Raw genomic sequence first — 72089 nt, forward strand, 5'->3', positions numbered from 1 at the left:
TTTCACAAGGCTTCAGTCAAGATGTTATCTAGGCCTGGGGTCTCTTCTCAACACTTCATTGCCGTCAAACCCCCTTCTAGGCTTTCATTACCAGCTATGGGATTGAGGGCTTCAGTTCCTTGCTGGCTGTTAGCCAGAAGCTGCCTCTCAGTTCTTTGTCATATAGAACTCTCCAAAGGGACCACCTACTACACCAAAGCATGAAAGGCAGAGAGGCAATATAATCTGCTAGCAAGATAGAACTTACAATTATATGTAGCCTAATAGTGGAAATGACATCCCATCTCATTTGTCATTTTCTATTTGTTAGAAGTAAGTCAAAGATCCCATCGACATGCAAGGGGTGTGAGTTACATAAGGGTTTGAGTACCAGGATGCAGGGATTCGCCGGGGGTGGAGGGGCGTCTTATAATCTGCCTACCAGAAACACTGTATGCCATTTTTCCCATTAAATAACATAATTTAAAAGTCGTTCCATATAAACGTATGTAGCAATATCTCTTTCTTAAAATGTCTTCTTAATATCTTTATCTATGGCTAAGTCTTTGCATATATTATATACTTGATCAATGCCACTTTATTAAAGAAGTAAAAAGTGACAAGAAACGTATGTGAAGCCTACTGAGGTATAAATTTCATAAATTTATAATATGTATCTGAATAAATTACGCTGAATTTATTCTACTTTATAGAGTTCTGATGGTCTGCTGAATATTAAAATCTACTTAGAAATAAAGTAAACAGGTCATTATTACTTTTCATTCATTGATTATATCTTTACATCCAAAATTTAATTCAGCTACAACATATAAAATTATAGTCTTAGGTTATTCTCTACTTCTTATGTACCTTACTAAAGGCTTAATTCACATGACCACAGTGAAGTCAAACTCAAAAGTGATATAAGAATATTAAATGAAATGAACTCTTAGATAGTAATATTCTAAACATAGAGCTGGTTTCACTTACTAGTAAAAAGAATTTGTAAAATTTCCTCTAGAGCAAATATTTTCATCAACTGTGACAGGCCAATAAAGGAAGCATTGCTCTTTGAATCCTCTCCTGACTCATTGCATTAGAAATCTGTTTCTATATCCCTTTTCCCCCTCAAGTAAATAACACTATGTTGTTGTTATCTGAGTTTTTGGTCCTAAAACTTCGTTTGACCATGTGTTTTATATGCATTCTTGTTAAGAGAAATAGAGAAAGATGGCACTCAATTGATCTCAAGACTCTCTTCATGAATATGAAAACAATATATATCTCACTTAAGGAACAGGGAATTTACTGAATACCCAATATAATATTTCCCCACCCTGCTGTAGTAATAAAAACATATTTAGTAAAATATTACCTTTTTTGATGAAAAATCAATCCCGTTAATTATTAAGGGATTGTTTAACACTCTCATAAATTTCCAAAAAATCTTTCAGGTTAATAGGACTTTATGATGTTACTTACTATTTTTGATAATAAAACTACATTAGAGGCCTTTTATATTTCTATATTGTAAATGATTCTTTTGTATTTCTACTCATAAACAGACAGGGTTGATTTGGAATGTGACCACGTCTGGTAAAGTCATACTTGATAAAGTATTGATTTAAATTAACTCTCTGAGTAATATTAATAGTATTTTTTTGCTGTTAGCCTAGCCCAAACTGTCAGTATTTGTTAAGTGGAGTTGAAATTTATACTATTTTCTTCACAATGGCAATGAAATACGTACTTAATGAATTTGTCTTGGATAAACCACATAATCAGGGCAAAGTGAAATTGTTTAATAATACCTTATTTCCTCCTCTTATTTTGAACAATATCTCTTTATTTCCTCAAAACTTCTGAACACAGACTCTTTTCCTAATTAAATGTGTATGTTGCTACTTCTTTCAATCTGTAAAACACAAAGCATATATTGACTTCGTGCTGGCTAAATTTTGAAATCATTTCCCCTTTCCTGCAACAGGCTTTACCTGTTGTGAAAAAACGTTATAATAATTTTCTTCAGAAAGTACATTTTTATAGAGACATAGATTTTGGTATTTTCACACATTATATTTCAAAAGGAAATCTTGACTGTGCCATTTAGAATTTGTTACCTTGAACTGTGGTCACCATAGCAAGTCTCTCAAAATTTAATTGCATGGACAATTCTATACTATACTGGTAGAGCGTGTGTATTTATGACTCAGAACTAGATTCAGTCATGCCTTGAGTAAATTCCTTACCTTCTCTGGCGCTCTCAGTTATATCCACACATTGACATGACTTTCAAAAGAATGAAAATGACCAAGACTATCATACCCAACACTTAATAAACACTCATGCCTGTAATCCCAGCACTTTGGGAGGCTGAGGCAGGTGGATCACTTGAGGTCAGGAGTTCGAGACCAGTCTGGCCAACATGGGGAAACCCTGTCTACACTAAAAATATAAAAATTAGCCTGGAGCGGTGGTACACACCTGTAGTTCCTCCCTACTTGGGAGGTTGAGGCAGGAGAATCGCTTGAACCCGGGAGGCAGAGGTTGCAGTGAGCTGAGATCAGACCACTACACTCCAGCCTGGGCAACAGAGCAAGACTCCATCTCAAAAACAAACAAACAAACAACAAACACTCATTAAGTGTTAGGTATCATTAATAACAGTAATAAAACATGTCAAATATATAACATGTCTAACTTATTTATCAGTCTCTTTTAAATTTCTAATTTTCTGCTTTGAGGTTGTGAAGCACCTACTCCAAAATTAGAATTTCTAAACTCAACTCATGACATATAGTAACTAACTAAATATTCTGTTGCATTCAGTTGATATATAATATAATCTTAATAAATAATCTTTAAAATATTTGTAAAAATTATTTGTGTTTTAAAGAGAGTTTTATGTGATTTTTGCTTGCTAATAAAATAGGCAAAATAGCTAATAACAAAAAGTTACTCTGCATTTTTTTTCATTGTATTTTAATGTGTACATTTTGTGTCTGCCCAGTTGATTTACCTAAAACTTGTGGGTTTTCTCCTCTAAGAATTACCATAAAGTAAGAATGGAAGACATAGAAATATAATCCCAGTCTGAGGACAGACTAATTACCACTCTAATATTTTTGCAGGAGACAGACATGTAGCTGTATTTAAATTTCTCCTCTTTATCCATTGTGTGGGTGTTTCACAACGCTATTGTGTTCACGTCTGTTCATAATCCAAGGGTGGAAGACTCTAAAAAAAGCTATCTTGTATGTGGTTGCTTCTAAACAGTTTTATTAATCATTTCCCAGTTTTTCAATAGAATAATTGCCATTGCGCTTCAAGCAATCCTCTTTTTTTTCTTCTCTTTCTCTCTGTCTTTTTAAAAATATATTCTGGGCCATTTTTGGCCCATGATGGAATATAAATTAACTTTGCCATTATTTAGCTATTATCCTGCTCACTATTTTTTTTTAATTTTTCAGAAATGAACTTTAATGCTAAGAAGTCTGGGGGTAGCTACTGGTTTTGTTAGTAATTATCAGCAACTACAAAATAGAAGATGCATATATTAGCATTTATTATATGCTAGCACTGTTCTAAGCACTTTGGATATATTAGTATACCTAATCTTTGCAAGAACTCTATGACGTAAGTACTAAGATTATAATGCTGAATTTATAAGTGAGGACATTGAGTCACAGTATTTGGTTTATTATGTTCTAATTATATCTTACATGCAAACAGTAATGTATTTTACAAGTGTTATAAGCTGGAATGTGTTCATATGCTCATTTCAGGTAATTGCTCTAATTTCACTCTGCCTACCTAAGAGATGGGCCGGCAAACTTTTGGAGCAAAATAGCAAATATTTTAAGCTTTGCTGGCCATACAACCTCTGTTACAATGAATAAACTCTGTCATTGAAAATATATAAATGAATGGATGTGGCTGTGTTCCAATAAAACTTTGTTCACAAGAACAGGAAGTGGGACAGATTGACCAATTTCAGATCCAGAGTATTTTTTAAATCCATAACATATTTACTTACTCTTTAGTTGAAAAAAAAATACTGAGCTCCTACTTTTTACGATATACAGATTCATTTTCCTTGGAGAACATTTTAGGAACCCTTAAAAGGGAGTGAACATTTTAAGAACCCTTACAAAGGAGCGCCTTGCATAAAAAATAAAAGATGCCTGTCAACTTTTAATGTTTTTGCTAAATGTATCCCTAACTCCAAGTAAATGTAATTAAAAAATGAATTCAGTGTTTCATCAATTCTAAGATGCACACATTTTATAAATCAATACCTATGAAATCAGAATGTGTCTTACAATGTACAGCATCTCAGCTTTGAGGAAATACAGAATTAGCTCTTTTTGTTATGTTTTATTTTCAATAACTTTTAGTAAAAAACCCACCAGAGACACCACCTGTAATTGAGTTGTGTTTATTAGTCATTTCAGGGAGGGAGAAGGCACACGTGGTTAAAACAATGTTGAAAATGACTTGTAGGATTTAAGCTTGTTTCAGCAGATGTGCGGTAGGGTTTAAAACAGTGGAGATTTGTTCTGCATTGGATGCTGTCCGGATGTACGGGTAATTTTATGACTGGGTATGTTATAAATGCTATGTAGAACATGGGAAGTACAGACCAAGGCTAAGGTGTAGTGGTAAAAGGGTAGCAGTCACTCACGCTATCCAGGATAGGGTGATATTTGGTCATTTTTGTGGCTTGGACAATGTTTTCATCTTGTCTGTGTTCAGACATGATTACAGAGTGATTGTGGTTTTTGTCTCAATTCGTCAAGGTCTCAAAGTGGCCTTGTCTGATGTTGATGTTCAACAGCTGTCACTAAGACCTGTCTGTCAGTGCCAGGCCAGCCTCTGGATGTCAGGAGCTGGTGTTCTCTGTCTAAATATGGTGTTAGGTTAATCAACTTATAATGTGCCTATAAACTAGGTGGTATCAAAAAGCTGTACTTGTAGCTTTTATTCTTTAAATGTAAGGTTACCCGAAGTAATTAAGTTTGAATTATAATGCCTAGTACAGTGTCCTGGTTACAGCAGGTGATCAGTAAACTACTATTACACGACTTAATTCCATTCATAAGGCAGAGTTTTTCAAGTGAGTATTGATGACAATTCTAAATAAAATGTATAGGAAATGAATGGCACATAAATATTCATAAAGTAGTTGGATGTGTCTAATAGAACTTTTAAACATTAGACTGATGAGCTTCTCTTACTTCAGTAAAACACAGGGCATTCTTCAATCCATTTTCTTACTCTCTGCTAAGATAATGCTACCTTTAAAGCAAACCAAATGATTTACAACTAGGCCAAAGGAGCTCCCAAACATAAGATCGCCTTTGAGACACATGTAAACTGTTCACCCTGAAGGACAAAATTAAAATCTAAAAAAGAGTCCAATAACCATACATTTTAATACTTCTCACTGGAGAATTATTGAGAAATTTATTGTGGTACTTTATTCTCTCTCTGTCTCAGAAATTATAGCTTCACATTTTAAAGGCCTAAAACAGCTATTCTCATGACTTCGAATAGCAGGTGAAGGAACAAAGTTAGAAGAAACAGAGTAAACAGAGTACATGAAATCATAGATAATGTGAATGGTCTGCACTAATAACAGGGTTGTTGAAGCCATTCAAATTCCTTGACTCACAATTTATAGTTAAATGCATCGTTCTTTTCCAACAATTCTGAAAATGTCATCTTTTTCACAGCAACATTATTCTCATAAATAAAATGAAAAGAATCTTATTCTGAAAGTGTCATTTTTTAACACTTACCAAGAGCAGAGAGTTGCAAAAGTGTATTTCCTTACATAAGTGGGGAATCATGAAATCATCTAAGCAATAAGTTTTCTGAGAAAGTTTCTAGAAAGGGCTGTGTGGATCTTGTTAGAATGAAGTATCATTCTGATTTATAGGATCACTAAAGCACTCCTTATTAAACTGTCACTCAGAGGCTACACAGTAGAAAAGGCTATTATTGATTTAATTAGGTCTTTGGGGTTTTGTGGTTTAACAGGAACAGTTGCCTGCATGTGGACAAGAATGCACATTATTAATATTTTAATGTGATTAAATTTAAAGGTGATGGCATAGTGAAAGTAGAACATTTCTCTTTTTCTTGGCTGTAGTCATGGTTTATAGCTGATACCTCTAATTGTGGAACATGGCTCTTTAAATTTAGTTTCATTAGGTGTTTCAGTGTGGCACAGACTGAACAAGACAGGACTGGAAAATAGTTATAAATAATACAACAGGAAGACATGTACTTATTTGAGCACAAGGAAATGAAGTTAATAGAGTACGAAGCTCTGTTTCAAAAAATATGTTCTCTCTTCGATCATAAATTCCTTCTGGGTGGATATTTTTTGAATGTAAGAGTTAGTATGATCCCTCAGGAAGTTTATTTTAAGGCAATAAGAATTCATTTTTTAAGGATAATACGCATTGGCCAGTTCAATAACCAAAATATATCCTATAGGCTCCAAGATAAGACTATTTCATATGAAATTCCAAGTTGTTATAACATGAAACATTTAGGGATACAATTAATCAAGAGTGCCTGCCCTGACTGCTTTCATTTTGGGCAAGATCCTTTGCAGCTCTAATTCTGTCATTATTTCTGAGAACACTTTTTGGGAAGAGATGAGCTAACAGAATGTAGAGGTTTAGGAATTTAGGCATAATTTCCTCCTCCCGGCAAAGAGGTGCCAGGATGGTGTATCTCTCTGTAGGACATGGGGGCTGAGGTGGGGACGAGTTCTTATTCTGAGCACAAAATTATCTAGAAAGCTACACTAAAGATCTTATTCCATGACACCACATTCAATATTGTCTTTGAATGTAAGGAAGAACCACCTCTATCAGACAGGTCAGTGATTAAAGATTTTTTTGGTAAAAGTATCCTTGTATGATCTATGGAAACTTGTTGAATTTCTTCTTAAGATTGGCATAGCACTTCTGTGCTGTAAACATTTAAACTGCATTGATTAATCTACAAAATCAGGGATCTATACTGATCAGCAAACTCTCTCTAATGTGATTCTTCATACAAGCAGCTTGAATAAACCTTCCTAGCTTTGTGATCCAATTTTTCACCAAATAAGTTTTGGAAAACCTATAAAACAGTCATTTCCTTCATGTTAAATTCTTTTGTGATTTTTGTGAGAGTGTAAATTAATATAACCACCATGGAAACTATATGGAAATATCTACAAAGGCAAAATGAACGTATATCATATGACCCACATTCCTAGGCATATATTCAATAGAAAAGCGTACATATGTTCAATAAAAATTATGAGCAACAATGTTTATAGCAGCTGTATTTTCATAGTCTCTGTATTAGCTTGCTAGGGCTGTGGTAACAAAGTACCACAGACTGGATGACTTAAACAACAGAAACATATTGTCTCACAGTTTCGGAGGCTGGAGTCTGACAGCAAGGTGTCAGCAGGGCTGGTTCTTTCTGAGGGCTGTGAGGAAGAATCTGTTCCGTGCCTCCCCACTAGCTTCTGGTTTGTTTTGTCTTTACATAGCGTTCTACTTGTATAGATGCCTGTTGTATAGCCCATGTTAATGACCTCAGTTCAGCTTGATTAGCCCTATAAAGAGCTCATTTCCAAATAAAGTCACATTGTGAAGTACTGGGGGTTAAGACTTCACCATATAAAACTTGGAGGTATACAGCTCAATCCATAACAGTCCCTAAGTAAAAATGGCCTAAATGTCCATAAACATTGAATAGATTCATAAAATGCAGTACATTCCAAAATAGGAAGAAATGCTATATAGAAATGAGAATACTGACATATCGACACATGAATCAACGTGGATGAATCTCAGAATCACGAAGTAGAGCAAAAGCAGCCAGAAATTTATATACTGGATAACACATAGAAGAATAAGTAATGAATTAATGCCCATCAAGTTTCAAAATAGTGGCTGCCTTTCAGGAATGGGAGCAGCAGAAACTGGAGCGGACTAAAGAGTCGTCACTAGTATGTTCTAATTCTTCATTTAAAAATGGGCATGTTGATGGATGCACCTTGTTTTAATTAACTGAGCTGTACACCCATGATTTGTATACTATTTTTAATTTTAAAATACATAATATAAAAATTTCTCAGGCACAACAGAAAGGGATAAGTATATGACACCAGTAAGGAAGACACCAAACATGACTCCAATCAATCTCAATGAACATTTCCCAATTGACAAAATTACTTAGAATTTAATGGAAAATAAATGCTTTAATAAATATGTAAAAGTAATCATGTTGAAGCCCAGAGGTTGTAGCAACAAACTCTTTTGTTAGAAGAATATAAGCAAACTTCAAAGAAAATCTGATTTAAGAGCAGATTTTTTTATGGATGAGCAAAAGTGCTACAGGCGAAAAGTAGAAGTATTTTAGAATTTTGGATTGGCAGAAATTCATAACAAGACTTGGACAAAGTGTGATCAGGAGTTACTAGGAGAGTCAATGTGACTGAATGATGAGGGGAAAAGTTTCAGTGTAGCTGGGTTATTTGACCAGCGGAGAACTTATGGAGCCCAGAGGTTGGAATGCTTTTCTACATTCTGTTTTGATTGTTGACTCCTTTAACATAGTTTCTGTAAGTTAGACTTTTTTTGATGCCTCCCTAAATATCCCCATCTTATGACTGACAACGTACTGATTACACAACAAGTATTTCATCTATTCAAGAAATATAGTGTGCAGTGTGGCTAACAGAGTTAGCTTGAAGTTTAGCTTCTGGGTATATAGGAAACATTCAAGGAAACATCTAATATTTAAAATATTAGAAAAAATATTTATTTAAAAATGTCTTAAAATCCATGGTTGAGCTAAATTTAAAATAACAGAAGGAATCAGAGGTAAAGAATACAGTACAAGACAACACTACAGAGGTTAGGATCTGCCCAGCGAATGTCCTGAGTGTATTTGGAAATCCAGAGTGTTCTGGTGCCTGAGTGTTAAGGGTTGCTTATGTGTGAGAGAGGAGATAAACAGCCTGACTTAAACAAGGTGTAGAAGCTCAAATTAGAGATCCAGCAAAGGATTGTACCTCTTTCCTATTTGAGTTTATTAAAAATTAAAAAATAAATAAAAATAAAGGCAAGCAAGGGAACTAAAAAGCATGCTACAGAAAATAATTTTCCTTTTCCAGCCATGGCTTTAGAGGAGGAAAAATGTGACTTAGAAAAAGCCTTAGGAAATTAGAGGACCAGGGCCATTATTTACACTACCTATTGGGACCCTGAACTGAATTTGATATTTTCATGAGATATGTTCAGAATTCTAGTGCTGCTAGGCATCTGACTAAAACAAACACAAGTTATCTCTGGTGCATTGCAATTCTAGCATAGGGAGGCCTCAAAGATTTTTCAAAAGTCCAAGAAAAAATAAGTCAAAGAATTAAGTCAAAGAAAAGTTTGGTCCAAAATAAAAAATCACTAAAAACATTAGGAAACAAAATACAATGCAAGTGAGTCAACAGAAAAAAAAAATCAGCAAAATCATTCTTGAAAGGCTTGCACATGTTAGAATTATTGAAGAAAATATAAGTTATTTTTAACATATCTAAATACATAAAGAACAGAGTTGAAAACATGAGAAAAATGAAAGCTTATCAAAACTGATGAAGCAAATTTGTGAAACTACTAGTAATGAACTTTCAGAACTAAAATAATAATTGAAATTTAAAAATTAACTGAAGTAGGCTGGGTGTGGTGGCTCATGCCTGTAATCCCAGCACTTTGGGAGGCCGAGGCGTGACGATCATGAGGTCGGGAGTTTGAGACCAGCCTGACCAACATGGTGAAACCCTGTCTCTACTGAAAATACAAAAATTAGCCAGGCGTGGTGGTACATGCCTGTAATCCCAGCTACTCAGGAGGCTGAGGCAGGAGAATCATTTGAACCCTGGAGGCAGAGGCTGCAGTGAGCTGAGATCATGCCACTGCACTCCAGCCTGGGCGACAGAGCGAGACTCCGTCTCAAAAAAAAAAAGAAAACAGAATTAATTGAAGTAGTGAACATCAGAATAGATGTAGCTCAAGAAAAAATGGATAAGTTGGGAAATGTATCTGAAGAAATAAGAATTCAGCACAGAGAGAAAAATAAGATATATAATGATATTAATATAAAAATACATAAATAATATAAAGGAGAGTTGTATAGATATATAGTATAAAGTAATAATGATGGAAAGTTATTTAATCAGAAATCTAGAAATAGGTATTGGGAAACAGAAGTAATAGTCAAAAATATATTTCTAGAATTGATTAAAAAAATCAATCCTCCAAATAATTGGAGTATATGGTACTTTAAAAGAAATGTATGGTACTTTAAAAGAAATAAAACTGAAATATGCTGAACATAAATAGAAGACTTTAAAATCACTTAAAAATAGACAGTTTTTTTCAACAAATAAATGATTACTTGACAGAGCAATAATGGAAGCAAGGGACATTAAAATAAGTGATTCAAAATTTGAGAAAAAGCATACTGATTCAGCTAGAATGACATCTAGCAACACTACCTCTCAAAAACAAGGATAAAATGATGGCAATATTAAACAAGTAAAATTTGAATGATTTTATTATTTGCGCTATCTTCAAAAAATTCTAAAGAGTGATATTGACACAGGGAAAGTCTAATAGAAATAATTGAATATAATAGAGAGAACATAGAAGTAGACCCATACATATATGGAAATGTGACAGAAGTTAAAATTATCAGGCAGATCAATTGAGGAAGTAAAAATGTTTTTTTCAATCTCCCTAGGATGAGGAGAAATAATTAAAATTGGATTCCTACCTCATGTTATACATAGTAACGCAGTTGTAAACGAATTGAGGAAATTTTATTAAAGAAGTAACTCTTAAATGTCAATGAAAACTTAGAAAAATATTCTTATGACTTCAGGGTAGAGAAAGTGTTTCTTTTTTTATTATTATTATACTTTAGGTTTTAGGGTACATGTGCACAATGTGCAGGTTTGTTACATATGTATCCATGTGCCATGTTGTTTTGCTGCCTATGTAGAGATAATTGTTGCATCTGTAGCTAATAATAGTTTTGCTCTTTTCCAATCTTTTATTTTCTAATCTTCAATGATAGCCACCAATACAGTCTTTAATAGAAATGATGATATGTCTATCTCCAATTTCAAAGATAATGATGATATTGTTTCATCTTCGAGTATGATGTTTGTAGGTTTTTTAGTTATCTTTATCAGGTTGAGGGGGTCATTTTTATTCTAGGCATACAAGAATATTTTGTTTTTTAAATCATGCTGAGAATTAACTGATGCTTTTTCTGTGTCTATTGTAGTGATGATATGTGTTTCCCCCTCTTAGTATATTACTGTAGCAAATTACACAAACAGATTTACTAAAGTTAGACTAACACTAATTTCTTAAACTATATTTTGCATATTTACACAGTTTTGGATCATTTTCTAATATTTTGTTTAGGTATTTGCATCTATTTTTTCTCATAAGCTTTTCTGCTTTTAATATCAAGGTTATAGTCTTGTCATAAATTGAAGGGGGAAGTGCTTTTTCTTTTTCCTTTCTCATAAAGTGTATAAGATTGGGATTACAAACTCCTTGAGTGTTTGACTGATTGCACTTGTGAAGTCACCTGGGACTGATGTGTACTTTGTTGCAAAAGTTTAATTACTGATTCTATTTCTTTATTTGTTGTAAAACTATACAGAATTGTTTTTCCTGAAGTCAAGTTTTTTAATTAATATTTTGCCATATCACCTAAATTTTACATTTATTGGTATAAGATTATATACACTCTCATCATTTATCTTGGTTACTGTGAAATAAACACAAATGCATAAAACAAACAAAAAAAATTCTAAAGAGTGAACTTCAGAAAGAAGAAAAATGATTCTAAAAGGAAAATGTAAGGTGAAAAAAATGAGAAAATGTATTTGCATGTAAATCTACTCAAATATTCTCTATAGGGCAATACAAAACACTGACTGATAGTCGTGGGGTTGAAAGATAAAGGTAGAATAAAATTCTTAGAGAATATGACACATGCCTCACATAAGCGAAGGTGGCTCTAGCTCTTTCAAAGTTCTCCATTTGATTTCTTCAACTGTCCCAGTATCCATTAAAGATTATAGTGTACAATTTTCAAAATAGTAAAGACAAAACTGAAAAGAAAGAAAAAAGTGATTACACAGGCAAAAAAAAAAAAAAAAGAAAAAAACACGGGAAAAGTTTGACAGTTTAAATACACAAAAATGTTATGTGTTGTTTACAAAAGCTATACTTAAAACATAAAGACATAGAAAGTCTAAAAGTAAAAATATTAGTTCATTTTATTCCATGTGCATTCTACTTAACATGACTGTATCAGTATCTGTAAAAATAGACTGAAGGCAAAAGCATTGTCAGTATAAACCATAATCATGTACTAATAGAAGGCTTAGTTCATCAGAAAGCTCTAACCATTCTTCAGTATACAGTTAGTAACATGACTTTCAGGCTTAGGAAGCTATATTGACAGAATAAGAAGAAAAATGAATGAACCCACAACCAAGATGAAGATTTTGATTTAGTAATCCCAGTTATTGTTGGTTCAAGCAGGGAGAAACTCATTGTGTATCAGGAGACTTTTTTAACATTATAGCAAGCTTGATATAAGCATATATGCAATACTTCATTGAATAACTGGAGAACACACATTTACATACAATCACTTTCAGACATCTGAAAAACAAGGAGTGCTGCCTAACTCATTTTATAAAACATTATTCTTTTACCAAAACCAAAAAAGGACTTGAGAAGAAAGAAAAAATGTTAATAAATATTGATAAGTCATGAATGTAGAGGCAAAATAATAAATAAAAATGATAAAATTGCTCGAAAAACAGTGTGGAAGTCACTCAAAAGAATTAAGCATAGGACGGCCACGTGATCCAGCGATTTCACTCATGGGTGTATACAAAAAAGAATTGAAAGCAGAGACTCAAATGGATATTCTTTGTATACAGCAGTCCCCCATTATCCACAGGAGATACCTTCCCAGACCCTTAGTAGATACCTGAAATCACAGAAGTACCGAACCCTATGAACTATGCTTTTTCCTATACATATACATCTATGGGAAAGTTTAACTTATAAATTAGACATAGTAAGAGATTAACAACAACAATAATAAAATAGAACAATTACAACTACGCTTGCTTTTCTTTTCTTTCTTTTTTGAGACCGAGTCTCGCTCTGTCTCCCAGGCTGGAGTGCAGTGGCGCCATCTCAGCTCACTGCAAGCTCCGCCTCCCGGGTTCACGCCGTTCTCCTGCCTCAGCCTCCCTAGTAGCTGGGACTACAAGCGCCCGCCACCACGCCCGGCTAGTTTTTTGTATTTTTAGTAGAGACAGGGTTTCACCGTGTTAGGTAGGATGGTCTCGATCTCCTGACCTCGTGATCCGCCTGCCTCGGCCTCCCGAAGTGCTGGGATTACAGGCGTGAGCCACCACGCTCGGCCCACTACCCTTGTGTTTTAAAGTCAGTATATAGTAAAATAATGGTGACTTGAACACAAGCACTGCCATACCACGACAGTAGATCCGAGAACCGAGATGGCTACTAAGTGACTGATGAGTGTGAAGGGTCTACAACGTGAACACGCTGGACAATGGAGAATTCGCATCTCAGGTGGAACACAGTGGTGGGACAGCAAGAGATCTCATCACACTACTTAGAATACTGTGCAATTTAAAACTTATAAGTTGTTGTTTCTGGGATTTTCCATTCAATATTTTCAAACTACGCTTGACTGAGGGTGACTGAAACCTTGGAAAGTGAAAGCATGGATGAGGGGCAACTACTATACCCATGTTCATAGCCACATTATGCATAATAGCAAAAAGGTGGACGCCACCCAGTGTTCACTGGTGGAAGAACGGATTAAAAATAATGTGGCACATACACACAATGGAACATTATCCAGCCATAAAATGGAAAGAAATTCTGTCACATGCTACAACATGGATGAACCTTGAAGACATTATGCTAAGTGAAATCAGCCAGTCACAAAAGACAAATACTATATAATTCTACTTACATAAGGTACCTAGAGTAGTCACATTCATAGAGACAGAAAGAAGAATGGTGGCTTCCAGGAGCTTGGAGGAGGTAGAAATGGGAAGTTACTGTTTGATATGTATAGAGTTTCAGTCTGGAAAGACAAAAACATTCTAAAGATGAATGGCATTGATGGTTGTATGACAACTGTACTTTATGCCACTAAACTGTACACTTAAAATGATTAAAATTGTAAATTTTCTGTTGTATATATTTTAACATGATAAAAATTGTAAACAAATATTTGCTAAATGAATTCAGTGTATAAAAAGTAATATGTCATAATAAAGCTGGGTTTATCTCTAGAACGCAAGATGATTTAATTTAATGCTCTCGAGAAATCTACACCTTTTAACAGATTAAGAGAGAAAAGTATCAAGAGATGCAAAAACTACTTTCAAAATTGAATTCTTCAGCATTGGAAAAAATTGTATGAATAAAAATAAGGAGAAAGAACTTCATTAGCTTAATAAAACATATCTTTAGAAGACTGTAGAGGAAACCACCATATCATCCTAAATGAAAACTTGTTAGAAGTAATTTTTACAAAAATCAATGGCAAAGATGGTAAGTATCATTACTTCTGCCCATCAATATATTGGAGGTCCTGGACAGCATATGCAGGCAAAAAGTAATAAATAAACAAACAGATAAATAGATACATAAAAGTAAATATACAGAAGATAGGAATCAGAACAAAGAACATGATATAATCACTACATTAGAAAACCCAAAATAATTGGCAGGCAAATTCACTGAAATAATAAGGAGATATTAATGATTTTGATGGACACAAGGCTAATGATCAGAAGTCAATGACACATCTATGTACCACCAGCAAATGACTGAAGTATGAAAAGACACAACTAACGACTTTATATATACAAGCAAATGTTAAGTATCTAGCAATTAATTTGGTAAAAGCAGTGTAAGACTTCTACACAGAAAATTTCACATCTTTATGTAAAGATACAGAGATTTGCAATGTCTGGATAAAAAGAATCAATGTTCTATAGATTTCAAATTCCCCATTTTAATCTATAGATTCAATACAATTATAATCACAATTTAAACATAATTTTTTATAAAACATGATAATACAGTTCTAGGAAACTAAATTGGTAAAGTGAAAGAGGAATAGTAGCAGGAAAGTGAAAGGATAATCCTACCAGATATTCATTCTGAGACTGTGGTGAGTACGAAAAGATGGTATTATCACAAATATATACAAATTGATAAATGGGTTAGAATAGAGAACGCAGAAACAGGCTTACACATGTAGAAAACTTTGGTGAATGCTATGGATTTCATATTAATTAGTGAGGGAAGTAGAGACTGTTCAATAAACAGGGCTGAAAAAATGGTTTTCAATATGGGAAATGTTGAATTGGGTCTGTATTAACCACCATATTACAAAATTATCACTAAATATAGTAAGGACTTAATTGTCCAAGTAAAATGTTAAAATTCTTATAGAAAACAAATATGATAATCCTACAAATTGAATTACAGATAGAATTGTTAAGATGCAAAGCAAATAAAAAATTAATGTAGCTTATTAAAATTACAAGTTTTTTCCTCAAAACACACCTTAAAGATGAGAAAATATGTTAGAAACTGAGACAACATATTTTCAGTGCACATGGCTGGTAAATGATTGGTATCAAGAACATGTTTAAAATATATATAAGTAAATCAATCAGAAAAGTACAAACATCTTAGTAGGAAAATGAGTAACAAACATTTTCAGAGAACTGGAAACACATTTTACCCATACATCTGGAGAGAGTTGTTCAATATCATTATTAATTCAAGAAATGCAAAACATGATAATAAAGAGTTACAGTTTTAAATTTGAATAACAAATTAATTTGAAAGGTGTAGCATTATCAAGAATTGGAGAAAGTGATGACCCATAGAACTGCTGTCATGTTGAATGTGGAAATAAAGTTTAGCATTATTTTGTAAAGTTGAACATGTATTTACCTTATAATGCAATTATGTACTCTAAGGCTACCCTATGACATGAAAGAAAGTTAACCCCAGCAAACATGACAGTTACAAATACCTGACAACAATACAAATGTTCACCAATGAGTGAATGGATTAAAAAACTGTTACAGTCACACAGTGAATATTACATAACCATCAAAACGGACAAATAAGTATAACATATAATATTATGAATGAATCTTTGCAGTATAATATTAGATGCAAAACAAATTCCAAAACATTATACAGGCATACCTTGCTTTATTATACTTTATTTTATTGTACTTCCAAGATGTTTGGCTCTTTACAAATTGAAAGTGTGTGGCAACTCTGAATCAAACAAGTCAATTTCAAACTTTTCATATTACTGTATCTGTTATGGTGATCTGTGATCCATGCTTATTGATGTTACCATTGTAACTTTTGGAGGTGCCACAAACCACACCCACATGAGGCGGTGAACTTAATTGATAAATGTGTGTGTTCTGACTGCTCCACTGACCTGTTCTTCCAACTCTCTGCCTCTCCTTGGGCCTCTATATTTCCTAAGACACAACAATATTGAAATGAGGCCAATTATTAACCCTACAATCACCTCTTAGAGTTCAAGTGAAAAGAAGAATCGCACATCTCTCAGTTTAAATCTACAGCTAGAAATGATTAACTTTAATGAGAACAGCATATTGAAAGTTGACATAGGTCAAAAGCTAGGGCTCTGGCACCAGTTAGTCAAGTTGTGACGGTGAAGGAAAAGTTCTTAAAGGAAATTAAAAATGCTTCTCCACTGAATACATGAATGATAAGAAAGCAAAACAGCCTTATTGCTGATGAGGAGAAAGTTTTAGTGGTCTGGATAGAAGATCAAATCTGCCACAACATTCCCTCAAGCCTAATCCAGAGCAAAGCCCTGAACCTCTTCAATTCTGTGAAGACTGAGATAGGTGCAGAAGAAAAGCTTGAAACTAGCAGAAGTTGTTTCATGAGGTTTATGGAATGAAGCCATCTCCATAAAAGTGCAAGATGAAGCAGCAAATGCTAATGCAGAAGCTGCAGCAAATTTTCCAGAAGATCTAGCTAAGAGAATTGATGAAGGTAACTACACTAAAGAATTGATGAAAGTGCCATGCAGGACTTTCACATTTAGAGAGGAGAAGTCAATGCCTGGCTTCAAAGCTTCAAAGGACAGGCTGACTCTCTTGTTAGAGGGTAATGCAGCTGGTGACTTTCAGTTGAAGCCAACACTCACTGGTCATTCTGAAAATCCCAGGGCCCTGAAGAAGTATGCTAAGTCGACTCTGTCTGGGCTCTATAAATAGAAAAAGAAAGCCTGCATAATAGCACATCTGTTTACAGCTTAATTTACCGAATATTTTAAGCTCACTTTTGAGACTTACTGTTCAGAAAAAAAAAGATTCTTTTCAAAATGTTACTGCTCGTTGACCTTACTACCCAAGACCTCTGATGGAGATGTACAAGGAAATAAATGTTTTCATGCCTGCTAACACAGCTTCCATTCTATAGCACATAAATCAAGCAGTCATTTTCACTTTCAAGTCTTCCTATTTAAGAAATACATTTCCTAATGGTATTGTTGTCTTAGATAATGATTTGTCTGATGGATTTGAGCAAAACCAATTGAAACCTTCTTGAAAGAATTGACGATTCTAGATGCCATTAAGAACATTTGTAATTTATGGAAGGAGGTCAAAATATCAACATTAACAGAAGTTTGGAAGAAGTCAATTCCAGTCCTCATGGATGACTTTAAGAGATTCACCACTTCAGTGGAGGAAGTAACTGCAGATGTGGAAGAAATAACAAGATAACTTGAACTAAAATTGGAATCTGTATTGTTGTTATCTCATGATAAAACTAAGGAACATGAAGTGGCTTCTTATAGACAAGCAAAGAAAGTGCTTTCTTGAGATGGTGACTCTCGGTGAAGATGTTTTGAACATTATTAAAATAGCCACAAAGGATTTAGAATATTATGTCAACTAAGTTAATAAAGCAGCAGCAGGGTTTGAGAGGATTGACCCCAATTTTGAAAGTAATTCTCCTGCAGACAAAAAATGCTGTTAAGAAAAACCTTTCCTCAGAGTCAATCGATGAGGTAAATGTCAGTGATGTCTTATTTTAAGAATTTGCCAGCCAGGTGCAATGGCTCACGCCTGTAATCCCAGCACTTTGGGAGGCCAAGGTGAGTAGATTACCTGAGGTCAGGAGTTCGACACCAGCTGGCCAACATGGTGAAACCCTGTCTCTACTAAAAACTACAAGAAGTAGCCAGGCGTGGTGGCGATCGCCTGTAATCCCAGCACTTTGGGAGGCTGAGGTGGGCAGATCACCTGAGGTCAGGAGTTGGAGACCTTGGCCAACATGGTGAAACCCTGTCTCTACTAAAAAGAGTGAGACTCTGTCCCCCCGCCCCCAAAAAAAAAGAAAGAAAGAAATTGCCACAGCCATCCTCAGCTTTCAGCAACCACTATTCTAACCGGTCAGCAGCCAACAACATTCAGACAAACTCTCCACTGGCAAAAACATCATCAGGACTCTGTGAAGGCCTGTTTTTTAGCAATAAAGTACTTTTAGTTAAAAATATTGGATTAAATTAAGTTTGCAGATTTTGGGGGGCATAATGCTATTGTATATTCAATAGAATACTTCCAGTATAGTATAAACATAACTTTTATAGATACTGAGGAACCAAAAAATTTGTTTGATGAAGCTTATTGAAATATTCATTGAAATTTTTGAGTTGGTATGATACTGAACCCACAATATTTTCAAGGTGTGCCTGTATACATCAAATACCCCGTTTACATAGTTAAAAACTATATAAAACCTAAAATTAATGTGTGAATATATGTGTATTCACACACAAATTCTTTTGCAGGATATACATAAACACACACATATATATACACACACACACATATATATGTATACACACATTTGAAAGCGAAGAAGAGATGAACATAGAATTTAAGATAAAATTTAGCTCAAATGTCAGCGAGGCAAGTGAGGAGATAGGGCAAATAAATATTTGTACAGGATGTTATTAAGGTCCCAGCTTTTACTATGGATGATGATTTCATGGGTACATAATACATTATATATAAAACAACTAAACTAGATGAGAAACTAAAGTGGACCAATAATGAGAGTGTGTCATTTTGTTAATGTTGAACCTTTATTTATATATATAGGTTATCATAATATTGACCCTTCAAGGAAATATTTTGTTAATGTGTCTATCTTAAGATATTTTGTTCATTAAAGGTAACCTTAAAAAAGGTACAAAGATAAATTATAAAGATAATATATGTGCTCTCAGTTTTCCTTTTCTCATAAATACAGGAAAACATAAATTAAAACAAAGCAATGATTGCCCTAAATTCAGATTAGTGGTTAACTCTAAGCCTGAGAGAGGACAATGCAATGAGGGAAAACTAGCTGGAAGATCTAAAGCTACTGGTAATTAAGCTTACCAGTATTAAGCTTACAGATGAATATATGACTGCTCTTTTTTTATTAAATTGCTGTTACATACAATATTTTGAAAGTTTGATGTGTTAATATACATAGGCTTTGGGCCAAACTTCCTGGAATCATTAATTTCCACCACAATACCTTCTAGTTGTATGAGACATATGCTTCAAAATGACATGAGGGAAATAATTTAGTAAATTATTTATTTTAAATGTAATACATTTAGATAAATTAGAGCAGGTCTAGCACATAGGAAGTCCTTCATACATGTCAACAAATATCACTTTTAATCAGCAAAGCAATCTTTGGAAGTAAATATCTCTAACAATAAGTTACACATTAAAAGTTTGGTATTTCTCTTATTAAATTTCATTCTCTTTGTTATATAGTTAATATGAAATAGTCAGAAATAAAATTATTTTATTCTAAATCATATTCATTTTACTATAAAATGCCTAAAAATAACTCAATGTTAAGGAATGCAGTGTTCTATGGCCAAAAAAAAAAAAAATCCAAAAAACAAAAAACCAAAAATCCTCAACCTAGAATACAGGATGCCTGGGCTGCAGTCTCTACTCTGTCCGTATTAGCTTGTGACCATGATCAATTTACCTCTGTAGTCTTCAGGGAGGGGTTTGAATTGGATAAAGTTATATCTTAAACGTATTTCCAGCTCTAATCACATCTTCGATCTTTCTTTCTTCATTAGCCCTGATATTTTTGTAAGGCTTTGACAAGAGAGTGGGTGGAGTGGGGAGTACATCCATGTTAATTTTCTAAGATAAATTTGGCTTCATGTTAGCCTATTTTTTATCTTTTATTTCACTCTGGCTTTGCTTTCTTTTCTCCTTTTTCATATGTGTATCATCATAAATATACCTTTTTCTTTATCAGCACTTTTTATGAAGAAAAATAAAACCTGTGTCTTTGGTAGAGAAGAACTGAAGCTTTCTAAAACTAAGCCACAACCACAGTCAGTCTTTTTTAAACATTTTAACCTACTTTTGATCAGCTCTGTGTCCCAGTGGTTCCACGGTGATACCATGCTGTACATCTTTAAATTGTTGAAAATATTTTACCAACCATTTTACAATCCATAAAGCTTAAGATGGAGAAACATGGAAAGAACAGATAAAAGAAGCTCACATTTCCATTATTACTTGAAAAGTACCTAGCCTGCCTAGCACATAGGAAGCAATGAACAGAAACCTACTCTTATCAATGCCAATATTAACAAAGTGGAATTAGGACTAAGAGATGAAACACTTTTAGCTGTCAGTTATCTGGTAGATGAATGAATATTTCAGAAGAGTTTGAAGATTGTGTTTTATAGTATACAACAGATGGATACTGGGTTTCCTGAAATAAGGAGTGAAGGTACAAAACCAGATGCCAAGGGCACTGAATACCTGTTTTGTGGATTTTGCAACTACCTGGAGATGGACTTAGAAAAAGGCCCAGAGAATTAGGTAAAGATGTTAAAGCCACTTCCATGCTGATGAGTAAGTTTTAAAACACTGAGCCCTGAAGTTAGGTGACACATTTCGTAATAAACACTCATAGATAAATAACAAATAGTTACATAATTGTCATTTTAATATACTTTGCATACATTAGACAGTTCCAAAATTATACTGTAGATGGAATATCTAGAATAATCCAAATGCAAAAGGCACCAATATTACTGGGAGTGTTATATGTTATTTATTTTATTCTTTTTTGAGTCAGGGTCTCGGTTTGTCACCTGGGCTGGAGTGCAGTGGTGAGATCACAGTTCACTGCAATCTCTACCTCACTGGCTCAAGCCATTCTCCAACCTAAGCCTCCCAAGTAGCTGGGACTACAGCTGTGCACCATCGCCCAGCTAATTGTTTGTATTTTCTGTAGAGACGAAATCTCTATATTACCAAGGCTGGTCTCAGCACTTTGAGGATTACAGACGTGAGCCACTATGCCTGGCCAGATGTTATTCTTAAGGTAAATGAGCAATAATTACAAAAAAAAAAAATGTGTGAATGGTGAGAAAAATAAACATTGTAATTCACAGAAAATTCAACATTCATTCAAAAAACATCTTCTATAAGCAAGAATTTGGGTAGCTACTGGAATTTTAAGATCTTAAAAGAAAAAAAGGCAAATTAAACTTGATGGGAATGAAGGAAGGATTTTTAGAACCACAGAAAATGTCAAATAATTATTGCCTCTTCTGCCAATAGTATATTTGCATAGCAATTCTTTGGTGTTAGGGTACCAAAGAGTGCAAAATATAGCTACTTACCTCCAAAGGAAGCAATATGCATACTTTCTGAATCCTCCAGATTGCCCCCAAAAAGACATGTTAACAAATCATCAACATGTCTTCACTAGCATCAAAACCTTTTTTTCTAAGTATTTCAATGAAATAATCTTATTTTTCTCTAAAAAAATTATACTCTTAAATGGTGACACATTCTGATTTTTTTCTGAGACAAAATCCTATGTGTAGCAATCACGATGTAAAAATATAGTTCATTTGGAAGATAATAATGGCAGTTTTATTAATATGCTTTCCAAATATTCTCTTTCAATAGCATAATTTGATGAACTATATTAAGAAGCTCATGAGTTGCCAATCATCTGTAAAGGATGGTTGATTTTATCAGGCCAAATACGTAGAATATGTATATGCTTAAAATTCTGTAATAAATAATTTGGGGCAGTAGCATATGGACTGTATGAAATGTAAAATCATAAATAAATAACTTTTTACTGTTTTTCCCTCTGTTCCCTTACCTTTTCCTCCCTTTTTGAAAGCAAGCATATTAAATAAGGTACACCCAAATTTTAATGTCATTTGAAGATTGAATGACAGAAAGGCATTTTCTCAGGCAACATTTAGAAGACCAAAGAAATTAGGAAGTTGAAAACTTTAAGAACGCTGTATTTTAGGTCTATTATTTTTAACATTTTAGTTTTTAACTTATTTTACGTTTGAAACGGGAAAGAGGAAAAATTGAGAGAAAAATGAAAAGCTTACAGAAAAGAAAACAATAACTTAAATAGGTTCTTTTTAGGAAACTAGGAAATTAGTTTCACAATAAGCCAATGTAATATTCTAAAAACAGTCTGTATTTTAAACTTATGTATTGGTATTGGTTGTATACTAATTTGAAAAAGTAACATTAAGTCATCAGAGAATTCTGGAGATTACAGCCTAAGGACAATAATGCAATTTTCTTTTTCCCAGAATCTGACCTTGTGTATGTTTGGTGTGTGTGTGTGTGTGTGTGTGTGTGTGTGTTCCACACATGCATATGGAATTAGGATAAGAGGGGGAGAGAGGAATTCAACGTACTAATTAATCCATAAAGACATGATAGTTTAAGTGGTATGGGTGATCTAATATGCTTCCAGTGTGTCATTGTGCTGTGGGTATAAGAAAAAAGGGGTGTAGTGTTTTGGGAGGGAAGTTGATGATCCAAGTAAGCCTAGAGAAAAAAACTGCACTTTGATATTTTAGCCAACTGAGGGTACTTAAAGAATCTCGATATTATGTTTCCTTATCCATTGATGTATTCATTCATTTGTTCATTCATTTGACATGTATTTCTTATCAACTCTTTGTCAGGAACTAACTTGGTATTGGAAATACAAAGAGAACAAAGCAAGCATGGTCCTTCTCCCCATGGAATCATCAGTCTGGTTGGGATTGGGATTGGGCATGCATAACGAATAGGAAATAACTGAATACAAAAATACAGTGTTCAGCAAAACACACAGAAAGCATAGGGGGTACGAGGAGCAGTATCTTGCCAGGGGGTGCTCAGGAAAACTTCCCTAAGGCAGTGGCATTTGAACTAAGACTAGAAAGAGAAATAGGGTGTACTTAGCTCAAGAGACAAAGGATTTGGAAAGGAATCACAGGAAGAAGGAACAACATAATCAAAAGTTCTGAGGCAGAAGGGACTGTGGTTCATTTAGGAAATGAGAAAAAAAAAATGACTGGAAAAGGAAGAGAAATTGCTCACTCTGATGCCAGAGCAGTTGACAGTGACCAGATTTTGTCCTTACAGCTATAAAAAGTGATTGTGTATCTAAACAGAGGAATGACATAATTAGATCTGTGGTGCTCAGAAGGTCCTTGTCACTCCGTGTAAAAGAAAAGAACTAGAGAGTTTGAAAGTGGATGTGCTGAGAGTACTTAGCAGGCTACTGCTGTAGCCAAAGAGAAATTGATAGTAGGCAGAACTAGAGATAGTGAAAGGAGGACAGAATTGTGAAACATCTGGGGGGACATATCAGCTCCTGGAATCTTAAGAATTAACTGCGGCCGGGCACGGGGCCTCATGCCTGTAATCCCAGCACTTTGGGAGGCCGAGGCTGGCGGATCATCTGAGGTCGGAGTTCGAGACCAGCCTGACCAACATGGAGAAACCCCCTCTCTACTAAAAATACAAAATTAGCTGGGCGTGGTGGCACATGTCTGTAATCTCAGCTACTTGGAAGGCTGAGGCAGGAGAATCACTTGAACCCAGGAGGAGGAGGTTCTGGTGAGCCAGGATTGTGCCATTGCACTCCAGCCTGGGCAACAAGAGCAAAACTCCATCTAAAAAAAAAAAAAAAATTAATTGCGATGGAAAAGAGAGTGAAGTAAAAGAGGCCTAGCAAATTTGAAGTATTATTAGCTTATTCTAAGGGAGTATTTTATGTTTGAGATACAGAGTTTGAAGAGCATTTTCATAGTCCAAAGAAGACCAGAAGGAAACAGAAATGTAAGGGGGAGAAAAATAGAACAAGGGAGTGAATTTTTAAATTTAAATGATATGGAAAGCTACTGAGATAAAGATTGAAAATGATTGTAATTAGAAATGAGGAGGGTCACAGAAGTTATTGGAGTCTGAAAAAAGTAATTTTTATGATGTGGTAGGTACGGAAGTAGGATTGCCTTGGGTTCAGGAGTAAGTGGAATATGAAAAAATTGAGGGAGTGGAGTGAGAGGAGAGGGAAGATATGAAAAGTTCCTCTCCCACTGAATGCTCCATCAAGGACAGGAAATAGTTGAGTGTTTTGAATGTTGATAGGGAAGGAATCAGTTAAGATGGAAATGTCAAATATAGAAAATGTAAACATAGAAAATTCAGTACATAGAAAATACAGAAAAGTAGGAATTATTGAGATCGTCTTAATCCAAGGCATTTAACTCAGAAGTGGAATGCAATTTCTTTCTTTTTTTTTTTGAGATGGAGTCATGCTCTGTCCCCCAAGCTGGAGTGCGGTGGCAGGATCTCGGCTCACTGCAACCTCCACCTACCGGGTTCATGCAATTCTCCTGCCTCAGCCTCCCGAGTAGCTGGGACTACAGGTGCGTGCCACCATACCAGGCTGATTTTTGTATTTTTAGTAGAGACGGGGTTTCATCATGTTGGCCAGGCTGGTCTCTAACTCCTGACCTCAGGTGATCTGCTTACCTCAGCCTCCCAAGATGCCGGGATTACAGGCGTGAGCCACCACACATGGCATGGAATGCAATTTCGATGTGGCTTTGCCCACCTCTGCTTTGCCCCCATCTGTAAGGTGTAGATTTCCAGGGATAGCAGCTGTTTCCTAGGTCTCCTCCTTTTTAGCATCATCTCTTAAGATCCCTTCAGCCCCTTTGAGGCTACTCATAACTCTCCTCTGCTCTTTGGGCACTCAAGTTTTTAGCATCTTGCTCTTCCTCCCTGATTAACAATTCAGCAAATGCAACAAAGAAGGAACCCCCTGAGTTTTGAATTATTTCCCTGAACCTCCCTTCTCCAAATTTTGGCTGATTCAGTCATGGATGACTTGCCAGAAGCAAACCCCAATTTTTGTCTCAACTTCCCCTTGTGAGGTTGTCAAATCTCTCCCTGCATTGCTGCCTCTTTCCTGCATATCTCTGACTGGTTTATTAGAGTCTAGTTCTATGCTACTTATGAGCAAATGTCCCTAGCAGAAAAACAGCTCACATAGTACCAGCTCACATTTTTGGGGTTACCCTTTTCCTGAGATCTTGGCCTGTCACATGCTGCTTTCTTAAGAAGCTCTGCAAAATATTCAAACGAATTGGTTTTATATTTGGACTGACTCATCTAGTTGTTCTTAGTGGGGGCATGGCCTTGCTGGAAACTCCTTCGTTATATCCCAAATTGGCTTCATCTCGCTTTAAATTCTGTGATTAATGCAATGAAAATCTCAACAATTATATTCAATGTGTTCTCTTATTTTATGCTGTGATATCATTATAGTGGAGATGCATTCAGTGCTCTGATTTTGCATGGAATCCTTTAAAATTACATGCTGCTGGCATCCAATACTCGGCATAAAAGCAACATTTTTAAAATCAAAGCATCTTTTCTCTTAGGGATAGTGTACAGCTTTCTAAAGATAAACAAGGACCAGAGTTTTGGGTTCAATTCACAATTTTCAGTCCATGGATTTTAGAATGGCCTCTGACAAAGGGAAAGCATGTTTTCTCATTCCAATGATTACAGGCACAGGGAGGTGCCAGATGGAGCTTTAAGGGCTAACAATGCTCTCTTTAATCTTTATCGTTTTTAACAGAAGAGCTTTCATTTTACCACATTTATATAATTAAATTATGAAACAGATTTTGTACATGCTTCAGCTTATTCTCTAAGAATTTTCTAGGAGCACCTTAAGAGGCAATTAAATAGCCTCATTCCTCATGTGTAAAGCTCAATTAAAATTGTAATTCACTTGATATGAAGGAACTTCATATTTGGTAAGTTGCAGGCCTACGGCCTTCTTGAAACTGTCCTCCTTCCATTGTCCTTCTCTTTTTCTTATTACTGATTGGACATGGTCCCTCTCTAGTGCATTGCGGGTATGAACTGTGTACTAGCAGATTCAGAACCATGCCTTCTAAAACTCTGTAGTTCCTTTACGAGTTTCCATTGGAAGTCAAGATAAAAACTCTTGATACCACGAGATAACTAAACATTTATTTCCATACAATATTCTTGCAACATTCTCTTGGGCTACCATGGAGAAGATTGTTTTTCACCTGTTATGTAAGCAGAAGAGATCTTTCTTTAGTAAACCAGGATGGTTAAATCTTTCACAAGGTTTGAACAATCCAGCTCTTAATTTCCTGATCTCTACTGCCTTAATATTTACAGAATGAGCATTGAGCACAGGGGTGTTGATAGGTGTTTCTTTTGAATACTGACATACAGCTTTCAAAGAATCGAAACACCAACTTTGGATATCTGTGTTGATGTGTCCTTAAACCAGTGCCTTATGAATCAGGCATGGTGCCAACGTCAATGAATAGGACTTTAGAGTATGATGATTCTGATGTAAACTAGCCATCTCCTAGGGTAATTTACTTAATTACTCAGCTCTGTAAAAATGAAATACAACAATAACAATATTGTCCACAAAGATTTTCTAAAATGCTAGCCAAAGAATGTTTGTGAAAGCATTTTGTAATCACTGAATACCAGGTCAATGTTAGATTTTATAACAACTAATAATTAATAAGAAGAGCAATACCAATAAAAAGGAACTTACACATGTACTTAAAGAGCCTAATAAATTCCAAACCATAATCTAATACTTTTATTAAGTAGACAATGTACTTTAGGTAGAGAAAATTGAATTCAGAATATAGTATTTCCTTAACATCTTGGTATAAAAATTATTGTGAATCTTGCTTTTATTAGCATGACTTTTAAACTCAGAATTAGATCTACCATCGTAGGTAGATCTAATTGCAAATGACCCATCACGTAACTTATTTAGAATACATGGACACTGGGATTCCAAATGACTGTTAATTCCATAGAGATAGCAATGTGGATAACTTGAAGAAAGGCATCAGCATTGCATTTCATTTTGGTTAAGTTCTCATTCCAATCCGAGTTAACATTCATAAAACCATTATCCTACATTAAGCTGTGACCTAGTCTTGGTTCAAAGCTTCTTTGTTTATTCGTCACCATTTTGTAGAATAGTCATATAAACTACTTCATAGATAGTTTGGTGCACTGCTTTTTCCCCAGAGTACATCTATTGGTATGTTTATTATATCAAGTATTTCAATAAACCACAATTTCCTGCAAATGGTTGTCTGAATGCTTCTAGGATATGTTTGTATTTTGTGGAAAGCATGATTTTAAGGCTATGTAAAAAAACAAAAAGAAAGCCCAGCTGAGAATTTATACGCTGCTGGGAAAACCAAATGGTAAGATAAGGATGTCTAGCAAAAGTACAGAGCTGTATTATGTAAGTGTTTTCCTACCTGCAGAGTGAAAGTGTTTCTATTCATTTTAAGAGAAAGTCAAGGGGAATTTAGGAGCAAGAATGAAAGAGTTGAGCCTTTCCTGCCAATAAAACATCAGCATGAGGAGTTTGTTTACTTCCATAAAAAATTCAGAGCTTCCTTTGCCTGAGGTGGTCCCTGGGATCTGGGTGGTGTCACAGAGTCTTGTATGATGGAAGGAGGGCTAGGAGGGCTTACGCTCCTCAGCATGCAGAGACCCAGAGAAGTGTGCTTTGCCTCACTTTCTCATTTGTTTTATGAAAATCCTGTTTTCTTGGATTTTGCCAAACACCTTTTGCATCCTTCTCCCTTTTTTCCATGTATAGTTCTAGTGGTGCATGGGCAGTGAAAATATCTGAGAAAGGTCAGCCCAAAGCTGCAGAATTCATTTGTTAATATTTACGCACACACACACACACACACAATCAATCAATCAATACAGTACAGACAACTGGGAATGAACACAGACAGTAACCAGAGGGGTATTCCCTTAGCTGCCAACCAAACAAAACTACAACAATGACTTTCTGTTCATTTTGGATATTGGTCTGTGATTGCCCTTTCGTTTCTACAGGTTTTTCTTTCATTTCATGTGCTTTTAAATTCCTTGGCTCAAGGATTTCCTAATCTCTTTCTGTGGTCTCTGGGAGGACACAGCCAGTGGGAAAGGCAAAGTGTCAGCATTTAAAGTTCAGCTTCACTTTTCTAGTTTGTCCTCCCTTGGCTTTGCCGAGTGCTGTTACTTTCTGAGCTGCATCTTTCCACACATTCTGTGGTCTTACAACCTGGCAAGGACCCAGCATGGTACTGAGCATCAGTCATAAAGTATTGGATTTGCCTAAGGATGTCGTTAATCCTATTGTGTTCATTATTATGAAATACTTATGAAACTGCAGAAAAGAAAAATCCTCAATATTTTGTCACAAAAGAATACTAGAACTTTTTAAAAAACAACACAATAAAAGTTGTGCCTGTCACATATTGACATCAGCCCAATTCAAAGGGTATTTTTTTGTTTAACCCCTACAAAGTAATAAAGCATTTAGGAGAAAAAGGTAGATTAAAAGGTACAGGCTCCATTTTGAAATAATTCAGGGACTAATGCAGGCACAGATGAATAAGTCTAGTTACGTTCAGATTGAGCATGTTATTTTTGTTACGATAAAGCAATAATCATACAGAAAATGAAGAAATTATTTATTTAGAGACACGGTCTCACTCTGTCACCCGGGCTGGAGAGCAGAGGAACGATCACAGCTTTCTGCAACCTGGACCTCCCTGGGCGCAGGTGATCCTCCCATCTCAGCCACCTGAGTAGCTGGGACCACAGGCCTACGCCACTAAGCCTGGCGACTTTTTGTATTTCTTGTAGAGACAAGGTTTTGCCATATTGCCAAGCTGAAATTCCATGTGTCTAGGTGAAATTCTGAAGAATTGGAATTAGGAAGGCGTGTTATCCAACATGAAGAAAACCACTTAAGGAAAATTTAAGGAAATAAACAATCAGAGAATTGAGAAATATTTATGCGCCTTATTTAATAAATAGTTATTGACCATTTTAAATAATGTTTAATAAAACAACACGTTGTAGTTATTCTATAACTAGAAAATTGTGTTTTTCTAATTCTATCATTCAATCTATATTTATTCCTGATACTTTTTAAAGAAGTTTATTCTAATATCCATTTGGAATATTTGCTAACATTGAAACACAATTTTTACTTAAAAAAACACAAATGCTATTTCTTTTCCTATAATCACTCAATCTCTAAATGAGTAATTTGTTTTATAATTCACTTGATGAAACAATTAGGGTTAGAAGGTCCTAATTATGGCCTTATAGCCTATGGGGAGAATTTTTATCTTCATTTCTATGTAATAACAAAATAATTCAAGAATTTTATGCAACAGAATGAAATGTGCAGATTTGTGCTTTTTGCATAGTGCCATATATTTCCTCCCTCTTATATGTCTTCATAAACTGAGGAATATTCTACATAGAAAAAACTACACAAATCTTAGGTGTACTTAGAGTTTGATGAATTTTTTTTGTATATATAACCACTAGCGAGATCTAGATGTAGAACATTTCCAACATACCAGGAAGTTTCCTCATGATTTTTCTCAGCCTCAGGGATGTACTCAAATGACCCCTGTCACCTGATATTCACATCCTTCTAGTCTCCTTGTACAATAAATAAGGCTCTATTTTTGTGTAGACAAAATGGCATGTGATCTTTGAGACTAGATTATCGAAGTCATTGTGCCTTCTTTCTTGTACCCATGTTGCTTTCCTGGAGTAGACACTCTGGCGGACGTCAGGTGCCATATCATGAGGAGTCTCAAGCATTTCTGTGAAGTAGTCCACATGATGTAGAACTGAGGTTGTCTCCTGCCAAAAGCCATTACCAACTTGCTAGGCATGTGAATGAACCATCTTGGAAACAAATCCACTAGCACTATCAAGCCTTCAGACGACCATGGTCTTCACTCAGTCAGTATCCTAACTGCAATCTCATGAGAGACCCCAAGCCAACACTAAACTGCTCAACAATTTAGGACCTATTGTGTGAGACAATAATTATTTATTGTTGGTTTTAACTATCACATTTTGAAGTAAGTTGTTACACAGCAATAGATAACTAATACAACTGCCCAGAGAGTACCACCTAGATTGAACAACTGCCTTGGTGTGTCGGAAAGTAAAAATTGCCCCAGATGTGAGGCTTCTAGTGCAAAAATCAGGAAGATTCCATGCAAAACTGGATTGAGTTGGTCAATCTAATTACGATATCTATCTCCACAGATTAATTTTGGCTGTTGTTGGACTTTATATTAATGGACCCATAAGTATATACTCTTTGGTTCTGAATTATTTTGCACCAGGTGTTTTTGAGATATAGTGAAGTCTCTAGGTGTGCAAATAATTTGTTGTTGTTGTCAACATTTCATATTATAGATATAACACATTTTTAAAACTTTCTCATACCATCAATAGACATTTATTTTCTTTTATCCAATTTGAGGATATTATGGATTAAACTGCTATTTTTTAGGAAGCTAGGACATTCTTGTACATGGTTTTTCATAGAGTTAGGCATGCACTTCTCCTAGGAATACGCATAGAAGTAGAATTGCTGGGTCATGAAGAAAAAGATTGTTTAGTTTTTATCAAAGATATTTTCAAAGTTGTTCTATAATTTTATACTTCTACCAACAATAGTTAATGATTCTAGTTGCTCCATTTTCTCACCAACAGAGTGTGGTATTCATTGTTAGTTTAAGTCATTTCAGCAGATGTGTAATGGTATCTTAGTTTAGCTTTAATTTGCATTTCCTTTATGCTTATTGGTCTGGGATCATTTAGGTATCCCCTTTTGTGATATATCTGCTTAAATCTTTTCTCATTTTATCTTTTATTTTGATCTGTATCTTACTGATACCAAGAATTTTTAGGATTTCTTTATATATTCAGGATATGAGTAATTTACTGTATACATGTATTGACACTATCTCTTCCCAATAAAAGATTTGTATTTTAATCTCCTAATATTGTCTGTTGTCTAGCAGAAATGTTTACATTAAATAAAATCCAATTTATCCAACTTTTGCTTTATATCTAGCGTTTTTTAGGTGTTGTTCAAGAAATTTTGCCTCCTCCAATGTTGAGAAGATATTAGCCTATGTTTTCTTCTATAAGCTTTGTAGTTTTATGTGTCACACTTAAGACCATGAGCTATTTCCAGTTAATTTTCGTATAAGGCATGAAGAAAGGTTGAGGTTCATGTTTCTCTGTAATACCCCATGGATTCAGTATCACTTATTGAAGGGACATCCAATAATCTCTGAACTGTGGTGTGTTTTTGTTGTAATAATTGGATACGTATATAAAAGTGGGTCTTCAAGCGCAATGTGACCCTGGATTGAATCCTGGAACAGAAAATGGGCATTAGTGGAAAAACCTGGTAATTCCTCAATAAAGTCTGGAGATTAGTAGTAATGTACTAATGTCAGCTTCTTAGTTTTGACAAATGTACCATGAAAATGTAAGATGTCAATATTAGAGGAAACTGAAGGAGGGGGTATATGGAACCTTACCATATGATTTTACAAATTTCAAAAATATTTGAAGTTACTCCAACATAAGTAGTTTATTTTTAAGAAGCTGGGTCTGCTTGGACTGTTTTGTTTCTTCCATTTATTTTTCTGCCTGTGCACTGATTCCACAATACCTTAGTTACTGTGGCTATGTAGAAATTCCTGAAATCTCTGATGGCTTTAACCAGTTGAATGTGTGTGGTGGAGGTGAATTTTGCCAGTTTTGGAATTATGCCTTAAGAAAATCTGTCAGACTCTGCTTTGCACTTTTAGGAGCCATGAATCTCCAACTAAGACATCCAACCGTCCCCACTGGAGCTGTGACATGGCAAGAAAGAGAGAGGTTCAGCTATCTCAGAATCTTACTTGAGCCCAGCCTTTGAGATATTCCAGAGTGAGACATCTTGGAACGCCAAGTTATTGAGGCTGTTGCTTGTATAATGCTAAAGAGGATTCTTGAGCTGTGCCTGGTTAAGAATGGTAAAAGACGTTTTCTAAGCCACTGAATTTTGAAGCTGTTTATTATGCTACAACAGCTAACCAAAATAAAATATCAAAACAAAGGCCTAGGCTAAAGGTAGGGTAGGTGATAATTGAAGTTAAGAAAGAAGACACAAGTGATTGGGGGAGGGTAAGCAATATATAGATGTGTCAAGTAAAAGGAAAGCAGATGGCCTAAGATAATGATCTCAGGGAAACATTGCATGGCTCTTTCCAAGAGATGAAAGGAAGAAAAATGAATCATAACAATGAGTAGCCACTTCTACTTCTAGTCATGGGGGAATGCAGGGTAATTAGATTTACTCTCCTGCCTTAAGCAATGAAATAAATGTAACGAAGTATCATTTTAAAAAGTTTTCACTCTCAGGCAATAAGCAGTACAGAACTGATCCTGAAGAGACACGGAACAAACATGGTGAACTCTATGGCGGCACCAATTTATACCCAGAAGCAACTTCTGGTGCAGGAAAAGAGCTTCCAAACAGAGCCAATTGCCTTGTTTAGTTGAGAAGACAGAGACTAAAGTTCAGCAAAACTGCTGAAGGCAGAATTTGTAAGGCAGAATGTTGAAAATAACGGTACCAAGAAGAGTAAGCTCCAGAAATCAGCACCAGCATCCCCTTGACTCTTTCTGTGAATGCATATCTACACCCACAGAAGGTAAAACTTCACAAGGACAGTTGGGGGTGGCAAAGAGGTGGGGATGCCAGGACTCTTTAAAGTGCTCAGTTCCCCAGTGTGCAACAGGCACTGGGAAATGTTTGAATTCTAGCTGGTGTGCCCTGCTAACCTTAAAAACAGGCTTCCGAAAGATCAGACTGATTTGCAAATAACTTAATTGCCTACCGAAGCAAACTTCGAAACTCTGAAGGGAAGGAAACAAAATCCAAAGAACTGAAACTCTTTAAAGAGAGGAAACAAAATTTAACAGACAACAATGTAATAGTCAAAATATCACACATCTAATAAAAAATTGTTAAGCATAAAAACAAAAAAAGTGACAGATTAGCATAGTATTTAGTCAATAAAAACAGCAGTATTTCTAATTCTATCATCTATAAGATGAGAATGTCAGAGTATGTTCTAAATGTGCTCAATATGTTCAAGGATGAAACTTAATTGTGACTAGAGTGAAATGAGAAAAGAGCCACATGAAAAACAAAAGAACTTCTAGCTCCTTCTATCTGCTTTCCTTTTATTCCATACATCTACATATTGCTCCCCTCCCCCAGTCACTTCTGTCTTATTTCTTAACTTCAAATACAATATCTGAAATGGAAAATTCAGTGGATAGGATTCCAAATAGATTAGCCACCGTGGTGACAGTTGCATTGGTGTATACACACTGCTGTATACATTTGTAAAAACTTGCCAGAATGCAGACCTAAGTGGGTATACTTTATAATATGTAAATTATATATCTCAACAAAATTGAATTTAAAAATAGTGTAAAAAAATAGCTGGAATGCAGGATCTGGATAGGGAGTGAGAACAGTGGAAAAAATATTAGAAATTACGTGTTAATTCAGATAATAAAGGGTCTTGAATTTTATCTTAAAATTGTGGCACTTTATTCTGCTTTCAAGCTGCTGTAATATCAAATTCTCACATTTTGTTGTTGAACATGCTACTTTATGAATCAGTTTATTATTGTATCATATAACCAGACACATAAGAGACTTATTCAAAAATCCAGATATGAACCAGAATTTTTCACAATGCTAAAGTTGGTCTGATAACTGATGCTAGTTGTCTGAGGAATTAGCCCCTATATGAAAGTCTACTCATGAGATTACTAGAAGGAACTCCATGAGCATAGCATAAATCAAATAGACTTTAGTACTCTGACTGGGGTATTTATACGGTGAAGTGATAAATCCTTCTCTTCTACATTTAGAAATATTATTTATGATCATATTCTTTAGGTGATTATGAACAAACAAAGGACGCTCCTTTTTCATTGCTCCATGATGATCATTCTCCAAATAACATGTTCTAAGGGTGACATAACTTTAAAATTTTCAAAGCATCTTAATAATAAATAGTAAATAATAATAAATGTATACATTTATTAGTTTTAATTATACTAGTCATTTATTATACAATTATACTAGACAGTTATACTGGCTTTGTTTATATTAGCTTTGTTGTAGCTTTGTTTTGGTTTTGTTTTGTTTTGAGATGGAGTCTCGCTCTGTTGCCAGGCTGGAGTGCAGTGGCTCCATCGCGGCTCACTGCAAACTCCGCCTCCTGGGTTCAAGCGATTCTCCTGCCTCAGCCTCCCCAGCTGAAACTACAGGTGCGTACCACCACACACTGCTAATTTTTATATTTTTAATAGCGACGGGGTTTCACCATGTTGGCCAGGATAGTCTCAATCTATTGACCTCATGATCTGCCACCGCGGCCTCCCAAAGTGCTGGGATTACAAGTGTGACCTAAAAGGTGAAGGAGAAACAAAACTGACACTTACTGAACATTTATGATGTGTCACGCAGTGTAATACAGAACCTCTACATGCTGTCTGAGTTCATCCACACAACACCCTTGAGAGATAAAGATTTATATCTCTGTTACTAGATGAAGAAACAGAGTCTGTGGTGCAAATGTACAGGCGTGTAATAAATTAACAAAGAGCAAATGTTGGAATCCAAGTATCTGGCTTCAGAAATCTATTTTGCTAATGAGAACTGCCTTATGAAAGTTCCTAAAGACAATCTAACTTGAGTCCAGCATATTTCATTCCAAAGCAGCGTCCTTCACGGTGCACCTACTGGTCAAACTTGGTATTAACCTACTATTCATTAAAATTAGTTTTATAATATAACAAGCTGTAATCATTCTTAAACCTGTGATTAATTTTTACTTATTTGAATGTGAAAAAGTAGCTATATACATGTATTTACACACACGCACACATATATATATATATATATATATATATATATATATATATATATAATTTTATCAGGAACATGACTCAAGCCAAACTTTTATGTTGGTGATTTTTTCTTGTTTTTTTTTTGAGATGGCATCTCGCTCTGTCACCCTGGCTGGAGTGCAATGGCGTGATCTCGGCTCACTGCAACCTCCGCCTCCCTGGTTCAGGCGATTCTCCTGCCTCAGCCTCCCGAGTAGCTGGGACTACAGGCACCTGACACCACGCCCAGCTAATTTTTATATTTTTAATAGAGGCGGGGTTTCACCATGTTGGCCAGGATGGTCTTGATCTCTTGAGCTTGTGATCCGCCCACCTCGGCCTCCCAAAGTGCTGGCATTACAGGCATGAGCCACCACGCCCGGCCTATATTGGTGATTTTTAAGATGTTTAACATCTATTTTTTTCTATAGTTTGTAGATTTTCATAGACTGCATTCACAGAATCATTTTCTGACACAATCATCTCATTCTTTTATTTAACTTCTAACAACTTACTCTAGTTTCCTATTTTGAAACATGTCTGTCTTAATTATTGGCACATTGTATTGCTCTTTCTCCAGACTTGCTGATTTTTCTCATGTCGGGAAGCATTACAGTTTTCCCCCTAGAGTCTACAACATGAAATATTTGCTGAGAGTTGTGTCTCTGAACTGATAGTCCAAGAGTCCCCTGGGATGTAACTGGGGACTCATACGAAGGTGATTTTAAAACGTTTTTAATGCCTAGAATGAATAAGATAAATACCTTTATAACAAGGTAGTACAAAATAGTCTTATAAAAAGTAGAGATACATTTAAAATTTTTGTGGGAATTAACAGGCAATTAACAGGGCTATTTTGTTCCCACTGTGCTCTCTACAATGAAAAGAATCACGGACCCAAATGAAACTTACAGAAGAAGCTTGTGATATGGCTGAGCAATTTCTATTCTCTTTTAAAGAACAAAGCGATAGAGCTAGCTTTTCAACTACCAAATATATCCTTTTAAATAGAATTGAAAACACTTGATCTCTCACCATGACATTGAAATGCTCTTAATTTTTAAAACAACACATTAGGCTAATTAAGTCATGTTTAGAAATGTAGTTCCCTGTGATTAGACTTGTTCTCAAGTCAGTAACAGCTGACAGCACCATGCTGTTTATAATAAAGAGTAGAAAACAATGTTGGAACTAATACTTTTGAAATAATTTCTAATCAGTTGATGGATTGCATAAATCTAAAGTACTGCCTTCTTTCTCTTTGGTTTTATAGTTCATGGAATTTCAGAGAGTTAAAAAAGGTCAGACACATTGAGCTATTTAAACAGGTGTAAAACCTCACTAGTTTATCTAAAAATTACCCCTATTTAGGCAAAACTCGTATCATTTCCTAGAATTTTGTTTGTGTGTGCGTCACCTCACAAAAGTGGTGCTCTTACAAATTAAATGGATTCAAGTATATTTTTCTTGTGAGTATTGATACTTTAGGCGATTTTGCCTGAAGAGGGCAGTGCTTCACCAATGGACGGAATCTCTAAGAGTAAAATTATGGAGACCGCAGTGACTGCACTACAGAGAAAGGGCAATTATAGTAGACTACTTACTCAGCATACTTGAACAGATAGACTTTTTGCTTGCTATAAATACCTGTTTGATTATAGTAGCATATTATTAATATGTCATCTTTACCTATCTGCCCAGTGGATAATGTCAGGAAATAAAGGACTGCAAATGTATTTAAAAACATATCTATGCTACATGAACATGTTTCTGAAATATAATATTCTTGCATGAACATCATAAAGTCACTATTTTTTTTGCTAGCTGAAATCAGAGTTGTTTTCAGGGAAAGAATGGTCTTTTTAAAGGAAAATCCCTGCTGAGTCACTTAAAGGTGTAAGGTAATATCTGACTGCTTGGGTATGAAGGAGACTAGCAGAGGATGATCAAACATTCTACCTAAGAAGAAAACAAAAAGGAATTGAGGGACATCGAGGGTACCTAGAGGCAGGAGAGAGTCTGGGCTCTGGTTGCTTAAAATTATTTAAATTAAATCTTACTAAGAGAGGAGAGTTCTAGATTTTAAATTATCACTGTATAGTCTTGTGAGGTCTCTCTCCTACCTGCTATGAATTTCCACAGAAATCTATTACGTTCAGTTGGCTTGTGGGCTTGTCATTAAGGGTGAGTACAGACATCAATAGAAAAATCTTTTTCACATAGCAAATACATGAATAAATACGCGAATGAATTGGTGATTATATTCAGATGCATTCTCTGTGACCACTGGTCATAATTACGCAAGTTATGTTCTAATACTGAAAGACCATTCAGGTCCCAGAAAGACCTAGGCCAATTCATATCTTCGTCGAATGGCACCTGCTCGGCTTTTGTGAATTCTGAGATTTGCCTTTTGCAGTCTTCTACCTCTGTCTTTCCACTGAGCTGTCAGTCACACTTAGGCCTCTAGCCGTTCTATCTATTGGGTGTCCAGTGTTCTTCAGTACACTGAAATTGCTGCTGTGAGTTGCGAAAATAGAAATCGAAAGTTATTGAAAACCATGTCAAAGACTAGTAAAGAAGCTGTGATTGAGGTCAGAGATTGTGTGTGATTCTGTAAGTAACTTAAATAAACTTCAGGGTGAAGTCTCTATTTTGGTTGTTCAGGTGACCGCTGTCCTTTCTTTTGTTGTTTTTCTGATACGTTCTCTACAATAGATATTACTAAATAAATAGGAGGATATTCTATGTGAGGATACTTTGGGATGATGAAACATCACATAAAAAGTGGAGAAAAAATTTAGTTATGAAAAGCTAAAGAGGGAAGACGTCTAGCAGAAGGAAGACAATGAGAATGATTTACATAAATTTAAAAAAGTATTAGTAGTAATAAGTGCACTGGTATAAAATTTACTGCAGGTTAAAAGTATTTTTGAATGAACCATATGAATATGATGAAAGATATATATGTATATATATAAAATGCAAGCTAATATATACAGAATTATTTAATGAGTGTTGAGAAATATTCTCTCCTGAAAAATGACACTTTGGATTATTTTTCTTGCTATCATTGCCAAAATGAATGTTAAAAAGGAGTAAATTCAGTAAAAGTGAGCAGAACAACATATTAACATAAAGTCTCAAAAATAGTTCTGTGTGTGGGAGAGAGGATGGTTGCTGTAAACTTCATTAAGCCAATTGTTGAGGAGACATCTGGAATCTGATACTAGGGGATGCCAGAGCAATAAATGTGCATATTGATTTTGTGTTCAAATGCAGCAGTCTAAATAGGGTTTGTCTGAATAAAATGCATTATTTAGTAATGCCACTGAGTTGCCTCCCTGGGCTCTTGTCGGTGTTGGAGAAGGACGTCAGAGACAGGGAAAGGGTGAAGGGCCCAGTCTCCAGGAGAGTACAGAGACAAATAAGTGATGGGCAACCAAGGCCTGCTCCCCAAACTGGATCACTCTAGATCCTACTTAGACAGCTGAGAAATTTGTTTTTTTCTTTCAGAATTATAAACTCACTGAGGGTAGCAATCATATATACTCTCTATTCTCATTAACTAAAATAATGGCTATTCAATAAAAAACGATTGAATTAATGGATAGTTTATTTGCCAATAAATAAATTCTGTCTTTTTTGGAAGCAAATGTCATTCAGAATTCTATGTAGTAAGAGTTTAAAGAAAAATTCTTGTGAAATATCAAGAGGTTGATGCAACTCTGTATGTATGCATTGTTTCATTAAATGAACAATGAGGCCCTGCTTTTAAAAAGGTGAATGAGACCCAGCAACTACCTTCAAGAGTTGTAAAGTTCATTGGAGACAAGTTTTACACGAGTACATTTGCTTTTTGTCTGAGAACTTTATACCCACTGTTCCTTTAAATAATGTCAATTCATTTCTTATGTATGGGAAATGAAGTCTTATATTCAATAATAGAGTGGATGTAAAAGTATATGTATTAAAGTATCACACTTTACTCCACAAGTTTATACAATTATTATGTGTCAGTTAAAATATTGTTTTAAATTTTTTTCTTGCAAAAAATACATATACAAGGAAACATTTTTAAACTTTTATTTTTACATTTATATTATTGCCCAAGACCCCTCCACAATGATGGTTTGGGGCAACAACATGATATATGAAATATATTTTCTTGAAAGGTAAATCTAAGCAATGAAACTAGATTTATTTAAAAATCTTACATTGATGCCATAACCTTTTGTGATACCTCTGTCTCAATGACATGCTTTTTTTCAGCCCTGGTACTGTGCATCAAATATCTCATCTTTAAGGTACTTGTAAGTTGAAATTCATTCATTATTTAATTATTGTATTTCATAAGCATTTAACAAGTGCCTACTAGAGGCCAGGAACTGTTCTGTACGATAGTGACTGAATAAACAGAAAATACAACAATCTTGCACTCACAGAGCTGCTTTTCTAGTTCATTCTGAGCCTTATTTTTCTCCCTATACCATTTGCACAACCACTTTACGTCTGTTCCATGTATTTCGGCACCTGTGTACCTCGTCCATAATGGTCAGTTTCTTCCAGTCAGAGTCATTTTTCTTATTCCCAGGGATTTTTAAGACCTGTGTATCTTCAAAGCCATGATCAGCTCTTGGCCTAACTCTGGTTAACATTCTTTGTATGAGTTTGTCATTTCTACATTTGGGTCCTCTTGCCTTCATCAAAGCAAAGTACTTTTTAAAAGGCCATTTTTTGGTTGCTATTTCAAAGCAGGTCTTTCAAACATATACAAATGAATTTCTTTAAAAAAAAAAGTATCACTAAAGATTGTGCTCAGTATAAATCTCCCTGCCCCTGACTCTCACTCAAATGACAGACACCTTTGCTTTCTATTTTCCACATCCTTTGACTGTTTGAAGCTTCACAAGCATGTATTACTTTTTCTGTTCATAGAAAACAGTAAAGATATTAAAATTTTGAGGTAGCATCTAAGGATATGTGTTAAATGAATATATTTTCAAAAGAGATTTTCAAATAGTATAATTTATCAGAGCTTTTGAAAGAGTTCTAAGAAATTCACTTGAGTATTTCTTATATAGAATATGGATGATAAGAAATATGTCACCAGCCTCATCTGCTGTATAATTAGAAATACCATAAAAGACAGAAGTATTTATCCTCTATAATTTGATTGGAAACCTGAACTACTCCCATTTTAGCATGAAATTTATTTGTTAATTAAATAAATTACTGCAAAAGTGGATGTTAAGTATAAAAGAAGAAATTTTTGTAGAGCACCATTCAAAATACAGTGAATAGAGTTTAGAATTCGATTGTAATTTCCAAGGGCCCTTAGTCAGATTAACAAATCTGGCCAAAACATGACTCCTGACTTTTTGCTTTTTTCCCGTTCCAATCTCCATTCTAACCATCATTCTATTTTTGAGACGTTTCTCACCTTCACACATCAAGGCCCACACTCTGGATAGCTAAATATTGAGATGTCATAAGAATCATGGATATAATTTAATCATCCATGGATTCGTGTCCTTGATTTCATTTTTCATTTCTTTATCCCCTCTCAAATCCTCCAGAAATGCTTGCATATGTCATTTGTAATGATTCTTCCATTGATGTACATTTTTTTGGTTGTTTTCAGATAGCTCAATGCTACTTACATATGAGATCTTTAAGAATATTTCTGTGGCCTCATCCCTAGACAAGAGATTGTCACCTAATAAGTAATATTTGTTGAAAATAGCACTATTTTAATGAATCTTTAACATGAGAAATTAGGTAACTAAAATGCTATCAGAAAAGCAAATTGCTCTTTAAGAAATGCTTATCTAGGGCATGAGGCTACAAATGGAATGAATACAATCTGAGCGCATACTCCCAAATGCTTTCTTATTTATTATCCTAATTATTTGGAGGTATTTGGAAAAGCTTTTAAATGATTATAAAGTAAAGATACACAGTTGTAGTAGCCAGCTTCACTGATGGCCCCCAGTGACTCTCACCTACCCTTTAAATGAATAAGGTTGACCTATAAAGCAAGCAGAAGATGAGGGATGTTATTACAATATCTGCCTTTCTCTCTTGGGCCATTTACTCTGGGGAAAGTGAGCTGCCAGGTCATGATGACCCTCAAGCAGCCCTGTGGAGAGATCTATGTGGCAAGAACAGAATGCTCCAAACAACAGCCAGCACCCACTTGCCAGGCATGTGAGCAGACCCCCTTAGACACAATCCAATGGCCACAGTCACACCTGCAGATGACAGCAGTCCTGGGCAACACCTTGAGTTTGAATCTTATGAGGAGTCCTGAGCCGGAAGCTCTCAGCTAAACCTCTCCCAAATTCCTTATCCACAAAAGATATCATATAATAAACATTTATTGCTTTCAGCTGTTAGATTTTGAATAAATTTGTTATGCAGCACTAGTTAACGAATATAACCACATTTACTACAGAAATCACTGTAATTTTAAAAACTTTTTCTAGCCTTCATGCCATCACATTAGAGCATGAAAATATTATTGAAGTAAGAAAAAAATGACTTTCTGACAGAATATAACTATTTTCTATGAGATCATAACCATGAAAACTCTCCAGAGCAGGCATATTTAAATATATCTTGCTCTTGATCACTTTTATTTTTAACAACGCTAGAAGTCAACATAGCAAGTCTTATTAGTGCAGAGTTATGGGAACTTGATCTTGGAAATTGTTTTATAGCTTTCGATTTAAAAACACTATGAATATTTAATTCAGGCGGTGTTAAATTAAAATGTATCTCTTATTTTTACTATTCCAAACTTAATTTAATTTTAATAAAGTATCTTCAAAATTTAAAAAGTATGAACCATGAATATATGCACATAATTTATCTGAAAACAAAGTGATACATTTTGCTATTTTTTTTACCTGTTATGCTTAATCTGTTTTGTTTTGTTTTTTTTATTATACTTTAGGTTTTAGGGTACATGTGCACAATGGGCAGGTTTGTTACATATGTATCCATGTGCCATGTTGATTTCTTGCACCCATTAACTCATCATTTAGCATTAGGTATATCTCCTAATGCTGTCCCACCCCCTCCCCCCACCCCGCAACAGTCCCCGGAGTGTGATGTTCCCCTTCCTGTGTCCATGAATTCTCATTGTTCAATTCCCACTGATGAGTGAGAACATGCGGTGTTTGGTTTTTTGTCCTTGTGATAGTTTACTGAGAATGATGGTTTCCAGCTTCATCCATGTCCCTACAAAGGACACGAACTCATCATTTTTTATGGCTGCATAGTATTCCATGGCGTATATGTGCCACATTTTCTTAATCCAGTCTATCGTTGTTGGACATTTGGGTTGGTTCCAACTCTTTGCTATTGTGAATAGTGCTGCAGTAAACATACGTGTGCATGTGTCTTTATAGCAGCATGATTTATAGTCCTTTGGGTATATACCCAGTAATGGAATGGCTGGGTCAAATGGTATTTCTAGTTCTAGATCCCTGAGGAATCACCACACTGACCTCCACAATGGTTGAACTAGTTTACAGTCCCACCAACAGTGTAAAAGTGTTCCTATTTCTTCACATCCTCTCCAGCACCTGTTGTTTCCTGACTTTTTAATGATGGCCATTCTAACTGGTGTGAGATGGTATCTCACTGTGGTTTTGATTTGCATTTCTCTGATGGCCAGTGATGATGAGCATTTCTTCATGTGTTTTTTGGCTGCATAAATGTCTTCTTTTGAGAAGTGTCTGTTCATGTCCTTTGCCCACTTTTTGATGGGGTTGTTTGTTTTTTTCTTGTAAATTTGTTTGAGTTCATTGTAGATTCTGGATATTAGCCCTTTGTCAGATGAGTGGTCTTCCATTTGTTTGTATCCTCTTTTATTTCATTGAGCAGTGGTTTGTAGTTCTCCTTGAAGAGGTCCTTCACATCCCTTGTAAGTTGGATTCCTAGGTATTTTATTCTCTTTGAAGCAATTGTGAATGGGAGTTCACTCATGATTTGGCTCTCTGTTTGTCTGTGATTGGTGTACAAGAATGCTTGTGATTTTTGTACATTGATTTTGTATCCTGAGACTTTGCTGAAGTTGCTAATCAGCTTAAGGAGATTTTGGGCTGAGACAATGGGGTTTTCTAGATATACAATCATGTCATCTGCAAACAGGGACAATTTGACTTCCTCTTTTCCTTATTGAATATCCTTTATTTCCTTCTCCTGCCTGATTGCTCTGGCTAGAACTTCCAGCACTATGATGAATAGGAGTGGTGAGAGAGGGCATCCCTGTCTTGTGCCAGTTTTCAGAGGGAATGCTTCCAGTGTTTGCCCATTCAGTATGATATTGGCTGTGGGTTTGTCATAGATAGCTCTTATTATTTTGAGATACGTCCCATCAATACCTAATTTATTGAGAGTTTTTAGCATGAAGGGTTGTTGAATTTTGTCAAAGGCCTTTTCTGCATCTATTGAGATAATCATGTGGTTTTTGTTTTTGGTTCTGTTTATATGCTGTATATGCTGGATTACATTTATTGATTTGCGTATGTTGAACCAGCCTTGCATCCCAGGGATGAAGCCCACTTGATTATGGTGGATAAGCTTTTTGATGTGCTGCTGGATTTTCGTGACACCACAAATTCAGCTGTCTGATAGTTCCTCTGGAAGTTTTGTCTCAGAGGAGTACCTGGCCGAGTGAGGTGTCAGTCTATTCCTACTGGGGGGTGCCTCCCAGTTAGGCTGCTTGGGGGTCAGGGACCCACTTTAGGAGGCAGTCTGTAGGTTCTCAGATCTCCAGCTGCTTGCTGGGAGAACCACTACTCTCTTCAAAGCTGTCAGTCAGACAGGGACATTTAAGTCTGGAGGTTCCTGCTGACTTTTTGTTTGTCTGTGCCCTGCCCCCAGAGGTGGAGCCTACAGAGGCAGGCAGGCCTCCTTGAGCCTGGGCTCCACCCAGTTCGAGCTTCCTGGCTGCTTTGTTTACTTAAGCAAGCCTGGGCAATGGCGGGCGCCCCTCCCCCAGCCTTGCTGCCGCCTTGCAGCTTGATCTCAGACTGCTGTGCTAGCAATCAGCGAGACTCCGTGGGCATAGGACCCTCCGAGCCAGGTGCGGGACACAATCTCCTAGTGTGCCGTTTTCCAGGCCCATTGGAAAAGCGCAGTATTAGGGTGGGACTGACCCGATATTCCAGGTGCCGTCTGTTACCCCTTTCTTTGACTAGGAAAGGGAACTCCCTAAGCCCTTGCACTTCCCGAGTGAGGCAATGCCTCGCCCTGCTTTGGCTCACGCACAGTGCACTTCACCGACTGTCCTGCACCCACTGTTTGGCACTCCCTAGTGAGATGAAACTGGTTCCTCAAACAGAAATGCAGAAATCACCCATCTTCTGTGTTGCTCAGGCTGGGAGCTCTAGACTGGAGCTGTTCCTATTTGGCCATCTTGGCTCCACCCCCTAATCTGTTTTTTAAAACCTTTTTAAAATGGTAACTAAGATGCCTAGCAGTAAAAGGTAAGCATTAATCTTGTTCTAAATTAGAATGATAGGCTGATGTAGTTCATTTCTTTCTCAGTCTTTATACTGGAAAAGAAATCCAAAGAGAGATAACAATTCACCTATCTTTCTGGTAATTATATTCTATTATTCTTTTCTATTTATTCAAATAAGTAGTTACAATATTTTTCCAATATGCAACTCATATGCAATGTCGAGTGCACACTCTTCTCAAGGAATTCTGAATAAATGTATTTTTAGAAATTCTGAGCCTCAGAATTTCAGAAGTTTAGATGGTAACTACAATGAAATGTTAATCTCATCAAATAAAAAAGAAACACAAACTATGAGGCCTGACATGTATTTTTCAGCATCAGAATAAAAAGGTCTTATTTGGAAACTCATCTCTCAGCAAGTATTAATATTAAGTGCTGTGGTGTTTTAGGTTGTTAGGAAAAGATTAAGTACATTCCATGGAAATAAATGGTTTGTAAGTCACCCTGATTACTAACCAATAAAGGGAACAGAGAATAATAACATTGTTCTCCTCATCTATGTCTCTTAATGTTGAAAAACAATCTGAATTTTCTTGTGGTGAAAAAATGTGTTCAATATACTAAGTTCTCGTGCAGTAAAAATGACATCACATTTTTTATATCTGATCATTTCCACACGTTTTCCCTGTGATACTTAAGTTATTGTTTATTTTTTAACTCACTAAGTTTCAAACAAAATAGACTTGGTTCAGCTCTTACCAACTACTTTGGATACATTTCTTGATCATTCTTAGCCTTCGTTTCAGTATCTACGAACTGAGAATGACAATGCCTAACATTATTTCTTGGAAATATGATTGTGATTATTTTATCTGGAGAGAAGAAAAAGTTAAAACCACGTACAAAATATTTTGATGTAGAATGCATCACTCTGAATAAATGAAGTGCAGATAACTGAACTGGGCCCTAACACCTGGCCTCTGGTGGGAGCAATGTGTTGTATCTACGAACATTTCCCCATACGTAAAATAAATCAAGTTGGCACTGAGAATCATACACCTGCTTTTCTTGTGTTGGAAGAAATTGGCTTTTCTCTTCTCTTGGGGAAATGTGGGGTTGCCTGTCTTCTGATCATGGTACAGGATACACTCGGAAGGCTGAGACCTGGTAACCTGATGTGGCTGTCATATAGACTTCATTTGTTCACAACACATTAAAGTCCTAGGGAAGCTCCCATTAAAATAATAACAGAAGAGAGGTGCTAGTGTCAGCAATTCACAGCTTAATTCAGGTCCTTGAGTCTGTTGCCAGCTCAGATATTGAATGGAAAAAATCCAGTCCATGAACATTCTTTCTTGCATCGAAGGGTGGGAGAAAGGCAGAGCTGGGCAGCTGGTTCTTTGATTGATTATTGAACCTGACATCAGTCTTCCTCTTTCTCCTTGTCTGATCCTGAATGCTCAGTGCCATGATCCATATGTGTAATTCCCATGCAGAACTCAGAAGCACATGGAGCACCAAAGTGTGCAAGGTTGTGAAGGCTAAGGAAAGCTTGCACGAACAGAGACAAAGTACTCAGTGCAACTGCTGGCACATACGAAGCATCCAGAAAATCATATAGATTCTCTTGCTGATATTTCACTCATCTATTTAACAAGATTCGTGTATTAGCCCATTTTCACGCTGCTGATAAAGACATACCTGAGACTGGGCAATTTACAAAAGAAAGAGGTTTATTGGACTCACAGTTCCATGTGGCTGGGGAGGCCTCACAGTCATGGCGAAAGGTGAAAGGCACATCTCACATGGTGGCAGACAAGAGAAGAGAGCTTGTGAAGGGAAACTCCCGTTTTTAAAACCATCAGATCTTGTTAGACCCACTCACTATCATAAGAATATTATGGGAGAAACTGCCCTCCATGATTCAATTATCTCCCACCAGGTCCCTCTCACAACACATGGGAATTATGGAGCTACAAGATGAGATTTGGGTGGGGACACAGAGCCAAACTATATCAATTTGCTTACTAGAAGACTCCTTAATTAAACATTTTCTCCTTTTGTCTTAAAAATGTTTACCTTATGAGAAATGTTTATCTAAGTATGTTGAATGAACTTGGAGGTGATGACAATCATGCTCGGATTTAAGATGAATGTATTTTCATGTATCACTAAAAAGACATCTGCTTTTCAGTTTTAGGTGAAATGACTCTGGTTTGCTCACCTCTGCCATGCATCAGTATCTGTCAGTAGATTTTGAGTGTGGCATGAAGGTCACTGAGCTGCTAAGGGTCACCAGCAGGAGGGAGCCAAGTGCCAGGTAGAGTTCCTCCCTGGACAGGGGGAAGGGGACAACCCAGACAGAGTGTCAAATTGCTCTTTGGACACTCTTTTTAGGTCAAGGCTCTTTCTAGGGTACCTTTTTGCCAGGACACCTAATCAAGTGGAAAATTATGACATTTCATGGTAAATGAGTTAGGGATTAAAAGTTTGGGGGTTGGGGGAATGAAGAGCATGATGAAGAGCAGACCTGGACATAGGTATCAGAGTTCTAGTTTATGGTGCCAGTTAGGTTCCAGGTCTACACAGGGCTGTCAGACAGAGTGATATAAAAGGATTCAGATGGATAAGCCACACATGTGTTCCAATCATGTGGATAAGCAGATGAGCTAACCACTCCACACACTATCCCCTTTCTCAGCAAAATGACACTAATTACATTGTGATATAGTATTCCCTGTGCTCCAGGAGGAATTAAAACTATTCATATGAACAATACTTTGATGTGTTTTGTAAATAATATTTTAGTCTTTACACTCTTATGAAAAATTAATGAATGTGTATTTTGAGGGGAAAAGACCTCAACAATTAATTGAATTTACAAAATGTAATTAAATTTATTTTTATTTTTAGTAAAATATTTGTTATCAACTCTAATAATGGATTAAAATCAAAGGCATCTTCAATAGGCTCTAGTTTGTTTTATGTTAAATATCTTAAGTTTTTCATTATTCCCAGTTAAAGATTAAATGGAGTAAGGTAGCAATAAGAACAATTAGATAAAATATGCAAAGGGTCTAAATAGAAAAATGTTTATTTGGATAAAAATCTTCACTTTCTATAGATTTTCTTACAGAAGAATCCTACAAATTTTTGTTTAGAGATTCAGATATTTGGGGTTTAATCTAAACATATCCTATTCACTTTTATATTTCTCAAAGGGCAAGGTAAAATCTAAATTCATTTTGTGATTTTTATATTTAAAGTTTACTAATAATATTTAGCAACACAATGGAATATGCCCTTTTGTGTCATCTTGAATATGTAGGAAAACAAATTCAACCCAACATTGGACAATAATTTTGCATTATTGAACCCCGCCTCTACTAAAAATACAAAAAAATTAACCAGCCATGGTGGTGAGCACCTGTAGTCCCAGCTACTCGGGAGGCTGAGGCAGGAGAATGGCTTGAACCCGGGAGGCGGAGCTTGCAGTGAGCCGAGATCGCGCCACTGCACTCCAGCCTGGGTGACAGAGCGAGACTCCGTCTCAAAAAAAAAAAAAGAATCTACATCCATTTGTTCAACATATAAAAACAATGCATGAGACTAAGAGCTAGATCAGAGAGATTCAATGTATTCCAGACATCATGAATCATATAATCTAAGACGCAGGTCAGAATTTAAACAAATTAGCTACATTTCAACAAATGAAAACATTTATCATAATCTTGAAATACGGTCAGGAGAGCCAAGGAAATTGCCCTTATAAGATGTGATTTTAAGTGAATTTTAAAAGATAACGAGGTGTTCCACACGTGAATGAAACAAAAAGATCAAGGTTTAAATAAGACACTGTCTTCTAGTGTTCAGTTACAGAGGGCAGGATGGGAAGTTAGAAGAAGCCACAAAGGTAAGGAAGAGAACAAAAGGGATTTGAAGAAACAAAACAGGAATTCTGAGTACTAAATTCAAGGGAATAGAGTGTAAAATGAAGGAGGCCTTGGTAGAAACTGCCCACTGTTATAGAGAGAGCTAAAGTAGCATAGATGTGCAGAGGATAACACTGTATTTGGTGACATAGACAGCAGTTGAGACCTTAGAACCATCATCTTATCATTGAGTGAAAAGTAGGTGGAAAATAAGGCAATGAAGACACATTTATATAACTCAAGAAGTTCAGCTATGAGAAGATTAGAAAAATGAGATTGAAAGAAAATAATGGTCATTGTTGTTTTGATTCACTTTGTATAGTTCCGAGAATGCAATACTATTGCTATCTTCACGTATACAATGGGAGCTACAATAAATAAAACAATTTAAACGTTAGCAAATCTGTTGAAAGTTTGTCTTCGTTCTAATTAACAATTTTATTATATACAAAACACAAGTTATAAAACTTAAGCATAATTATGAGATGAATGTGATTACATCTCAACATTTTAATGTCACATAAAACCTGAAATGTTTTCAATAGAAGTTAAGCCTTCCAGTCTAACTCCATTATTCAAATTGATGTTAATGGTTCACAGCATATTCTGATTATTTTTTCTGCTTTTAGCCAGAGTATATGTGGATATTAAATAAAATTCAGTAGAAACTAACTCTCCTTAAGAAGTGAAGCTTTGTCTAACCTATAATTCTGTCAGATTAGATAGGTTAACAACCTGTGTTTTAGCTGAAATATAAACACTGGATTTCGGTGTTGGAAAAAATAAAACTTTCTGAACTAGCTTCTGCCAGACTAGAATTTTTTAGACTGCTAACTTAACAAGTGGTAAAACTAAAAACCAATAACACTTTGAAAGCATACTCAGTTTTTTGGATGAAGTGTGCCAAACTTGTTTATGTCAGTAACCATTCATGTTAAATTAAGACTAAGCTGGGAAGTTTATCGCTGGGAAGTTTATCACTGTGACCTACAATTGCCAAATTTCTCAAAGTTCAATATTCTCTATGCATTAGATTAAATGGTTATCTTCCATTAGTTATTAAATACTTGCTACGTCATTGCACATTTAGTAATAATAACTGTCCTGGCACTTAAGATAATTTCATGGTGGCACTGAATCAGTTCACTTTACGTTATTTTCAAAGATCATAATTCTTCTAAAATTCTGTTTACAGAATTAGATATTGTAACTGAGGGAAAGCTAGTAGAGTTAATGATTTCTAATATTAAAATTATTTGAGTCAGTTCAATGATAATTCTGAATATAATAAAGGTGAAAATTAATAGCTGATATTAAAATGAATAATTTAATCAATGATATTAGAAAAACTAGGTAGCCAAGGTTAATAAAAATGAAGACTTCTGCTTAATTTTTTTTTTACATTGAAATGATTTCTGGATGGATCAAAACTTTTAAAGCTAAAAATAAATCTAGTTTTCTAGTTTCAGCTCTGATATATAAAAACTAGGAAGCTGCTATTCTCATCCTTACAATAAGAAAACTCTGGACAAAATGAAAATTAACACATTTTCTAGAGCTGTCAGATCACCAGACAAATTGACACCCCAAGCACATCCAGACCTGGTTACCTGGAGCAGATGCATGCAGTGCCATAACCTGGTAGAAACACATAAATGGTAATTTAATCTAATTTCCAGAGATGAAATATGAACTTGACCAAGAGTAAGAAACTCCTTGGACCTTCCCTACACATTTCCCTACACATTTGTGGGCTTTTCCTCAGGAACCCATCAGATTCTCACAATGAAGATCTCAGAACAACCCCTCCTGGCTGTGACAGTTTGAGGGGAAGAGAAATCATTGAGAAAGATGCCTAGAGCATTCCTCATGACAAAAGCCAACTCTCAAGAGGTTGTGGCATGGTGGAAATTAGAGAAAGACCTTTGCCTCCTACTCCAGGCCGTCCAGCCCCTTTGTCTCACCTATGGGGGAAAAAAATACGGTCATCTGTAGGTATGTACCACAGGAGTAGGAGGTTGAGAGGGGGAAGGAGGAATTCCCTGGATGCTGAATTCTTTATATCAAATAAGATAGTATTTATATTAAACCTACACACATTCTCCTTTATACTTTAAGTATCTCAATTATTTATAATACCTAATGCAATGTAAATGCTATGTGAATAGTTGTTATATTGTATTGCTTTTTTATTTTTATTATTTTTTATTGTTGTCTTGCTATTTTTATTTTTCAAATCTTTTCAATCCATGATTGGTTGAATCGAATCTGTGGATGCAGAAACCCTAGATATGGAAGGCTGACTGTGCAAGGGGACTCCAAAAAGTTCATTAAAAAATGGAATTAAAAGATAAAAATATAAATTTTATTTCTCAACATAAGCTCCATGAAGTTCAAGACACTTTTGTAAGTGAGATACCAGCCATTTGGTTGATCCCTTAAGAAGTGAGGATCCTGGGAATTTAACTATGTCAATACAGTCTTCTTTATGTTATTAACTGAAGAAAAATATGCACCATTTAAAGATTTTTATTAGAAAAAGAAGTGAGAAGGAGCCAAATCAAGACTGTAAGGTGGATGCCTAATGATTTCCCATTGAAACCTTTAAAAGTTGCCCTTGTTTGATGAGAGGAATGAGCAGGAGCATATTTGTGATGGACAGGGGCTCTCTGGCAAAGCTTTCTTGGCCATTTTTCTGCTAAAACTTTGGCTTTCTCAAAAATATTCTCATAATAAGTAGACATTATCATTCTCTGGCCTTTCAGAAAGTCAACAAGCAAAATACCTTGAGCATCTCAAAAAGTGTTGCCATGACCTTTGCTGTTGACCAGTCTGCTTTTGCTTGGACTCATTCACTTCTACCTCTTGGTAGCCATTGCTTTGATTGTGCTTTGTCTTCAGGATCATACTAGACAATCATGTTTCATCTCCTGTTACAATTCTTTGAAGAAATTCTTCAGGATGTGGATCCCACTAGTTTAGAATTTTCATTGAAAGCTGTGATCTTGTCTGCAGCTGATTTGGGAATAGAAGTTTTAGTACCCATCAAGTGATAATATGCTCAACTTTAATTTTTCAGTCAGAGTTGTGCAATCTGAACCAATTGAGATTTCTATGGTATTGGCTATTGTTTATGCTGTCAATTATGGGTCTTCTTCAATTAGGATACAAACAAAGTTAATTTTTTCCCACAAATCGATGTGGATGGTCTGCAGCTATGAGTTTAATCTTTAACATCATCTTTCCCTTTCTTAAAACAGTTATCCATTTTAAAACTGCTAATTTCTTTGTGGCATTGATCCCACAAACTTTGATAAAGCATCAGTGATTTCACTATTCCTGCCCCCCTGCCCAAGGTTGACCATATATTTAATGTTTGCTCTTGCTTCAATTTTAGCACAATTCATGTTGCTCTGATAGGGGCTTATTGAAAACTGATGTATTATCATTTTTAGTGCCTCAAACTCGATCCCATTTGGGCATGTTATAATAAGTTAGTATAAGTTTATTTTGGTGCAATAAAATTTTGAAATTCATGCATAGTTTTTCATTTTTTATAATATGTATTTTTTTTCCTGGGCATTTATATTTGCCAGGGAACAGAGATTCACAAAATTAGAAAATAGTGAAAAATTCTTCCACCAGGAAAAGTAGTAGAGAAAAAGGAGGAAAAGTTAATAAGACTGAAGGAGGGGAGAAAATCACCTGTGAAGCTGCACAATATTAAGTCACAGGCCTATTAAATGGCTGAGTCTTAGTTCGAAGTTTATGGAATGCTCCTTTTTTCCTCTTCTACCATCAACAGGGCCTCAGTCTAATAGGAATGAATTGCAGTTGAAAGGGCAGAAGATGTAGACTCTCTGAGAAAGAGTACTTAGATAAGCTCAAAGTTAAGGATAGAGACAAAAACTAAAGCTCTAGAAAAATTTCAGGCCTCTAAAACTTACAGCTACAACACATACTAAGTCCTAGCCAACTCCTCACAGAGTAAACTAATACTCATGATAAAGGCCTATCTAATGTTTCTGTAACCTTATGCAACATGTCTGGCTTTCAGGAAATTAAACTACACAACTTGGCAGAAGGCAAGAAAAACATACTGTAAGAAGACAAAGCACACATCAGACTCAGACTCAGATATGACACAGATTTTGTGCTAACCAGACAGATAATTTAAAATAACTCTGAATAATGTGTTAAGAAATCTAACTGAAAAGGAAGATAACGTAAAAGGACAGATGAGCGATGTAAACATAGAAATGGAAATAATAAGAAACAAAAGGAAATCATAGAAATCATATATTTAAGCAGTAATAGAAATGAAGGGTACTTTTTACTGGCTCATCAGGAGATTTGATACAGCCAAAGAAAGAATCAGTAAACTTGAATATCGGTCAATACAAACTTTTCAAGCAGAAATGTAAAGAGAGAATGAAAAGAAAAAAGAAAAGTATCCTCCCCTTGCCAAATCCAAAACTGTAACAGCATATCCAAGAAATGTGGGATGGTATCAAAAGAAGTAATATACATGTAAATGAATATTAGAACAAGAAGCATAAATGAATAAAGCAGAAAAAACACCTGAAGTAACAATGGCAGGGAACTTTCTAAAATTAATTTCAGTCACAAAACCACAGATTAGAGAACCTCAGGGAACACCAATCAAGAAAAATACCAAAAAGATGCATCAAATTATACCATATTTAAACTTCAGTCAAAGAAAGAAAAAGACAAAATCTTGAAGGGAGCCAGTGGGGTGGGAAGAACACCTTAACTCCAAAGAAACAAAGATAGGAATGATAGCAGGCTTCTCTTTGAAAACAATACAAGCCAGAAGACAATGCAGCAGTACCTTTAAATGATAGAAAAAAAATTTATAAAGAAAACTGTTAACCTAAAATTCTATACCAGCAAATATATCTTTACAAATGAAGGTGAAATAATGACATTGTAAAACATACAATATATGAACTAAATTACCACCGGAGGGCCCAAGTTGTAAGAGCTATTGAAAGGAGTCCATCGGGCAGAAAGAAAATGACACCAGTTAAAAATATCTACGAAAATAAATGAAGAGGACTGGAAATGATCTACATTTGAAGAAAATTATTATTTGTTTGTGTTATTTTCAGTGGTTATACCGTGTCTATAAATTCTACAAAGCAAATTACGAGTAATTGCCGTATGAGTTATCTCACATTTTTAATTATTAAATTCCAGATGGAGGCCAACTTTAAACGTTACATTTAGGAATATTTATTTATTTATACCTTACTTAAAAACTTGCTGGAAGAAGGCAGCTTCTCTACTTGTTTACTTAAGTTAAATACATGAAAATCATTTTTCCCCCAGCGTTTAATTTGCCAAACTATTTTAGAAGTCCTATGAATGTTCCTAAGAGTGAAGGAATCAACTTGCTTCATATTATAAAAATGAAGACACATTTCTCTAAAATAAAACCAGAAAAATAAGAATTAAACTACAAAAGTAAATTATTTTAAATACTCTATTTAGATAAATTCCCATATCATATACTCCACGTATTTAGAGTGTAAAATTCAGTGTTTTCCAGTATATTTCATAGAATGAATATTTTCTGTGTATATTTCACAGTCATGCATCACTTAACAACAGAGACATGCTCTGAGAAATGCATCATTAGGCAATTTCTTTATTGTATGAATATGATAGAATATACTTACACAAACTAAGATGGTGTAGCCTACTACAAACCTAGGCCATATAGTATAGCCTATTGCTCCCAGGCTGCAAACCCATACAGCAGGTTACTATACTAAACACTGTAGGCAAAAGTAACACAGTGGTAGTGATCAACCCAAGGAGTTCAAGACCAGTCTGGCCAACTTGGCGAAACATGAAAAATACAACAGAGAAACCAACCAACCAACTCAGTGACAACAAAACAGGTCTACCCCGGAGTCATACTCTAATTTTTTCTATTTTCCTCCCTTTCTGATCCTTTATCCCACTTTCTTTTTCTTCCTCTTCCTTCTCCCTCTTCTTTGTCAAATAGAGGATTGAGTTATTATCACTGATCCATATAAAGTCCCTCTCTCATTTATTTTAACTCCCACCCCCCATTTCTATTCCCCGACTTCCCATGTGTAACCTTCCCAATATGTTTGATACGCATCTTTTTGTTTGTATGTATTTTTAGAAAATGTTTATTGTTTTTGCGTGCAAAAAAAATTAATAATTAAAAAAAAAAGTAACACAGTGGTAAATGTTTGTGTACCTAAACATAGAAAAGTACGGAAAAGTACAATATTATAACCCTATGAGACTGCCATAATATATGACGTCTGTCATTGACTAAAACATTATGTCATGCATGACTATATGTGTAGCCATCACCACAGTAACTTTAGGACATTTTCATCACTTCACAAAGAAACCCCATACCTTTTAGTTATCATCCCCTACTCTTTATACCCCCAGATTTAAGTAAACACTCATATATTTTCTGTCTCTATAGATTAACCAAACGTAGACATTTCATATACATATAATAATACAAAAAGTGTTTTTTTCATGAGGAGCTTCTTTATTTAGTGTGATATTTTCAAAGTTTATCATGTTGTAGCATGTATCAGTATTTCTTGGTGTACATTTGAGTTGTTTCCGCATCTTGGATATTATAAGTATGTTGCAAAAAACATTCATTTACAAAAATTTTTGTGTGCAGACAACATATGTGTTATGGTTTGGATGTGTCTCCCAAAGTTCCTTTGTTGTAAACTTGATCCCCAATGCAACGGTATTGAGAAGTGGGATTTTTTTTTTTTTCTTTTTTTGAGATGGAGTCTCGCTCTTGTCACCCAGGCTGGAGTGCAGTGGTGCAACCTCAGCTCACTGAAACCTCTGACTCCTGGGTTCAAGTGATTCTCCTGCCTCAGCCTCCTACGTAGCTGGGATTACAGGCACCTGCCACCATGCCCAGCTAATTTTTGTACTTTTAGTAGAGATGGAGTTTCACCATGTTGGCCAGGCCGGAGAAGTGAGAATTTTAAGAGGTGATTAGAACATGAGAACTCTTACCTAATGAATGGATTAATGTCATTTTTTGCAGAATTGGGTTTGTTGTCAGAAGAGTGAGTTTCCTATAAAAGCAAATTTGGCCCCCTCTTGGTTGTGCTCACACTTCTTGCCTTTCCACCTTCTGCCTTGGAATGACACAGGAAAAAGGCCTTCATTAGATGCCAGCCCCATAACCTTGGATTTCCAGCCTCCAGAACTGTATACAATATATCTTTGTGTTTTTTTTTAAATTAATTACCTAGTCTGTGGTAATTTATTATAGCAGCATAAAACAGACTAAGACAATATATTTTCATTGCTCTTGGGTATATACCTAGGAATAGGATGGATAAGACATATATTAACTTTGTTTTTAATCATTTGAGGGACTGACAGGCTGTTTCCCAAAAGGGATGAGCTATTTCACATTCCCACCAGCAGTATATAAGAATTTCAGTTTATCAATATCCTCACCAACACTTATTCATTATGTGACTTTTTAACTGTAGCCATTACTAGTGGGCATAATGTGGTACCTTGTGGTTTTGATTTATATCTACCTGATAACTAATGATGTTGAGAATTTTTTCATATACTTATGGGCCATTTCTATATTATTCTCATAGAAATTAAAACTTAGATAATTTTTCCATTTTTAAATTGGATTTTATATTTATTATAGAGTTGTAAGAGCTCTTTACATATTCTGGATGGATGATTTGCAAATATTTACGCCCTAAATCTAGGTTATCTTTTCACTTTCTTGATAGTGTTCTTTGAAACACAAAATTAAAAAAAAAATCAATTCTAATTTATCTACTTTTTCTTTTGCTGCTCGTCTTCTTGGTGCCCTAAGAATCAAGTGCCAAATCCAAAGTCATGCCTATTTACCTCTATGTTTCTTCTAAGAGTTTTATAGTTTTAGTTCTTACATTGAGGTCTTTGATCTATTTTGAATTAAAATTATTGTATATGGTATGAGCTAAAGATCCACGTTCATTCTATTGCATTAGAATATAGACAAGAACATGTCATCTGTGAATAAAGGTGGTTCTACTTCCTTTTCAATCTGGATGATTTTTCCTTCTCTTCCTTATCTAATTTCCTTTACTAGGAACTTCCATATAATTTTGAATAGAAATGGTAAAAGTGAATATCCTTGTCTTGTTCTTAATTTTAGGGAAAATTATTGCCTTCATAATTAAATATGATGTTAGCTATGTTTTTTTAGATGTTTTTCAATCAAGTTGAGGTTGTTCCCTTATATTCCTAGTTTTCTGAGTATTTTTATATTGAAGTGGTGTTGGATTCTGTCAGATGCCTTTTCTGCATCTATTGAGATGATCATGTGTTTTCTGTGTTTTATTCCCTTGATATAATGTGTTCTATTAGTTATTTTTAGATATTAAACCAATTTTGCACTCCTGGGAGAAATTCCAGTTGGTCACGGTGTATAATTCTTTTTATATTTAGCTTGGTTCAATTTGCTTATATTTTTTGAGGAATTTTGAATCCATGGGCATACTAAATATTGGTTCATAGTTTTCATATCTTGTGATGTCTTTTTGGGCTTTAGAATAAGGATAATATTGGTCTCATAAAATGACTTTGAAAGTGTTTCTCTTCTATTCTTTGGGAAAGATTTTGAAGAATTTATGTTAATTTTTGGAAGAATTTTGTGCTAGCAGCTTTGCTTTTCTTTGGAGCAATTTGTTATCTCATTGCCTTCTGGCCTCTGTTGTTTTTTCCAAGGAGTCAGTTGTTGATGTTATTGGGTAAGTGATAAACCATTTTCTCTTGCTGCTTTCAAGTTTTTCTCCTTGTCTTTGGATATCAGCGTTTTTACTATAATATTTCTGTTTGTGAATATCTTTGTGCTTATCTTACATAGGATTTATTGAGTTTCTGAGAAGTGTAGGTAATCATTTTTTAGGAAATTTCAGTCATTATTATTTCAAATATTTTTTGCTGTGCTTTTATCTCTATCATCTCATTCTGGTACTCCAATGACAGGTATGCTGGTGTGCCTAGTGACATCTCACATGTCATTTTTCTTCATTCCTTTTTCTCACTTTTTTTTGGATTGCATAATCTCTATCAATATATCATCAAATTCAATAATTCTTTCTTCTTTCATTTTACATCTACTTTTGAGTCTACTTTAGTTATTATACTTTTCTACTCCAGAATTTTCATTTGGGTCTTTTTCACAATTTCTATATCTTTACTGCTATTCTCTGTTTGATGTGACATTGTCATCATACTTTTCTTTACCTCTTTAGCCAAACATTGCTTTCATTTTTTGAACACATTTATCATGACTATTTTGAAGGCTTTGATTTTTTAAACCATCAGATTGCTCTCATAAGCAATTTCTGTTCTAATAACCATTCTTTTCTGATTTTTTTCAGTTTCACTTTTTTTTTGGCAAAAACTGTACATTTTAGATTATATATTTGTTATGGTTTGGCTGTGTCCCCACTCAAATCTCACCTTGAATTGTAATAATCCTCATGTGTCAAGGACAAAGTTGGATAGAGATAATTGAGTCATAGGGTCAGTTTCCTCAATACTGTTCTCTTGGTAGTGAATAAGTCTCATGAGATCTGATGGTTTTATGAATGTGAGTTTCCCTGCACACTCTTTTGCCTACCTCCATGTAAGATGTGACTTTGCTCCTCATTTGCCTTCTGCCATGATTGTGAGGCCTCCCCAGCCATGTGGAACTGTGAGTCAAAGAAATCTCTTTTCTTTACAAATTACCCAGTCTTAGGTATGTCTTTATTAGCAGCATACAGACTAATTCAATATTGTAGTTCCTATGGACACTACCCGCCACCTCCAGGATTTGTTGCAGACATTTACTGCTTAGTTTTGTTTACTATATTATTACTGTTTTGTTTACGATACTATTGTATTTTAACTCATTCCATTTTCTATCATGTTAAGCATCTAGTATTGCTGCTGAGGAGGCACAGCCTTGGTTATGTCTACAGTGACCATGGAATGACGGTGACCGTGGATGAGTGACAGTGACCCTAGAATCAGGTTTAGCATTATTCTCTATTTCTCTAAACATGGCTAACTTGGAAGTTCCACTAATTAATTTCTGTTTTCTCTATTGTTATCAACAATGTCCTGAGGCATACATTGCCCAAAAGACAAAAACTGTCAAATTGATGCTCCTTAAGAGTCATAGTTCCTGAGGTTTCTGTTTGAGATTTGTTCTGGCCTGGGTCAGCCTTTCCTCTGCTGTCTTTTTCTCAGGCGTACTAAGCCTCTAGTTTAGCCTACTTTTACAATGACTCTACCAATCTTCTCCCCATTGTCTTTCACTATAGCTCCCATTGTTTTTCAGAGGAGTTTAGGCTTGAACTTCCCCACACTCTGTGGCAAATAAAGTGAATATTTAGAAAATGATTAGGCACTATCTATTTTACGGCCTAATTTGGCCCCAAGTATTGTCTCTGAGCAGAGGCTCAGTTTTGGAGCTGGAGTTGGGGCAATGGTGCACTTATAACTAAATGACATCACTTCTTTAGGAGCAAAGTGTTAAATAGAGGGAGTGCAGTACGTCTCATGTTTCCTATGCTTGCTTCTCCTGACATAGAGCCAGTGTCTCACAAGCAGAAGGAAGGGCAGTTGGGGCTCCAGGGTTTTCAGCAGCACCATGCCCAATGTATAGTCTCTGTCCCACAGGTGGGGGGTGGGTGAAAAAAGAGAGCCCCTACCAGTCAGCTGCACGCACCTGGAACCTAACCTCAGGAGCAAGTACCTGGGGCAGGATGAGAAATGCTGACATTCTACACAGCCCAGAAAGGCAGCCCTCCATCCGGGTACTGGCAGGAGAGAAAGCCCTGTGTTCCTGGCTGTTGAAGTCTGGAGTGAGATTTCCATCATACTGAGTTGGGAAAGGGAAGAGATGGAACCGATCTGGATTCAAATACCACAAACTCCTTCTGTTCCCATTGAATGTTAGTTGGTGTTCTTGAGTAAATGATTCTTCATTTGCTGTATATTCATGGGACCATTTCCAGAGACTATTAATGTTTGTTTTTTGATAATTTTCTCTAGTATCACTGAAGAATGAATCCATAGAACTCCTTATGGTGTCATGCTGAAGTCTAATAGTGCAAAGGAAATCTTAAGAGCATCCAGTGTCCAATTCAAATGAAAATATTATAGAAAATGCAAACTCAAATGGTTGAGTTTTGATCAGATTTGAGGAATTATAACATTAACTATAAAGAAGGAAAAACTAAGAAGCAAAATGGATACTTTCATATATTAATAATTCTTCTATTTGTAATTCATTTTTTAATCCAGTACCATCCTTTAAAGGCAGCAAAGAAGTAGATAATGAATAAAAATGGCCTGTAATCCACTATAATAGATTTCACAAAATCCATGCACTTACTTATAATCAAGTTCTTCAAGTCTTCATTGAGATTCAATTTATTTCAAATTTATACATAACTCTAACTATCTTAGTTATCTGGTTTTAAAAAGCTGATTAAAGCAGATTAAAAGCAACAATTATGAAGTTGAATAAGTCTTACTGCTGCAAAATTTTAAAGCACAGCAAAATAGTTCCTTTAGTATAAGGAAAAAGAGTCTGCTTAATACAATACAATAATTTCTTAATTTGTTATTGTTATTGTTTGCCATTACTTTCAATGGCAATAACCGCAATTACTTTTGCACCAGCCTGATAATAATGATTGTCTTGATATAAAAGTGATTAAAACATAATTTATGTATTTCTTTAGAAGACAATTATATATATATATTATATCTTTTAGAGACTGTGCAAAATCAACTTAAAAATTCTGATGCTTGATAGAGGTTACATTTCAGCTCTGCAGAAAATTGGAATATCTAGAGCAACATATTCCTCAAATCTTCCAGTAAGCTAGAACTTAATAAATTCTTTTTACATTTTTTCTGCCCACCTAGTAGCTCTAAAATGGATACATTAGAAAATAGATTGAAGCCACATATATAGTTCTGGAAATTTCGTTTGTGTGTCTCATTTAGAACAATATTTAGCAGTTTCCTGAAACAAAACAAAACAATTACTACTACATATGGAAATTATTAAAGTCCCTTTCTCTTTCAAAAAACCAAATCCATTAACAGAGTTGTAGAACTATGGAAACATGGACATATGAAACTGAAATACACATAAAGTGTATGGTGATCACATATTCAATTCAGCACTTAGGCACACTCTTAGAGGCTGTCCTAGGATGCCAAGCACTCGACTGGAACCATAAAGTCCACGCAGGTTACTGATACACAGTCCTCTCTGTATCTAAGTACTTTTATTGTAGACTTAGTCATAGGGAGGGAGGCAATATGGTTCCTCAGTGTGCAATAGATTAGGAAACAAATCAGACGGCCCTTTCTGGAAGCATGTGCATAAGCAGCAGCATCAAGTGACAAATGGTTTAAGGGAAGATAGAGAAATTAATATAAATTGGCATAACTCAAAAAGCATAGAAATTTTGGACCACGTGGGAAAGAACCATATAAGATTACATATGCCACAGCCCCTGAGGAGAAGCTTCTGTTTTATTGCACTATTATAAAAACTAATGTTCTTCATAATGACCAAGAAAAGTTGAAATATATTCAGTATTCTCTAGGAAGAATGAGAAAATACATGTTAGGGTGGTTTTTTTTTTGCCAAATAAGTTAAAACAAGTTGAATCATCAAATAAATTTGCTAAGGTTGCCTCAAAAATACACATATATAAATTAATTGCCCATGAATGATATCAAGTAAATTAGTGATTTCCACATTTTGGGTATCGCTTTCATGTCTTCTTTTCCAAATCTATTTCAGCTTCATTTTTGAATACAAGTATTAATTCTATAGATATGTGTTCCCAAAAAAGCGAAGTGGAAGAGTAAATCAATCTTTTTGTTTTACTAAAAACATTGTTAAATAAGTGGTCCTTTGGCTTTTTCAAACATAAACTTTGCTTACATAATGTGACTGTGACTACAGAGAAGCCCAAGATGTGAAAAACACTGCTCATAAACACGTATTTGATTGACACATAACTTGCAACCAGATTTTTAATATCTCACTCTTAGTTGTTGGTTTGCATATTTATTATAGTCTGACAATGAATTTTCTTCTTACTGGTCTATAAATAATGGTATGTCATTTAATCTATGCAACCTTAGATTTTATAAAATAGTCCTTAGATAAACATGAGTTATCACCACAGAATGAAGGAAAATCTCTAGCATGAAAGAGAAAGTCCAGAAAAACAAAGAGGAGAAAGAACTAATAGAAGATAGAAATTATGTCTCACACAGAAAAAAACTACAAAACTGAGAGTTAAGAGAAAATGTTGCATCAATGTGAGAAGAAATAGGAAAGGCAATAAAAAATATTTTGCACATGCAAACTGTATTCTAAAGTTTAGTGATAAGTTTGAAAGTGCGAGGAAAAAATAACTTGCACAAGGTGGGGGTTGTTCTCAAGACCTCTTAGGACTGTGCCCTGGGCCATGGTTACTCATATTGGCTCATAATAAACCTCTGAAAATATTTTACAGAGTTTAGCCTTTTTTATCAACATTAATTGGCACCCAGCATGGGGCCTCAAAGAACACTTAGGACCCCCCAAAGTTCCAATAACGACTAGTTTTGTATAATAGCTCAGTATTCATAAGTAATCTACATAAGCTATTTTAAAAAATAAATTAGGTAAATGTAATGGGATAAATATTTATAAATGAACTTGTCATGTAACTTCAAATTTTATTTATTTTTAAATTAAATAACATGTTCATTACATGTCTTGATCATTTCTAATTAAAAAAATATAGAAAACATTTTTCTAAAAAAATTATAAATTGGTTCTCATCTATAAATTACTGATTTGACAGATCACTCAAGAGTTCCTACTTCCTAGGTTTTTGCATAAATTTAAGGTTGTCATTGGTAAACTGAGTTCTTTCACCACTTTATATTGGTCTCAAAGTAAAAACATTCCATTGAAAAAAAAGCAAACAGGTATTATTCACTGGCAAGAAATGAGGAAGGAAAGGCTCCCACTCTAAATGCCTCTTACCCCTGAACAATAGAAAACAAAGGGTTTTTAAGGCCTGGGTACAGAGCAGGAAAGGAATGCTGTTAGCATGTGCAGAGTGGGATTCCAGACACTAAGGCTCAAGTCGTAAACATACAACTTCAAGAACCAAGTCCAAAAAATGGCAGAGATTTTCCTTTAGGAGAGGATATTTTAGCATTATAATATGTTAATAACCGAAGGTAACCAGGGGTCCTCTGTTCCACTTTGTGCCAGTTTGCAGAGTCTCATCTCCCTCTGGTATCCAGTGAGGGGCCAAGAAACTCTGTCGCCAGCCTGGGTAGCCTGGTTCTTGTAAGCAGCTGTGCTTATAAATACAGAGACTAAAGGAAAGCAGTAAGAAAGGAAACTTCCCCAATTATTTTATCAGGGCTGCCCTGGTTATAAGGTTACTAAGAATAAAACTTCTAGTTAATATACAATTCTGTATATGAAGTGTGCTAAAGTAAGATGTGTTATGATGAAAAATAAAAAATAAGAAAGACATAAAAAGGTGTTCTGATTAAAAGGGAAATAATTTTCATCTATTTCAAAGGTTATTTAAAGATGTTTTATGAAACATGGTAAAAAGGAACCAGTAAACGAGAGAGATGTGAAGAAAGTTACAGATATGAAGAGACATTTTTAGTAAGAAAGGCTAAAAGGACAATACTTTTGTATGAGAAAGAATCTTGTGTGATACATTTTTGTCCTAAAAAAAAAAATGATGGGTTATTTAAGAAAGGGAAATTTAAGAAAAAACAGAAAGTGCAAGTGTGCCGTAAATGGTCTGTGTAAGTTGGAATAAGGTTTATAAAGAGAATTTATGAAGGAAATTTCGTATGTGATTCCATTGGCTCTAATTAGAAGAAATTATTTATAATAGCCTTCTAGAGATAGAACTTTGATATTAAAATACAGTGATGCAAAACTAAAGACTCAGTTAGAACAATAAGGTTTTCCTAAAATATTGATTTGCCATTAATGAAATTGTGTTTTTAATTTTCAATTCTATAATCTGCTTCTGTTTTGAAAATTTTCAGATTGATATCTGATATGGTTTGGCTGTGTCCCCACCCAAATCTTATCTTGAATTGTACTCCCATAATTCCCAGGTGTTGTGGGAGGGACCCAGTGGGAGATAATTGAATCATAGAAGCAGTTTCCCCCATACTATTCTCATGGTAGTGAATAAGTCACATGAGATCTGATTGTTTTATAAGGGGTTTCCCTTTTGCTTGGTTCTCAATCTCTTTTTGCCTGCCACCATGTAAGAGACATGCCTTTCACCTTCCACCATGATTGTGAGCTCCCCCGCAAGCCACATGGAGCTGTGAGTCCATTAATCCTTGTTTTCTTTGTAAATTACCCAGTCTCTGGTATGTCTGTATCAGCAGTGTGAAAATGGACTAATACAATATCTCAGAAGTTTAACTTCTCCTGTGCCCTTCTGTTTTCAGCTTTTTCTCCCTTTGAAGAGGCTTAGGATAGTAACTCTGTCCTTCAACTTTTGTTGGCTCCTGTAACTTTTTTCCAGTTCTACATCTGTTCTTACAGCCTATTACTGAAATATTTCATCTTGAAGGTTTTAAGAAGATGATGTTTTCCTCCAACATAACTTAATTCTGTACTTGTGGATTTTGTGAATATGTTTAGGGGTCGGGGACCTCTGAGGTTTCCCTGAAAAATCAACTCACAAAAGACAGATTGGTTGAAGAGAAGGCATGCAGATTTGTTTGGTGTGTATACATGAGAGTGTTCAAAATAAAGAACCAAGATACAGGGAAAATTGCTCATTTTAATACTTAGATTCAACAAAGTATGCACACCCATGTAAAAAAATGATTTAACAAAAGGGTTTTGATGTGGTTTGGATGCTTGTCTCTTCCAAAACTCATGTTGAAATGTGATTCCTTATGTCAGAGGTGGATCCTGGTAGAAGGTAATTGGATCATGGGAGTGGACCCCTTGTGAATGGTTTAGCCCTACCCACTTAGTGATAAGTAATTTCTTGCTCCAGTTAGTTCACATGAGATCTGGTTGTTTAAAAGTGCATGGCACCTTCCGCCTTGCTCTCTTGTTCCTACTCTCACCCTGTGTTGTGCCTACTCCTGCTTTGCTTTCCACCATGATTGCAAGCTTCCTGAGGCATCACCAGAAGCCCAGCAGATGTTGGTGCCATGCTTGTACAACCCGCAGAACCATGAGCCAATTACACGTCTTTTCATTACAGATGACCCAGACCTTAGGGATATCTTTATCCTCACACAAAAATGGCCTAGTGCAGAAACTTTAGTGCTAGCAGACTGTGTAGGGATATCCAGAAAGGCCCATCTGTCTAGATCCTTCTTAACCTCCCTGAGCATGCATTTCCTTCCTTCTGGCAGTGGGGCTTTTATAACCTACAATCCAGCGAGGAAGGTCAGATCATTTCTGTATGACAAATTCTTACACAGACAAGTGGAGGAAACATTTGTGTAATATTTTTAGGCTTTATGGCTGGCTTTGAAGAAAGGAATTCTGGTTTCTGGGACTTGCACTGGGGAAGGGAGATTCTAGCTTCTGTGGCCAGCCTTGAGGGAAAATGAGACTGAGAGACAGGAGGACACGAGAAGGCCAAATAAAAACTTTTATTTCTGAGGCTGCTTCTGAGGCTTTTATTTTGGGGTATTGTTTTCTGAGCCCCAACATATGTCTAATGTGTTCAGTATAACCAGTCAACTTCTCATAATGTTGCCAAGAGACACATATTCCCCTGCTCAAGGCCACTAAAATGTAACACTCATTCATGACTCTGGACACACCATTTCTGTGTCTGATTAATTCAGGTTCTTTTTTCATTAGGTTTGAATTCCAGATAATTCAAATGGGCTTCCCATAAGACAAGCAGTCACACTACAGAAGGCTTGATAACTAGCCCAAGAAACAAAGATTCAAAAATCTTAAGATAATTCCTGTGCTGTTTGTGTAAGGTTTTCTTGATTACTTAGGAAATTTAAATGTTAAGAACCTTAAGGTTTTCTTTGGTAGGCCGAGGCAGGCAGATCACGAGGTCAGGAGATCGAGACCATCCTGGCTAACACGGTGAAACCCTGTCTCTACTAAGAATACAAAAACAATTAGCTAGGCCTGGTGGCAGGCACCTGTAGTCCCAGTTACCCAGGAGGCTGAGGCAGGAGAATGGCGTGAACCCAGGAGGCGGAGCTTGCAGTGAGCAGAGATCGCCCCACTGCACTCCAGCCTGGGCGGCAGAGTAAGACTCCGTCTCAAAAAAAAAAAAAAAAAAAAAAAGAACCTTAAGGTTTTTGCATCAATGTAACTTTGTATACTGATTTGTTTTTTTTTTTTTTTTTTTTTTTTTTTTGAGTCAGTCTCACTATTGCCCAGGCTAGAGTGCAGTGGCAAAATCTTAGCTCACTCCAACCTCTGCCTTCTGGGTTCAAGTGATTCTTCTGCCTCAGCCTCCCAAGTAGCTGGGATTTACAGGCTCCCACCACCATGCCTGGCTAATTTTTGTATTTTTGGTAGAGATGGGGTTTTACCATGTTGGCCAGACTGGTCTCGAACTCCTGACCTCCGGTGATTCATCCTCCTCGGCCTCCCAAAGTGCTGGGATTACAGGTGTGAGCCACCACGCCCAGCTTGTATATTGCTTTTGAAGTCTTTTGATAATCACTCTGATTAAATGAATAACTATTATTTTATAATGACCTGAGATTCTGTTTTAATCAAATGTTTTCAGCCTTTTAACATTCTTTGACAAACATCCTCAAAGTCAAAACAAAATTGAATCTGACTTAGACTTACTGCTGGGGGCTTATCAAAACTATAAAAATTAATCACTGTAAGATTGCAGAATCTTTTTACAGCTTTAATTAAGTCATAAACTCCAGTGTTACCACTTCCGGTCATTTGATTGGACATTAGTTAAGAGACTCCCTCCAGCCCCATTAAAAAGAGTTTTTAATCAAATATTGTTAACTAACCCTGGTGCTATTAAGTTGCAGGGCTTTGACTGCTGGATACCCCTATGTCATCTCAAAAGGAGCACCAGCTCCTACAGAATCTCAAACATTAATGCTGGGATCTGGTACCAAACTCAAGTTAACCGAAACCTCATCTTCAAATCTAGGACAAGAAGACAATTTAAAAAAGTACTTTCGCATGACACTAGACCAGACATGTATACAAAGGCATTATTTAATAATTTGACTTCTATCTAAATTAATTTGTTCCATGTCTTAATACTGAATAACTTCAATGTTTAGCTACCTGTGAGTTTCCTTTTCCTGTCATTGTCAGAGCTACACAAGGCTTACGTCCTTTTATTCAAAACATTGCTAATTCTTTATGCTTTGTTTTCCAGTGTAAATATATATATATGTATATGTATGTATATGTGTGTGTGTGTGTGTGTGTTATATGTATTTGTTTCTTGTTTGAGCTACTTGTAGCTTACAAGATTAGGTAAATCAACAAAGATTACCTTTCCCTGCTACCTGATATCTCCAAAATTTAAAAACTATTCAGAATTCCACTAGACTTTATCTGTTTTTGTTGCTAATGCCTTAATGCTAAAGCTATGTAAGTAGCTTCCCTCTAGTCTCAGGGACTATCCCAGAAGAGGTGGCCATGTGAGATTGTAAGGGCCAATTTCAAGGGATAGAATTAGTTCATACTCTTCAAAGCAAGGACAGGCACGCACATGCTTAAACAGCTGGAAAATGAGGGACTTTGCTTCCTGGGCCGTTTTCATTCATCTCAACCATAAAAAATGTCCTGCTTCCCATGACAGTTAAAAGAAAATTACCAAGAGGATATCAAGATATCTGGTGACAAAGCTTCCTGGGCAGAGTGCTCCCAGTTATGAGATTTATATATAGATATAGATATGGATATGAATACACATATTTATAAGCCACCTTAAGACAAATTTCTAAGAAGACCGCACAAAACCATTGCGGCACAACAATTTCCTCTAAATTCCTTAGCTTAAATGATTTTAACAAAATGATTATATTTTGTATAGCTAATTGCTACAAGTCTGTAATTAAAACCAAGACTATGGCAGCTCAACCCATAAAATGTATAGATAAGTAAATTTTGTAGTCTTGCTTTTGGCTTTTGGTTTTTGTCTCTCATATTGCTTAAAAGATTTCCAATGTTGATGAAGGCCTGCTCACCTCCATTCCCATCTGTCCTAAAACACTGGTTACATTTGGATTTAAGCCTCTTGGCCATAGGGGTCCCCTTGAGGAACAGGAAGGACATGGGGCAGGTAGCCATAGTCACACCACTCCAGCAACAATATGGAACAAAATAAAATTTGGGCCATTCGTGTTGCCTCTGGCAAATATTGGCCAGAAATCTTGGCTATTAAAAATAAAAAATTAGCGGGGTGTGGTGGTAAGTGCCTGTAATCCCAGCTACTTGGGAGGCTGAGGCAGGAGAATAGTTTGAATCCAGGAGGCAGAGGTTGCAGTGAGCTGAGATAGCGCAGGCATTCCAGCCTGGACAGCAAAGTGAGACTCTGTCTCAAACAAACAAACAAACAAACAACAAAAAAGAGTCACAGAGCTGGCCTTTGAGTGAAGCCAATCTGATCCTTAAGGAAGTGACTATATGACTCCAACATGTTCCTGTCTTAAACATGTCACACTGAAAAATTTAATTGTTAAGAATTATATTTATATAATATATAATTTTGAAAACTTTTTAGTGAGGCATAGGATATATTTTAAACATCCTATGGATGCTGGATGAAGGCAACATATGTGAAACAGTAGATATTTAGAGAGCGCTTAGGGAATGTTATTCAAATTGTCAAGCCAATATTGTCAACATGAGAGTGTTTAATGAAAACAAGGAAAAGTGAAATACAGAGGGAACAATTTTTGTCAAGAGGAAAGAATATAATTTTGTAATGTTCTAAGATATTAATCAAATAGATTTCATGTTTGCTTTTCATTTCCCAATAGTATGCTAGTTGAAGATGATTAGGGCTATGTAAAACACATTATTTAAATAATTGAATTTTGTGGAAAGTTTTTGAACTATTTCTACAACAGTCTAGATTTTGAATTATCACAGTGAAACATGGTTTCTGGGACTATAAAATTTCAGTAAGGTGTTTCATTGTGTTGTCAGGTGTGAAGCAGAAAATAATCATGTTTTTAAGAATACTTCCTTAGGAGTACATTTTTCTTGTTGTTTACCTGAGTGAAAAATTATCTAACACAAACTATCTTTTCTTTATTCTAATGTAGAAGATAAATGAAGTAAATAGGGTATATAGTGGCAGTCATTAAAAACTAGAGCCATCTAAAATATAAAATTTAACATTTTAAAAGGAATAAGTGACTTCTGAATGATTCTACATTCATTTTATTATCAAGTATATTTTCAGGAAGAAGTTTTTTTGTTGTTTTATTTTAAGAAATAATGTCTTCTCAGTATTAACTTCTTGAATAATGTTAAATTATTCAATCTCTTTTTGATTATAGATTGGGAATACGAGCAAATCAATGTAACCAAGAAATTTGCACAAACTCAGAGCTTAAGTTTTGGAAGCTCTTTGTTACATTGAAGCTTTCTAATTGTCAGTGTATAAAACATTATTTTCAATAATGACCTGTAAGTCATTGAATTAATCAATTCCATCAATAATCACCTATTGTCATATTGCAAGCACAGTATTAGACTCTATGGATGTTGAACAAGACTCACTTCCTAATTCGTAGTTCAAAGGCAAAAGGATTAAAAACTAATTCATACAAACAATACAACTATAACTGGCTAGCAAAGGAAACAAACTGGGTTATGCTGAAAAGAAATGGCTTTTGTAGAAAGAACGCTGGGGAGCATAGAGACCAGGAGGAAGGCCTGAGGACTTTAGCTTGTAAAATCCAAAGGGCCAAGGGATGGTAATTTCTAGTGATGGAGTTGTCCCACCCTGCTGCTGGCATTGAGTACTGGACAATTGCTTCTTCAGTACTGAATACTCAATGGGTACATCGCTGTTGCCGTGAATAATACCTCATCTGCCCTTGCAACTTTGTGTTGCTCCCTCAAGGTTCAAAACCAGAGTGTGGTATAGGTTTGGCTGATCTTACGTGAAGCATCCCATGCCCTGGCTGTCAAGAAGGGAGAAAATATTTGCCTTATGTGGTCCTGAAGTAGAATCCAGGGGCAACGTTCTCATCACGAGGAGTCAACAGGGAAGCACCTGAGCAGATGGTGCCCCTGAAGGGAGCAGTGAAGTCCTGGGTGCTTCATGCTAGGTTGAGGTACATCCAGCTCTCATTCACACACATTTGCTAATAAAAAGAGAAAAACATCATTTTTCAGTACCTCTTTCAGCCCCATTCCCACCTTCTCATTCTCTATATTTAACCGTAAAACATATTAACTGCTCCTCCACGGCCTACTTTTTGTGTTTAATATATCTTGGAGCTTCTTCCCTCTCGGTTTCTTCATTCTTTTTAACAATTCCATATACTATTATGAATTAGTATAATTTATTTTCTTTAATTGAAATTATTATAATTTAAAGCAAATCAATAATATATTGATGCATATTTAATTTTTTCCCTCAATCTTTTGCCATCAGAAGTAATTTTTTGCAATGAATATGTAAAGATCATCTTGAAATTGTGTCTATTAATACAGCTGTCAGATCAATTCCCACACACAGAATTTCTGGGTTGAGAAATATACAATTTGTTATTTTGAAAAATCCTGAGAAAATTTCCTCCAATGGGGTTGAAATTTTATTCACATTAGCAGTTTATATTATAAAAGAGCTCAATTTACTAGTCTCTCCAAAAAGAAAGTAACATTGAACTCTTGACTTCTTGCCCATCTGATACACTTGCTTAGTTTTTCTTGTGACTTTTCTTTTACATTTGTTTATTGAATTTTGCCTTGTTGAAATGCGGCTTTTTACATTTTTGTTGTTACTGTTTATTAATGCAGTCAAAGGTGTTAATCATTTTCTTTTTTGTTGTTCTTGAGACGAAGTCTCACTCCATCGCCCAGGCTGGAGTGTAGTGGCACGATCTTGGCTCACTGCAACCTCTGCCTCCTGAGCTCAAGCAACTCTCCTGCCTTAGCCTCCCATGTAGCTGGGACTACAGGGGCGTGCCACCACGCCTGGCTAATTTTTGTATTTTTTTTTAGTAGAGATGGTGTTTCACCATATTCGCCAGGTTGGCCTCGAACTCCTCACCTCGTGATCCACCTGCCTCGGCCTCCCAAAGTGCTGGGATTACAGGCATGAGCCACTGCGCCCAGCATCATTTTCTTATTGTTTCTGGGTTATGAGTTATTCTTAGAAAGGCTTCCCCCACCTCACAATCATCTTCCAGAGCTTTCAAAGTGTTATTTTTCACATTTAAATTTTGGAAGCAAATTTGGAAATAATTGTGACGTAAAGTGTGTGATGGAATTCCAAATCTGGGTTTTCCACATGGATATCCTATTATTTGCTTACTGAATGATCTACATAATTTGCTCACTGTTTGGGTATAATTCTTATCCTATACTAAATTACCATACATGTTTATTTCCAAATTTTAAAATTATCTTGTACTGGTCTGTTTGCTTATTTTTCTGAAAAATGAATTTCTTACCCACCAGGTTGATGACTTACTTCTTAGTACACACAGAAAGTCCTCAAGGCAAATTGTTACACTGAATTTAGCTTTAACTGTTGAATAATAACTGGTAATCTGAAAGTATAAGAAAGCTTGTGAGAAAGCTACATGTAATGAAGGTTCCCCCCACCACCAATCCGTGCATAATCAGCCATTCTAAAAATTTTAAAATTATCACACAGTGTATCTTTTTAAGGTACAGTGTTGACAGCTCCTATTCGAATGCAAATGTTAAACTGCTTAAATTTTTTTTTTTTTTTTTTGAGACGGGGTCTTGCTCTGTCGCCCAGGCTGGAGTGCAGTGGCGCAATCTCGGCTCACTGCAAGCTCCGCCTCCCGGGTTCACGCCATTCTCCTGCCTCAGCCTCTCCGAGTAGCTGGGACTACAGGCGCCCGCCACCACGCCCGGCTGTTTTTTTTTTGTATTTTTAGTAGAGACGGGGTTTCACCGTGGTCTCGATCTCCTGACCTCGTGATCCACCTGCCTCGGCCTCCC

The sequence above is a fragment of the Nomascus leucogenys genome, chromosome 5, assembly GCF_006542625.1.
Source record: "Nomascus leucogenys isolate Asia chromosome 5, Asia_NLE_v1, whole genome shotgun sequence".
Lineage (NCBI taxonomy): Eukaryota > Metazoa > Chordata > Mammalia > Primates > Hylobatidae > Nomascus > Nomascus leucogenys.